The sequence below is a fragment of the Dasypus novemcinctus genome, chromosome 13, assembly GCF_030445035.2.
Source record: "Dasypus novemcinctus isolate mDasNov1 chromosome 13, mDasNov1.1.hap2, whole genome shotgun sequence".
Classification (NCBI taxonomy): Eukaryota; Metazoa; Chordata; class Mammalia; order Cingulata; family Dasypodidae; genus Dasypus; species Dasypus novemcinctus.
The window spans coordinates 99,699,653-99,771,741 of NC_080685.1; positions in this window are offsets into that span (position 1 = coordinate 99,699,653).

A 72,089-nucleotide genomic window follows, 5' to 3' on the forward strand; every position below is an offset into this window, starting at 1 on the left:
ATACCTAGGAGGAGAGTTTCTGGGTTTTATAGTAAGTATAAACTTAATTTTATAGGAAACTGCCAAACTATTTCCCAAAGCGGTGGAACCATTTTTCATTCCCGACCAGTAATGTATGAGGGTTCCAGCTGTGGGGCTTGGTTCTGAGCTAAGGTCCATCTGATTTTTCTAGAATGTAACTATTTGTATTGTCAACCCTGAGTGTATGTAAGAAATCACCCAGGGAGGTGGTTAAAAATACAGGTTATAGGACTCTATTCCCCAGAGAATCTCAGTAGCTCTGGGCTAGAGCATGGGAATTTGCATTTTTAACAAGCACTCCAGGGTGTTTGGTGCCAGTGGTCCAGAGCCCACACTTTGATAAACAGTGCTATGTGGTTTACCAGAAAATCCTCCAAAATAGGGACATCTGGTACTCTAACAGAGAAATAGCTGCAGTTAACAAATGCCAACATCTGGCTCAACCAGCTGTTTCTACATCACCCTTATCTATGGATGCCCCGGAAGAAGAGAAAAATGACACCGAATGGTGGAAATGTCTAAATCTTTCCAAAGTGACTTTCAAATGTATGCTTACAATTATTTATTTGTTTTTTAAATGTGAAGAAGCTGTAAGAGTTCATGTTAGGCCAAACAGGAAGTCTTGCATTTTGACGAGAGTTCTCAGGATCTGCTGGGGAAACTCTAGCCTCCCCTTTACTGCTTAACTCCTCCAGGGCACCAACTGTATGATCTGAAAAGACGAGAAATGCTCAAATGTTTCGTGCATGAGTTTTGCAGTCTATGTGTTAAAATGGAGATGTGGGGGTTCCCACCAGCGAACTACGTTGGCTAACATCCCGGCTATACTGCTGACCTCACAGACCATGCTTTAAGAAACACTGGGATAAACCATTTCTCTTCAGCAACCCCCCTTCTTCCCCCCCCCCCCCCAAAGGAATTGGTCAACTGTTTGGGTTCCAAAGGCTCACAGTCAAAACAAACAGAGCCTGGGTTTTTTTTTTTTTTTTTAATTCATAGTTTCCTTAGTGAATAGTAAGTGTCGGTGGGTAAGAAACTGGGCCTTAGACGCAAACCTGAATTTGACCTTCAGTTCCACCACTTCCTCTGTCACCTTGGGCTACTTCTGTACCCTAAGCCTCAGTTGTCTCATCCTTAAAACGGCAATAATAACGCACTTCACTCACACACTTTAATTAGGGTGGCTGTGGAAATTATTCGGGGTTGTGTCCAGAGCCCGGCCTATGGTTAGCTCTCTGTGAAAGTCAGGTGGGAACAGCAGCATTACCCGCTCTCATTACTCCTGCCCGCGTTGGTCTCTGGTTGTGGATGGTGACTCTTCCTCTTATTTGATTTCCCTCTGCAGAGCCTGGGCTTTCAGGGGGGCACACAGGGCTCCGTCTTTCTCCCCTCTGACAGGGGAGAGCCTGGACGGAGCTTTCCTCCGTATCCACCCCCTCTGCTCTCAGGAGAATGAAAAGTGTGTCCTCAGCCGGTCTGCCTGACTCCACCTAGTTTCCCAGTGAGCCAGGGCTTATTGCTACTTGTCATTTCTTATCTGATCTCCAAATAACACAAGGGCAACTCCTACCCAGTGAAGGCCGGCTCACAAGTGACCTTCAGACACCCGGGCATGTGAGCGTGGGAGAACAGCCCTGGCACAAGAAATCTGTTCTCCTGGCCCCACCTCATTCCCTGCAGGGAGTCCTGGGGGGGGGCAGGGAGGGAACCCCCAGGGCTGGGTGAATGCATCTCTCCTTCTGGGGTGTCCCAACTCTGGAGACTGCAGGTGGAGGGGAGCCACACTTTTCAGAGCTCTGTGCCCAGACACTTGGCATAGCTCAACTTGCCCTTTGCAAAGGGCTCCATGCAAACAAAGGGCCAGTGCCCGGGGCGATCTTCAGATAAAGGACCAGAGGCTGGGTTTTCTAGGGGCTTCTCAACTCCCGATGGAGATGGAGCATCTACCACGAGGACATGACTCCAGCTTATCCTGGGTCCCCCCAGGTAACTGACCTTCCTTGGCAGTCACAACCCACGTCTCCAGGAAAACAACCTTTCTTTGGAATTCTTTGCTCCTGCTCTGAAGTGCATTCCCCTCCCTTCCTCTCCTCTTTGCCATGAGCAGTGACCTTGGCGTGTCTGGCAACACTCAACATCGTGAGGCTTTATAAACCTCATATCTCAGAAGGGGCTGACATTACATTACAAGAGGATCTGTAAACCTCCCGGGGATGACTGATGTCTTTTTTAAACAACAGACCAAGACTTCATTTAAATTAGTAACATGGAGATTAGACGCGTTCTCTCAGCCTCTGGCTCGGCCACACCGCGACGCTGGGAATATCAGTCACATGAAAGCTGTTAAGTTTGAGATGGAAATAAATCTGGGAGCCTGTAAAAACTGTCAGCAGGTCAGGGAAGTTTATGAACTCTTGCTGTATCTAATCATAAATCATCAGAATAAGCTAAAACTGAGAAGAAAAATGTCCTCTTTTGTAATCTAATGCTGTCTGTTAGGGCAATAAAACTCAAATGAAATGCATGCATTGCAATTTTTAGCTGATACTTTACATTATTAGCAAAGTGAAGGAAGAGTCTCCAACTTAAAGCAGTGAGACAGATGGGGGGAAGCCACTGTCCTTCTCAGGCTCTGGGTCCTGAGTCTCCTGGCTTCGGGGCTCTTTTCTCCCACCCCACCTTCTCAGGCCTCAAAACAAGGAAGTCAGCGAGAGGGTCCCAAGGACTGAGGTGCTAAGTGGCAGGGAGTGGAGTGTCCTGTTGGTGGCCTTGGGAGAGGACTGGGCCATACAGCCAAGTTCTCAGCTTCCAGATGGGGTTCCCACGCTGCCCTTGTTGACCAGGCGACATTCCCACACTTGCAGTCCGTGGAAGGTGGAATGTGTGTGCCGGTCAGACCCCAGGAAGCCCTAGTTCTTATCATCCTGGGCATGTACCCTAATTCCCTTAAGTCCTTCTGGGGTGACTCACTTCCAAGCTGGGGTTCCTGCTTGGATACTCCTCTGTATCCTTGGGAATCTTTGGCAATAACTCATGCATCCCATGCTCTCCACCCACTGTGATATTTGATACTGAGGATCTCATTTTGCCTTTGTAGTTTTCAGGATTTGCTCAGGGACTAAGCAGGCAAGAAAGTTGAAGAACGCAGTTGCTTCCTGTATGTCAACTCTTTATTGAGTGCCAGATCTGTGTTGGGTGCCAGAGACTCAAAGGTAAATCAGTTAGGGCTCCGCAAGAGAGCAAGGCTGAGGGAGGAGGTGGCTGCAGCCCTGGGCCTCCCGCTCTGCCTATCCAGGTGGCATCTTGTTTGCCGTGGTTTCTCGTTGGTCATCTTCAACACTGGAAAGGTATGAAAGACAAGAAAGTGTGTGGGGAGAGGAGGCAAAGAGATGGCTGGAGAGGTGCCTTCAAGAAGATGAAGGGTTTTCGTGAGGTAAATGGTGTGCTACCACCATCCATGTCTGCAGATAACTCTGCAAGAGAAACAAGCCTAGCCCAATGATCTGAGCCATTAAAAGCATTGGAGGATTTGATAAATGAAAGAGTGAGTGAGTTAAATGGGTTTATGGTAAAGCAGCCAAGACTGCCTATAAGGTAGAACTTCCTGATCTTAGAGAAGTTCAAATATTAGAATAGAGGGAACGAGGGAGCCAGAGAAGACCCCATTCCTGGAGATCATCTGGAAAATATTAAATACCCATTTGTATGGTATTAGACATCCTCCTGCAAGAAGGCAAAATTCTGAGCAAGGTAATCTCTGCATGTCCTATTCAGTGCTCTTTTTCTGTCTCAACTCAACCAAATTGTAGGTTGGGAAATTCTTTAAGCAGGTGGCGACATCTCCCATATGCCTACTCTACAAAGCAGCCTCTCCCTGGGCTGTAAACATCAATGTTCTGCAGTTTTCTTTCCCCAAAGGGAAAGAACATAAAGGGCAGGTTCCCCTGCAGGTTATTAGTCCATATAGCCCAGTTTGGGGTCAGGGTCAGCATGATGGGTGGCTAGAGGGTACAGATGAGCCTTGGAACAGATGTATTTTCCAGAGCAGTATCCCAAAAGCAAGCAGAAGGAGAGAGAAATTTGGAGGCAGCACCTTTTTTACAGGTCTACCAGAATGAGGGGAACCTGCTGGGTTATAGCAGGCCTACTTTGGTCTCTTACAGAAGAGGAAGAAGTTTGTGGGAGGTTTTAGCAGAGGCTCAATGCCCGCGGAAACTTCTTTCCCTGGTGGTTTGCAGTAGTCTTGACCAGGGAACACATATGGAGCTACCTGTGGACTCTGAGGAAGGTCTGGGACCCTAAAATTGTACTCACCTATGCTTATTTCAATCTAGATGGTTTTTGTTTGTTTGTTTTTGTTTTTAAGGCAGCATGGGCATCAGAAGAGAAAATTCAAATAGGATTTTGCTTTTATGGATTTATCTCTTTCCTATTAATTTTCACAGATACTTTTTTAGTTTAACCTCTCAATGGCTCAGGGAAAAGAGTTGGTTGGCCAAGGACAATTCCCTTCCTTTCATAAATGAGGAAACAGAGAGCTAGAGAGGATAAAATGTTGCTTAAGAACAGCTAATCAGCAGCATTGCTATGCCTAAAATCCATGTCTCTTTTCCCTCTGATCATTGTGTTTTCCATTACATTGTACTGCCTATTAGTCTTCTGAGATTCTCTTGCCCATACAGTATCAGAGACATTGTGGGCTGGAAAACGGAATTGACCTTGCCTCCCAGATGCTGAAGGTTATCAGGCAATCAGGTAAAAGTTAGGCACTAAGATGGAATTCATGTGTATTTCATGGGTATGTGTTTTTGCCTTATCCTTGTGATAAGAGTAGGGTGTGGGCATGTGTGTGTGTGTATCAGCAATGAGGGAGAGGGGATAACATTACAAAGTAGATATGTTTGTAAGGATTTAGAGAAACTTCTAATACACTCTTGACTTGGGAAGACCATATTTCCTGGGGACAGATAAGAGAAATTGATGCCTTACCTCTAAGGACTGTGAGAATTAGCTAATGATACCAGAGCAATCTGCATAAGTAGATTGTAAGCTACTTACTTCTGGTAAGTAGCATCCTGTTATAAGAATATTCTCTCTTTCAATAATAGGAGACTAAAGATAAGCAACATTTACTATTAGGCAATGGGAGGAAAAAGAGGAGGTCCAGAGACAGAGGTAGAAGCCATCAAAGAGAAGTGGGAATGTAATGTTTGAGAATTAAGGGGCAGGAGGATTTCAAGAAAGAATGTCACAGGTTGAATTTTCTGGCAAGCAGATTTGTAGATGATGAATAGGATGCAGGAGGTGTTTTAGAAGTAATTTTGGAATTAACCTCAGTAGAATTCAAATGCAGAGGTAGAAGGTGAGCTGTGATCTCAATTGAGAACTCATATGACATATGGGAACTCTGAAGCTGGGATGATCCTCTTAAGATCCTGAGTTAAGACAAAGAGGCCAACCTTTAAATCTCCAAACTGATTAGTTATTGGGTGCAGGCTGCCCTGGGAAGGGAGTGTGACCTTGGGTAAGGCAGTTCTCTTCACCTGAGGCCACCCCAAAGGTGACAGACAGCTTAGGGCTGTCTGTGGGTAGTCTTCCACACAACTGGTGGTGGAGTACGTCCTTCATTCATGAAGGGGATCTGGGCCATGCATCACAGTGTTCAATACAGTCCACCCTTTGTGCCCCTCAGAATCACTTTGTATATGCTCTGGAGTAGCTCCTCCAGATAGAGTGGACATCTTTTCAAGGAGGAAAATTGGAAGGGGAGGCTTAGTGGAACAAACTACAACCTCCATCTCTGTAGCTGGTCTTGGGACCATAACTTTCTGTACTTCTTACCCTCCCATCTTCCTGCTATCTGTTCTAGATTCCCTTCACCATCAGGTAGCACTTCTACTGGTCTTGGTGGCTTACCTGGTGCCAAACTAGCAGCTATAAAAATCTGAGCCCTTGGTCACCAAGCCCTTCTCAGATGAGGATTGTTGTACTTGTCCACTTATTCTCAAAATTGGGCAAGAAAATCCTAGAGATACCCAAGTGGATCACCTGGTGCCAAACATTTCCTCTCTGTCCCCGTTCTGAAGATCAGAGTCAGTTCCCCTATCAAGATGGTGACTCTGCTTGATTGCTAATCCTTGCACACAAGAAGCCTGAGGTGCCCAGATAGTAGTTGTAGCTCACAGTTCAGTGCAGGCTCTTGTTGTGTGTTATGATGGAGGCATTCCTCCTTTGAGAACTCATACCTTTAAATTTGCAGAGCCCAGAGTTGCAGAGATGGGAATCACCTAGTCCTAATTGGGTCACTGGAGGTTTGTTAAATGGCACCACACCGTTGTTTCCTGGACCCATCTGTTCTTTCTGTTTGAGGTACAGCACCATATAAATGCTACTGATTTAATGTATGAGCTGCATCCTGAAGGCAGGGACACTGAGGCAGGGACATTATCCTGGAAAAGTATCATCTCCAATATGGAATTTCAGCTGTGCTTTCAACAGGTCATCCTCTCCCTCCGTTGGGCCTGCAATCTGAAGGGATGCTATGTGGTACTTCTTGCTGGTGAATTAAACATTCTCTAAGTCTTCAGATAGTGGTGTTGGTCAAGGCCCAATGAACAGGAAAGGCAAACCCATACCTAGAACAGTCATTTCTGTCAAAATGAATCACTGCCCCTTCCAGGGTGGTGTGCATTTTGTCCTGTTGGGGAGATGTCTCCAAATAATCAAGCAAGGTGGCAGGATGACCAGCCCATAACAGAAAGGGGTGAGCTGCTTCTGCAGCCTCAGAGGTTACTGGGATATCTGGTAATTCAAGATTTTCAGATGTGTTTCAACCCAGGTGCCTCCATCTCTGTGTCACCCCCAGTCTTCCCCTCTCAGGGCCCTGACATTGGCGTACTCCACCTGCTTTGCCTGAGACTTTAACCTCCCTTGGATCCAGGCCTGATCCTCAGATTTCTCTGCCCTTCTACTGCAGGTGATGAGAGATCCTCTTTATATGTTACCAAGGAGGTGTTCTGACTTTCACACCCCACTTTTTTAATTTTTTTATTTTTTTATTATTTATTTCTCTCCCCTTCCCCCCACCGTTGTCTGCTCTTTCTGTCCATTTGCTGTGTGTTCTTCTGTGTCCATTTGCGTTCTTGTCATGTGGGACTGGGAAACTGTGTCACTTTTTTTTTGTTGCGTCACCTTCTGCATCAGCTCTCCATGTGTGCGGTGCCACTCCTGGGCAGGCTGCATTTTTTTCGTGTGAGGCGGCTCTCCTTGTGGGGTGCACTCCTTGTGCATGGGGCTCCCCTACATGGGGGACACCCTTGCATGGCACGGCACTCCTTGCATGCAGCAGCACTGCGCATGGGCCAGCTCACCACATGGGTCAGGAGGCCCTGTGTATTGAACTCTGGACCCTCCATATGGTAGACGGATGCTCCGTCAGTTGAGCCACAACTGCTTCCCCACACCCAACTTTTAACGGCCAATTACTCATGCTCATTGTTTTGCTATCTTTTATTAAACCCTCAATCAAACTTCAAAGAGTCACTAAATTCCACTGTCTTCTAATTACATTTCTCCCGAGACTTCTCAAATATTTCATACATCAAACCAGCCAGTGCATCTGCCTCTACCAGAACATCATCCCACTTCACCAAGTGAGAGAATTGGGTCAATTGCACGGTGACTTGGGGCCAGGGTCTGTGCTTCACCTGCTACCAATGATGAGGTCCTCGTTGCCGGTCAGGTGGGGGGAGACACAGCTCCATAATCTCACTTCTTATACCAACAGTCACACTTGGGGTCCCTGAGTGGCAGACTTGAGATGATGATTATATGTAGGAAATTTATTCAGGGATACTTTTGGGAGCAATACTTGGGATAGAGAAGTTAATGAGATGGGTTTGGGTGGAAGGAGAAAATGAACTGCAGTGGATTTAGAACTAAGGCCTCTGCTGACCCGACGGGGAACTCCAAAGCGGGTGTACCCCTCCAGAGGCCTCCTGAGTTAGGACAAGGGGGTCAGGCCTTTATAACCTTATATCAATAAGTCATGGACACAGGTCACCCTGGGAAGGGGGTATGGCATTGAATGAGGAGGCCCCCAACAGTGGCTGGGAGCGAAGGGCTGTCACCAGCAGCAGTCCCAGTGGCCTGGGGGCATCAAGACTTCATTCCCGAAGGCGGATTTGGGTGCTGCATCCCAGTGCCCCCCATGCAGCAGATTCACATGTAAAACAATCAAAGATGGTGAAGACTGAACTACAAATCACTGGATTTGGTACTCAGAAACCCTCAATGACTTCTGAATTACTGGGTTGAAGTGTGCAATAAATGAGAGAATGTGAAAAGGGAAAAAGAAAATTGTGGGTTTCAGGATTTTTTTTTTTTTTTGATCAAAGGTTCAATTGAAATTGAGGAAAAAGTAAAAGTTAAACTGAAGGGATTAGAATTCAGAATGGCAAACTGGTGGGAAAAAATATATCTGACAGACATTTTATTTTGTCTGAACAGTTATAAAAATTGGAAAATTTTGCCAAAAAATCGAGCATCTAATTTTTCTTGAAAGAAATCAGAGGTTCTGGTAACATTAGGACATACTATGGTAAAGAAACAATGGTTGGAGCTGAGTGGTTTTGTTCCTTTTAGATGGCACAGACACTCTCCAGTTGGCCAGAGTCCCACCTCTGCCTGTTACACCTTGCTCATGCACTTCCTGAATTTTTGTTTTGCTTTTAAGTAGGTACGGGGGATTGAGCCCAGGACCTTGTACATGGGAAGCAGGTGCTCAACCACTGAGCTACATTGCTTCCCTACATTCCATTCTAGTGGAGAGATGGACATTAAACAAGTCAGTCAATTAATGAACAAGATAATTTCTTCATGGTTGTAAGCACTGTGAAGAAAGTAAACCAAGGTGCTGCAAAAGAGTTGTGTGAGGGTTTAGGGAGGGGAGTCCAGGCCAAAGGGAAGATAGGCAAGTCTTTGCATGTGCCGAGACCTAAACGACAGGAAGAAACCAACCAACCAAGGACAGGTGAAGGGGTGGGCGTCCCAGGAAGGAGGCCCAAGGCGGGCATGGCCTGTGCTGGGGCAGGCGAAGGAAGGCCAGGGGGGCTGGGCACAGCGGGAGGGGGCAGGTGAGTCAGAGATGCAGGCAGGGCCCCCTCAGGGAGAGCTTTGGAGGCCGCAGAGAGGAATTAGATTTTCATTTTACGAAAGATGGCAAGTCACCAGAAGGTTTTTAGCTGGGGAGATAGACGATCTGATTTGTGTTTTCAACAAGGACACTCTGGCAGTTGTGTGGAAGATGGATTTTCAGGGGGACAGAGGGGAAGCAGGGAGAGCAGGGGGGCGTCTATTACAGTGGACCAGGGGAGAGGAAAATGGTTTGCAAAGTTAGGGATACTCCCTTGGAAGGGTTTATTGTCTAGCTAGGAAAATAGTATGCCCACACACGCTTAGTAAATGCACATACAAAATAGTTCAGAACCTTGAGCATGCGAGAAGACAGCAAACGCTAATAAAGCCCTAGAAGAGAGCTGCTGGGAAAGGCTTCTGGGGGAGAGGAGTTTGGAGTTAAAGGGGGCAAGGGAAGTGCCCTGGAAGAGAGCGGGGGAAGGCATTCCAGGTAAGGGCCAGGTGTGAGAAAGGACCAGCAAAGGAAGGAATGACTGCAGGGGGAAGGGGGCAGCGGGGCTGGGCTGGGCAGTGCTGGTGGCAGGTGGGGGTGGTAGGTGGTGCGGCAGGTCAGTGGACAGTCCAGGGCGCACTGCCCAAGACGGCAGCGCCAGCCGCTGGTAGCTATTGAGCACTTGAAATGAGGCTAGAGCCACAGAGGAACGGAATCTTAAATTAAATTAAATTTAAATTAATTTAAATTTAGGTTCGGAAACTGGAGCAGTGAGGATATTTTTCCATTAAACACACTATTGTTTCGGTAGGATTACACTTCATTTTAACCATTAAAAAATTAGCATCCAGACGGAGGTGCCCTAGACATGTAAAATACACACTGGATTGCAAAGACTTAGTGTACAAAAAAGTGAGGGAGCTCATTAATAATTTTTGTGTTGATTATATGTGGAAATAATTATGTTTTAAATACACGAGTGAAATGAAATGTTATTAAAATTAACCTCGCTTATTTTTTTAATTTTTTTTTTTACTTTTTAATGTTTCTACTAGAAAATTTAGCAGGTATGTGGCTTCCATTTTCTTTCTGTTTGAATAGTGCTGCTCTAGAGGGCCCACCAAGTTCCTACAGTTTTTTGATCAATAATTCAGAATTGTCTTTTAAATCAAGGTCCTCAAGGAACCCAGTGATTGCACCCCAAACTCATAACAATAACAAAATCCATCAATTGATCACCTTCTACAATTCTATTAGTTAGTATTTATATAGTGCTTACCATGTGCTGGACGCTGTTGGAAACACTCTCCGCATACAAATACACGTACGTTTAACCTTCACAGTCACATACAGACCCATTACGGCATAGACGCGGCATGGCTGACTAAATGGAGTGTGTTCCTAGCAGTGGGAAGGACCCAGCAGGGTGAGGGACAAGACACTGGAAGGCAGAGAAAGTACAGGCACGGGAAAGGAGTGGGGTTGGGGACATGCCGAAGCGAAGCCCATTCTGCTTAGAAAAGTGGTCTGAGGCTAGATTTGGTTGAGAATCGGTCTTAGAACTCTTGGCACTGGGAACGCGGGAGGGGTGGATGAGACATTAGAAACAGCAAACATAAGAAGGGAGAGAGAACAGAACAACGCTTCTTCATATCTCACCTTAAATGTGAAAAGAAAATTTCCTGTTTATTGAGAGAAACTTGGATTCCATTCTGGGGCTGCAATGGCACCCACTAACACTGGTTTCCATATTCTCCCTCTTCCTTGTGTTACTTTCAGGGTGAAAGCTTCACCATTCTCTGTTGTTACACACAGTGACACAAATGCACACACACTGGCTCACACGCAGATCCACATGCAAACGCATGGGTCAAAGAACTTCTTTTTCTTTCCTGCCCAAATTTCCACCTCCAACCGCTGTACCTCAATGAGTGATCCATGTTGGTTAATGACAGCAGCTTCCTTTTGGACCCTCCAAAACAGTTAAGGCTTGCTCTTCAGTCCCCAACAGGACACCAGGGCAGAGGAAAAGGTGATGGAACAGCCTCTTGTCCATTTCTCCTCATTGTTGTGCTGAGAGGACATTACAACTTCATTTCCTCTGCAAAGGGCAGGCAGGAGAAAGGAGCAGAGGGGCAAGCAGGTGTCCCCTTCCTGACAGAGGCACTCGGCCCCCCACTCTCTCCTCAGCTGCTTTCAGAAGCCGCTGGCTTTGTCCCGTCGTCTTCCTCTCAATTTATCTCTCATTCAGGACACTGTGGCAGCCGTTTTGCTGACTGTTTGCAGAATCTGCCTAAAGCCTTCACCCCTAGTGAAGCCAAAGTTGAAAGCAGTGCTTATACTATTACGTCGAACCATATGCAATTACCAATATTCAGCCACTTTTTCGACCTACCAAAATGGTAATTTGATAAGTTTTAACCTAGTGATATCTGAAACTTTAGCCTAGTGGGAGCTCCCCAAATTTTATAGAGATCTTTGGATAGCATGACATAATGACAAGTTCCCCAAGAATTTTATGTTGACTTTCTTTTCCTTCCTTCCTTCCTTCCTTCCTTCCTTCCTTCCTTCCTTCCTTCCTTCCTTCCTTCCTTCCTTCCTTCCTTCCTTCCTTCCTTCCTTCCTTCCTTCTTTCTTTTTCTTTCTTGCTTTCTTGCTTTCTCTCTCTCTCTCCCCTTCCCTCCCTCACTTCCTCCCTCCCTCCCTCCCACCCTCCTTTCCTACCTCCCTCCCTCTCTCTCTCTTTTAGAGAGAAAAGGACATGGAAAATAACTTAATGATAAATGCCAGAGAGCTTAGGCCTGTCTGAGTTATGAAAACGGTAGGCATTGACAAAGGATCATTTGATCAGAAGGATGAAGAAAATATCGCCGAGTAAGTAAATGGAAAAGTCTGCCATTAAGACAAGCCATGAAGAGGGGATGGAAGGGCTTGAGGTCACGTAGTAAAGGGGCAAAGGTGGTTCTATCTCTCTTCTGTCATGGCCTTGTGGTGGCATCTCTGAGGCTGTCCCACCGGCTGATGGGGAGTCATGCTGAGAGGTGGCTCTAGGGGGTTCAGCCAATGGCCCCACGTGCTCCTCTGCTCTAGGAGTCCAGGGAGCTGGCTGGTTTCCAGTCTTTAATGGGCTCCCTCTCCATCTGGCAACCATATATGTAAGGTCACTTGAGGAAAAGAAGTAGGAGACCAGAGTAAGACCAGCCTTTGAAAGACAGGATTTCATGTGGGTCTGGCCTTGATGGGCTGCAGCAGCAGCTCTCCAGGGCCCACTGCATGGATACGAGTCCCCGCTGTCAGGACAGCACCCGCGGCAAGGGCGCTCTGCTGATCGGCGGGTGGCTTTTCCCATCACTCATGGTGTGATCTCTCAAACTATTTTGGCTAATCATTCATTAGCATGGACAATTGACAGCGGATTATAGAACCTTACTTTCGAAGGACTCAAATCCTTAAATTATTTTCTTCTTATTTGACCTCATGACTTCCATGCTCTTATTCTGTCAATTTTTTACAAGTATCTCTCAAAGCCAGCACAATGCCAAGAGCAGTAGACACTATTTTTGCCCTTGTGGAGTTAAATGTTGAGCGACGTATTGAGTAAAACAATTAGAGACTTATTAAAGAGGAGGATGTATTTTAAGTATTCAGAAATGTTTGAACCCTGACCCTGTCATCCAGGGTAACTGTGTGGGCAGCGATGTTAGAGTATATAGAAATAATAGTAACTGCGGATGGGCAGAGGCATTTTGTTTCTCAAAAGGGAGGCAAAGCCAGTGTCAAGAGAGACAGTTTGAAACCAGGTTATTGATTCAGGGGCTAGACCGACTGAGAGACAGGAGGGGCATAGCTGAACGGGGAATGGGAGCTACTTGGGTTTTTTTTTCTTTCTTTCTTTAATATACAGAAACGTAAATTACTGCTTTATGATTAAATCTATTTTTCCCATGTGGTTTCTTCCATTGCCTTTAGGTTTAGAGAGTTCTTCCCCATTCATATATTCAGAGAACAGGCAATTATTCCCCCATGATTTCTTCAAGTTAAGAAAAATTGCAACCTGATACAGTATTTGAAGCTCCAAAGGATGTCATCCAAAGACAGAAATACAATGGGGGTGGGATTTGCTCACGTGCGAGGCAAGAAGAAACTCACCGATCTGGGCCTCCTAAGCCAGAGTAGGAGCAGGTGAGGCAGGCCAAGGACCAGGTCTTGGAGAGGAAGTCTTTTACGGCATCAAGAGAAGGTGACTCAATGAATGCGGTGTAGATCAGCCTGGCGAGGGGACCACGGAGGAGCTGTACCACTGAAACCTGGGGAGGAGGAGCTTTGACAAAAAACCAAAAGCAACCACCACAAGGGACCCACGCCAAGCACAATGCAAGGCGTGCCTTGACATAGGAAGGGGAAACTGGAGATCAGAGAGCTCACCTACTCACTGACTTGGAAAGTCAGCCGCAGCTTGAGATTAATAGTTGGAGGTTGAGGCAGCCCTAACTTCTCAAGGCTTTATCTGGAATTCACTGGTGTGTTTCACCTGGACCAGCTGAATACTGAGAATTCCAGGGCTGCTCTGTGTGAGGGACTGATTGCATTATTGTTAACTAGGAAACACGCTCATAGACCAAAGCAGGGAATAAGCAAAGTAATCTAATGGACAGCGCGGGGATTAGGGTGTGCCTCAGGGCACACCTTTAAGGAGGCACTTGCCTGACCCTGAGAGGGGGCCCCCTTGAAGTCTGCACCTAGCCCCCCACTCACTTCAGCCGGGTCCCCCCCTGCTATTGGAAAGGGAGCGCAGAAATAAATTGACAGGTAATGAATAGAAGTGCAATTCCCAAAAGAAAGTAAGCTTTAAGAGGTCACCTATCAGTCACAGCGTTGTTAAAAAATAAGTAGCATGGAGTGATAGTATGTCCCACGGTGTATGAAAGAAAAACAATTTTAGAAACACAATCTTATCAGCCCCAGGAGAATATCCACTTGGGGCAGTGTATTTTCATCCTTCAGAGCTACAGATACTGTTCTGACCCATCTTCTTTGTTCCTCGCAAATGGTGAGAGCAGTTGCTTAGGAAGCCGTACTCTCCAGCACAAGTAAGTGGGAAATACTGGCTAGTGGGAAGGGTAGAGAATCTCGCATTACATGAAACTTCTCTCTGTGCAAAGTTAGCCAGCCCACCCAAAAACTGAACCAGCTTTCAGCTCGCTTACCAGGGCGTTGAGCTATCTAGAGGTTATATCTGAGTTCTAATCCTAGTTCTGCTACTGGTCATCCTGTGACCTTGGGAGAGTTACTCCTGCTCTTTTGGGCTCTCAGTTTTCCTTGTGAGAAAACACGTGGGGTGAACTAAATGATCTTCAGCGCCCCCATTCGACTTTAACAATCCCCAATTAAGGAAATGGGGAAATTAGGAAAATTCAGAACTCTTCTGCAAAAACTTATCTTGGACTCAGCATTTCAACCCTTCAAAGTAGACTACATCCGACATTTAGAACCTGGTGCCTTTTTAGATTTTCATGATTTCTGCAATTTCATGCCAACAAAATGTATGGTGCTTCCTTCACCCTAGTTGGTACGAGACAGTGGGTCCATAGCAAGGATCCGAGGGTAATGTGTTATTGTTTTGCACATTCACGATTGCTGGTTGCATTGTTCTAAGCAGCTCTGTTCTACTGAGGGAGCTGGTGATCAATAAAGCAGATAATGTTTTCATCACATTCAAAAAGACTAATGCTGTGAAGACAGCCTGTTGAGGGGCCCTCTGTTTTCTTAGCAGCTTCACATTTCCTGCAGACTGTCTCCCATCCAGGCGCCTTTCTTTGCTGGGTCTGTCCTCTTTTCCAAGCACCAGAAGATTCATACCCAGTCATTTGCTAAAGCAGGAAAAAAAAAAAAAGTGTCACTTCTGGTAGAACTAAGGGAGAAAAAAATCATGGCAAGATTTTCTTTTTCCATATTTCCAAACAGTGGGGGGAAAATAATGGAACGTTTGCCTTCATTTTTGTGTTGCTTTGGCTGCAATGAAGAGAGGGTTTCTTGAAGGCAAAAATCTGTCTTTTGTCTTATTATTGCCATCTTCAAGCATGGAAAAATCTGTTCTGGCTGGCGATTTTGCATCATTACTTTTCCCCTCAAATCTGTCATTTTTGCCATTTGTGATATATCTTGATTCAAACATGGGTTTAAAAGGAACAGTGCAAAAAATGTCTCTGACCCATGAAACAGATGAGAATTATCTTCATCTCCTGCTTCTTTGCCCTCCTCCCCCCATTGCCTCCTCTTCACAGAGAGGTCTTGGGGAGCAGTGAGCTGATTTAGGTGTGAGGTTTATGGCTTTGGGGGTGAAGGATGCTCAGGCCTCATCCCAGCAGCCCTTTTCTTTTCGGGCAGAAAGCTCGCCTCCATTCACCACCTTTGCCTTTGTGAAAATCACTTTTCAGACGGCTGTAGAGGCATGAAGTACAGTTATCATATCGGTGATTCTATTCTGGGGATTTCTACTCAGGCCTAACGTGACAGGGGAAGCCGGAAACAGAGTGAGCTTTAATTCCTTCTCCTAACTCATTTCCCTTCCCTCTCCTTTCTTCAAATCCCATAGTGACGAAGAGGTGGGAAAGCACAGCTATCCCCTATCCATCCCTGCCTTGTGGTCAGTGGGAACTATCCCTAATCCCCAGCCATCTCTACTTCTACCCATTAGTAAGATCCTCTCCAGAATTTTAAATTAAGTTTCTCATACTTTTCAAATAAAATGATTGCATTTATACCTCTTTGATAAAATAACATTTCTTGACCAGGTAGTCTCAAATGTTATGACTGGTACGTAGTAATTACTCAGCAATATTTGTCAACGCAAATGAATGAGTGAATAAGTGGTAGAGCATCCTATGGACTCAAATAGTGAGCTGATTTTGTGAGAAGCCTGGGAGAGATTTGTGGCATCCCAGGTTGGGGCGAGGATGAGGCAGCATATCTTGTCTATGAACCATTCCTGGTAAGACAGTGCTTCATGAGAGGGAAGGAAATTAAGAGACAAGAACCAAGAAGTGAGAGAAGATGGATGAATCCTCACATCTGGCCCCTGACACTGGGCCAGATGCAGCATTTTCAGAAGCAGGTGAAAAATTCCACAAGATCAATTGATCTTCCTTTTCCAAACAAACGGCTGGTTCAATCAAAATTTGAGGCAGTGGTTCCTAATATTATCTTTATCTGCTTTGAATGATCATTCTTAGAAAGTCCTTAAAGTTCATGGAAAGGTCTCGGTCAAGGACTAAGAAGAAAACCAGAACCTTGACTCTTTAGAACTTAGGAGTCAGGATGGAGAAGGGAGCTGGGACTTCCAACTTATGCTGCTCCCATGCTCGCCCCCCAGCTTGGCCTGGGGGTGGGGTGGTGAGGGTGGGGCTCTGGACTGGAAGCCTGGAAAGTCCTGGTCAGGCAGCATTTTGGGAAAAGTGTGATCTGAAAGAGGTTGGGGTGGCACACCGGCTTAGGAGGTGACCAAAATCTAACAGGTTGAAGTTTGAGGGAGGTGGCTGGATGTTGGGAGTCCTTAGGGAAGGAAAATCGAGGGAAAGCAGGCTGGAGGCTCTGGTCAGCCGGGCCAGTGACAGCTTCATGCAATACCTCATGTGGCTCTGAGGGTGAAGGTCTGGGAGGGGGACCTGAAGGGCTGACAGAATGTTCTCAGAATTCCCAGCCTCCATATTGGATTGTGTCCTCTCTCTCTCTCTCTGCTTCTCTCTTGGTTAAAATGGTCATATATTTAAGTTCTTAAAAGGTTGCCAAGTAATTCTGATTCCTCCAAATAAATTTCCAGTCTTCATTCACTTGTCATTTATTCATCTGTTCATCATAAAGTCTTTGAATTTCATGAAGGAGTACTTTTCTTTGGCTTTCTTTGGGGCTTCTCAGGGTCTCTGAAAGAAGAGGTCACCTGAGACTTATTTTTCCAATTAATCTTCTGAGGCTTTCTATTTCCCAGGTCTTGATCTGGGGCTCAGATCAAGATTAGGGTCCTTGGGTAGCAAACATATATCATTGCCTTAGCTAGAAATATTAGATGCTGAGCAACAATTGCAAAGGATTGTCTCATTAGTTTTCTCTAACTCTGATGTAATGGTATAGTCTGTGGGATTTATTTTATGGAATTTCCCAAATAGAGACAGAAAGAGGTACTCATTTGTGCTTCCGCCACAAGGATCAGAACCACATGGCCTGTCAGTACAAGAGGCTTAATGACTTCAGTGTATAAAGATGATGTGTTTTATGGAGCTTGAGAAATCACTGACACCCTCAAGAAATGTGTCTTAGTGTGTTAGTAGAACCATCAGCTAGCAGATAATTACAGTAAGCTTGACACATGCACGGCACTTTGCAGTTTACAAAGCACAGTCAAATGATTTATACCCTTTAAGACTCATGACAACCCAGTAGGGCTAATATTATTTCCCCCTACTTTATAGATGAAGAAACAGGCTCAAATACAACTTGTCCAAAGTCACATAGCTGACTGGAGACCAAGTCAGAAGTCAGAGCCAGGGCTATTGGCTGCATTTGCCGTGCTCTGTCCTAGCCCAGACGGGGCTGCCCTGATACTGCCTCTACCACTTCTGGCCTCACCTCCCTGGTACCCTCCATTTGAGACCCAGAGCTTACGGAGATAGTTTGAGCAGAAGCTGCAACTGGGGAGAGATGTAATACCTGGCCATGAGCAGAAGTGAAGGACAGTGATCCAGGTGAAGAGGTGGCAGAAGAGGGGAAGCCAGATTGCTGATCTTTTATTTTTTATCCTTCCTAATGCTAAATTGGCCTTGGTGTTACACCAACTATCCATGTAGCTTCATCTTCTACCTTTTTTTTTTAAGAGGTACTGGGGACCAAGCCCAGGACCTCCCATGTGGGAAGCCACATCAGCTCCCCAATCACCTACCTTTTAATTGTTGACTTTCCATGTGTGCAGAGAGATCAATTTCTCATATGGCTTGGTTTTCTGCTCACTGCTCTGTTCCTTCCAGGGATGGGAATCCTGTTTCTGAAAACCAGTCTCTCCCTGGTTGGCTCCCATTTACCTGTTGCCAGAGCCACCATGCTGGCTGCCCAAGACCCTAACTCTTGCCTGCCACCAAATCCAACTGGGACAACCATCTGCCTGGTCTCACTCTGGGAGTTTTGTCTAATCTGATTTTCCCTGCTTGGCCTTGATTCTAGGCCTTGAAAGCCTGAGAATAAAAGGAAAATGGTGGGGCAGGATTTGGGGGAAGAGGGGTAGGTAGGCAAGTCTGGAGGAAGGGTGTGTGTGTGTGTACTGGCAGCTGGATGAAAGGGGCAGCTTACTGAGTGGGAGTGGAAACAAGCACACACTAAACAATTTGCAGTTCCCCAACTCACTTTATTGTCTCCCATATCTTGGTTTTGGATATCTTGTTTGCTTGGCCTGGAACATTCTTTCCTTCCTTCTCAGCCTGCCTAAAATCCTCACCCTTCAGTTCTCAGTTAAGATCAGAGATTCCCAAACTTTCTCTGTGCCCTTAGTGTCTCAGTAATTTTTCACAACCAAAAGAGGTACTTACCAGTTATATTATGAGAACAAACCACAGTTAGGTAGTTAGGTCTGAACAATGTAGGAAGTATTTAGGTGCTAATAAGTTAGCCATTTGAAAAATAGCTCTCATAATTTAAAGGGATTGTCTATTCACTAGATAGTATTATTTAGTATTATATATTCATTCTTAAATAACTGCAGTTACTTCCTAAGGGCAGGTACAAACCTGCTGGGCACTGCACAGCCTCTCATATTTTAGAATCAGATTGGACATTGCCACCCTCATTTCCTGTTCCACATTGATTTTCACGCACTACTTCTTTTCATCACAGCAACCACTGAAAATCCAGCTTGTAGAAATAATGTTGAAAACAGTGTGCTTTGATCTAATGCTGAAGTGTATAGTACATCGAGCCAGTCGTTCGTGTTGTGTCAGGCAAGATGTTGGACATGGCTGTGTGACTCTCCACAACTTAAAATATCCCACAGAGCCCCTGGGAGTTCACCACGGTGGTCTCGGGCTCCTTGGGCTCCTCGCCTGGCATTGCCTGCTCACTCATCTCTTTCCTGTTCACTTAATCGTGAACTTCATGAACATAGGGAGCACGACTGTCTCGTTTACCCAGAACAGTGGTGCCTAGGAAATGCTCAATGAAGAAACATTAACATTTCTGGAATGGAGGGATGGAGCCCATCAATTTCTCATGCTGGATTTCCTTGATAAGGCAAGGTTGGAAGCAAAAGAGCTGAACCGCCAGGTTTGGTAGGAGCAAGGCTGACGTGCCCAATCTAAGAGGCTTAGGTGGGCGATGATGAGAAATAATCAAGGTTATAGCAGAGGACATATGCAAGGGATTCAGGGCCAGGTGCTGAGGAGGCAGCTGATTACTGGATGAGGTCGCGGAGCACAAACCTCGATAAGAAAAGGCCCAAGGAGAGGGTGAAAAGAAGCTTGCACAAGAGGTCAAGACAGATAATGAGAAATTCCTCACGTACAGAAGGAACGTCCGCTCGGCGAGGATGGGGGCGGCGCCCCCTCCAAGACAGAGCAAAGGCAATTTATTGTCAGACACAGTTTCTGAAAATTAAATGGCTCTTTGCCTTGGTATGCTCACAAAAGAAGGGCACAGGACAGCTCCCACAAGGACACACATTTCCCAAGGGGAGGCAAAGAAATATCCTGGAGGGCATGCAGGGTGGGAGGGGAGAAGAGAGGAAAAGATCCTTACTGTAACAGCATGCCTTTCGGCTTTCTAGAGCTGACGAACAGGGTCCAAACGGAGCACCCATGGTGGAAACCGATCTCTTATCTGGCCCCCAAGCTGCCCGTTGCTGGGTGCTCACATTAGTCCAGAGGGCCTCATTTTGTCACATTCTGTTCCCTGGACTGAAGCAGACTGTTCCAAACAGGCTTCCTTGCCAAGCTGGGGCAGTGCGAAAGTGGTGCTTTTGAAGTGCTATTAGCGTCTTCCTCGACTGACTTCTATAAGGTATTGTTTTCCGGTAAAGGAGGAATAAGGGAAATACTTCAACAATAACTGCTCTGGGGGAGTGTGTACAGGGAAATCATTATCTCTCATTGCGCCAATACATTTCAAGGCAACAAGCCAAGCTCTTCTTATGCTGCTGGAGCCCGGACTTTAGCTCTGAGGTCAGAACCCGCGTCAAGAAGGGAGTTTGTGCAAGATGCTGCCTGGAGACACCCAAGCCGTCGGAGGCATGTTGGAGACCAAGCGCTTCTCTCACCATGGGAATTATGGTGGGGAATTTTCTGTACTTTACCGAGTGAAAAGAATCTCTCACAATGATAATACAAAATAAGAGCTGATGCTACCCATCACTTACTCTGTGCTAGGCATTGTGATAAACACCTTGGATATAATCTCAAGTCCAATTTAGTAAACGACAGTAAAAGATCACCATTTACGGATGAGGAAACTGAGAGCAGAATTCCGTCCTGGGTCTGCTTGCTTCTAAAACTTGTTTTTTTTTTAACCCACCAAATGTTTCTGCCATGTTCAGAGACTGTCCTGACAGCCAGTCAGGCGTCCTGTGTCTAGAGCGCGTATTACGCGCTGAGCGGTGTTCTAAGTACTCAAGAGGCCACGCAAAGAAGAACAGGACAGGCTCTCCCCTGCGCTCTCCTCCCAAGGACCTTCTTGGGAAGACAAAACTAACACAGATGGGCCCTGCCTGAAATTTGGTGCTCAACTGACCATGATGGAAATAAATACCATTCCAAGAAGAGATTTGGAGTGTGTCAAGATTATTATGAACAGGAAAATCTATTTCGGATCTTAGAAAAGGAAGAAAAGGGGATGTAAGTCCATGGAACTGTGTAATCTTAGAGTGATACAGGCCTTGAAGGTTTAGCATAATCCTCCCTATTTTAAAGAGTTGGAAATTAAGACCTTGGTGGTTAAGTCACATGGTTTTACTGCCCCTAGAGGTCCCTATTTCAGCTTTTACAATGAACTCCCTTGAACTGGCTGGTGGTTCCCAGCCCATTGCCTAAAGCTGTAGAAGTCCAGGACCAGTGAGGCTCTTTCCCTCCACCCTAAACCAAGGCTCTGTGCTTGATACGGGAGAAAAGCAGCAAGAGGTAGTACGCAGCAGGGGCAGATGTTTAGTGTGTTACTTGGAAGAGTTCCTTAAACAATGACACCAGGAATATCGACAAAACAGGTCGTTTTCTCCCATTCTCTTACTTTTCAGACGCGTGGTTGCATGGCGGGGCTGGGAGCCTGCAGCAGGTCTCTTCAGCGTCCTTGTGTGTGGTTTCTAGTTTGCGTCGGGGTGGCCGGGCGTGCCTGGCTGGCCTCCTGCGTTTCCTTTTCTATTACTCAGCATGGGTCTTCTCAATCCATCCCCCTACTAGGGCTTGGTGGGCTCCCCTGAAAGAAGCAGCCCACGGCCGCTGGCATGGTTCGCCCCGCGTCACCAAGAGGCTGCTTCCTGCTTCTGAATCTAAAGGTTCACCACAGGCATGGCCCTGCTGGCAAGGAAAACTGTTGGAAGGGTCCATTTTTGTGTGCCGTCCCTGATCCTGGTTTTTCCCAAGAGAAGAGGGAGAGAGAAGTCAGGGCACTGTGGAGCACGGGGAGGGAGGGGTAGTAGTGGTGGAGGGCCCTGGAAGAAGTGAAGTGGGTTTTCATAGTTGGCAGAGGACTGTACGTGGGTCTGCCCCGGGGGATCCCGGCAGGGAGAAGGCAGGGGCGCCGCCCGGCTCCCGTGAGAGCGCCTGGTTGCTGGCCCATGGAAGCCACTCCCCTGGCGATCCACTAAAGAGGCAGCTTTGCAGTTAGGATGAGGTCTCCAGGGCTGCGCTAAGGACCTCAAAGGCCAGAAGACACGGACGGGAAATAGCCCTTGGGAAGCAGGATTCCACAGTGGCCGAAGGACGGGTGATCCGTTTGCGGATTACATCAGAGGCCACCAGGGTGTCCGCTCCTCAGGGAAACACAAACCTGGACAGGGGACAGACATGTTTAGACTTCTCAAATGATTTTTTTCCTGATTATAAAAGCAGCCCCTGCCCATTGTGAAAAAAGAAAAAAAAGAAAAAAAATCCTCATCCAGATTTTCACTAAACACAGATGATCACAGTTAGTACTTTGGTAGTTTTTCCCCTAATCTTTTCCGTACACATGTATACGTGTATCATATCTTTATAGTGCAATTGCACTATATTTGTACTTTTGCGCCCTGCTCTTCAATTACTATTACATTATATGAGCATTTTTCACTAAAATTCTTCATACTATAAAATGGGTTCATTAATATGATTTAAAAATAATTATCCATATATGGTATGGATATTTCATAAATCATTTGAGTGTTTTCCTTTTTGTTAAGCATTTAGGTTATTTTCATTTTTAGGTGAACAAATATTTTTCAGCTTTTCTAATCTTTTTTTTTTTTTTAAGACCAGGCTCATAGACATGGATTAGTTAAAAGTATAGAATATCAATTTCTTAGGGTTGTGGTAGAAAAATAAGAACACAGAGAGAGGTTTAGAAAAGAGAAAATTATCCTTGGTTGTTCTATCCAAAGCAGGTCCATTCCTAACATTTTTGTAGCTTGAGTCCAGAGTACAAGTGGAGGCCCACATGCCATACAGCTAAACATTTAAAAACGATAAATGGAGCTAACACACTCTTAAATAAAGTATGTAACGACCTGAAAGTCCAGGTTCAAATTTAGAATTCTCGGCCTCTTTGAAGTCCCGTGCTGGAACGTGGTGCATGGGGAGAGTGGGCCCCGGTGCCTGGCCCCTAGCCCATGGCCTCCTCCTTTCTTATCCCACCTGATTCGAACCAGCGCCAGGAGGGGCCTTGTGCGTGCACATGTAGACGCGCCGGTTCGCACGTGCCGACTCCATCCACACTGCAAACAGCCTCCTCTTGGCCACCCTTGGGTGTGTGGAGGGCAGGCTACAGGGAAACCACCCTGAGTAGCCGGCCTCGAAAGAGGCTAGTGCGCTCTGGAAATGGGCTAGAGGCGCTGGAGCAGGAAACCCCTGGGTCCTGGGACTGGGGAGTGGGCCAGGTGGGGATGCGGGAGCCTCAGGTGGGTGGATCCCCTTGGCCTTGCAGGGCTCTTGCTTTGTGATGAGGGCTAGGTAGGAGGAAGGCAAGGGTGAGGATGTTGAATAACCCAGGTCTAAGGGTGATAGAGAGCCAAAAAATCAGAAATAAAATTTGGGAGTATGTCTTTTCAGACTCCATTCTACACACATACATGCACACGCAAACACACTGCACCCACAGAGGAGATCGTTCTGCGCATGCTCGTTTATAATCCTCTTTAAAAAACATAAATGGTGAACATATTTCCAGTGAACACATATGGGTGAACTCTCTATTAAGATTTTGTGAATTATCCTTCACTAAGGTTTTACATCTCACCAGCAGTGCCTTTAAAATACACACACACACACACACCGTTGCTAAAAGTGAGCATTTTAATTTTTAAGTGCTAATGTGATAAGCAAAAAATTACATTTCCTTGTTGATTTAATTTGCATTTCTTTGAGTAATATCAAGGTTGAACATCTATCCACGTATACATTCACCGTTTCGTTTTTTCTTTAATGAATTTTCTCTTCACATCCTTTGTCGATTTATTTAAAGAAGGTACAAAATAATTTTTGAAAGCCTGAGGAAAGGATGAATGATGGATGAAAAGTTAAGGGGTACCTCATCCCCACTGGTTAAAACTTTTACTTTGCCTTAGAGCATTGAAACATGGAAGAGTCCCCAGAGGGAAACCAGAGGAACTGGTGGTCTGCGCACAGAAGGGCTGAGAAGGATATTTGGCGGAAGCACCTACTGTCAGGGGTACGAGCCCTGCCTCTGCAGAGGAAACAGACAGTGGACTCGTTTCCTGACCTGTGGTCATCTTAGGGCTTCCTACGCAATTATTCAGTCTTTCTCCAGCAGGAAAATATAATTTGGCTGTGACCTTGAAGTTTATTCCCATCGTGGAAGGTGATTATGGTCTGGAACACATTCCCCAGGGCAGTAATTGTTTAAGTGTTTCTCTCATCCTGGATTGCAGAAAAACAATACATGTCATGTGTCAGCTGACTACCCATGTGCGCGATTCAGGTAGGAAACCGTCATCCTCTTAGGGCTCGTATGATTCAGTGCGACATTTTTATTTGTGCAAGGATTCAACAGGTCAAGTCAGTTGGAGTCACCTGCATTTATTTGCCAGTGGGAGCAACTAAGACTCTTTCCTGTTCTTGAGCCCATCTGCTGGGCTAACAATGACATGAATGACATCTAAATGTGGGAAGCATTTCCTCTTTATGACAAATCCATTCTTGGGTTGCCTGGAGCGGTTGATACCATGCATCTTATGTTGCTTTGTGTATAAATCTAAGCCATGTTCCCCTGATGATGTTGCAAGTTCTTCGGGGGCAGGTCTTCCATCTCTCTGATCCTCCATTGGCCCTGTGGGTGGTGGGGTCAGAGGGAATATTCCTTCTCCACCTTATTTTCTTTCATGTGGAAGGAGCTCCACTAGTGTACCACTCCTGGCCTCTCTGTGCCTCCTCATTCACCCTTCTCCAGGGAGGAAGAACGACCTATCTGCTGGTTAAATTTTAATGAAATACATTGGGTATGCTCTCCTCAGCTCCTTCCTTTTTCTGGGGACCTGACTGCTGCAAGGTGCCCATGTTGTGCTCTGGTCCTCCATGCTGCCCCCAGGAAAGCCCTGGCTGCAAATTTTCCCCACGATCTTGGTCAGGGTGGTTTTATTCTGGAATTTGGTATTAGGAAGCCCATTTGCCCACAATCAGCATTATCTTTAAAAAAGCCTTTTGGCTTTTTTCTCTGTTCGTGCAGAATATGTTGGGTGTGGACAAGCTCTCCAGAGTTGCCAACACCATCCTGTGTTCCCAGCAATGTCTCAGGAGCACCTGTCAGAGCAGATGAGAAGACAGACAAGGCTGGATGTTGGAGGAAAACCAACTACTAAGGATTGGACAAAAAAAGGAGCCTCCAAAGAAAAATGAGGAGGAAGGAGAAAACCAGAGGTATCCACTTTCCTTGCTGTCAATGGTATGGTCCAAAGTGTCAAAGGCTGCAGAGAGGTCAGGCAAGATAAGCACCAAAACATCAGTAGTCACCTCCATCTGTATCGCTCTGTGTAGACATGGAAGCTGTGTGTTTTGTAGTCCATTGAGGCAACCCTATATATTCAGCCTCACATACACCCTGTCATGTTTTATTCTCCCATGTAGTTCAATGTGCCAGATGTATTTGAAGGAACCAAGAGAAGGATTCACACTTTTGAGGCATGGGCTTTTAACTGAGGAGTTTTTCCTATTGTGTGTTTATCAGAATGCTTTCACTGCATGAAATGATAACGAGAAGGGTCTGTGGTCATGCAAAAGTGGGCAGAGCAATGCTAAACAAAGTTCAACCCGTTTACACCCTGCAGAACCTCTTAGAACCTTGAATGCGCTGTGTGTTTTGATTCTTACGGGAGAGGCTGGCAAATTGTACTATGGTATTCCACAGGACCAGTGGTCTAATGATATCCCCTTGGGCAAAATCACTCCAGGGGCTAAAGCTTACGGTCCTCGTTTCTGTCTTAAAGTCTTTGATGCTTCTCAGAACCTACCGTGAAGGGGAAGCATTTGTAATCTTAGCCATCCAGCTGGAATCTTACTAAGATGATGGAATGATGCCATCACTAGCATGAATTACCAACTATGGGAGAGGAGGAGGTCAATGGCACTCACGTACCAGTCCTTTCTGGGGAAATCTCTGTATTCACAGGGCTAGGAGATGAGACAGCCATCGCTTGGCTTATCTGTGCAAAGTCCAGAAGAATGGACCACAGATGGTTGCATAGGAGGAGGGAAGGCACATCACCGTCCTTAAGGTGCTTTCAGCTGAGTGAGAAAAATCCCCGAGTCAGTAGTTCTCAAAGTATGGTCTCCGGGTGAGCAGCAGCAGCAGCACCTGGGAACTCATTAGAAATGCAAATTCTTGGGCTTCAGCCCAAGACCCACTGAATAGAAACCCTTGGGGTGGGGTCCCCGCTCTGTGCAGGGGTTCTGATGCACACTCAAGTTAGAGGACTGTTGGCTCAAGCAATACCCAAGCCTGCATCCTGTTTCAATCAGAATCTTTGCATCAAACATTTCTGCAATCAATTTCTCTGGTCACTAGCAGTTTTAATATGAATTGTATGAATTAAAGGAGAAATTTGAGAGACCATTTGGCATAGGGTTAAGAGCTGAGGCCTGAGTTAGGAGACCTGCATTAAAGCATGAGTTGCTGAGGGTCCTTTTGACAAAGCACTTTGTTTTCTTTTTCAATCCAGTAGAGAGGTTGGTGGCTGCCCTCCCTGCCGCAGGGGGTTATATAAAAAGCAGATGACAAAATGTAAGTGAAGTTGCCAAACAAACTGTAAAGGGCTTCAAGTGGGTAGAGACTGATATTGGGTCAATACTATTTGACTCTAATTTTAGCAAAAATATAGTCTTTCTCCTCACCTAATAATTCGATCTAGGTATAATCCTGAGTCCTCAAACATTCTGTAAGAATGCCCCTTAAAATAATCACTTGGGTTTTAAACGTGAGGATATTGGGAGAACCTTTTACTTGAACATACGTGATGAAGTATGTTTGCTTTGACAAGAAGAGGTATGCGATACTTTAAAAATTATTGTGGATGTCACCTCTGGCTTCCCCTTTAGAGGACAAAAAAGAAAATCGTTTCTATCTTTTAATGCTGTTTTTCAAAGAGAAGCCCCTGTGATGACAATTGAGAAAACCAAAAAACCATTTCCCTGCGATGGTGACTATCATCTTTACGTCATGCCCTAGTGTGGCTTGGACTTTGGGTTACAGGACGGGCAGGGGAAGGATAAGCAGGTTTAGACTAGGGTCTTGTTGCATTGTGTGGGCTCCAGTTATCAGCTGCGATGAATTGGGACAAAAACATGGGAAGAAAGGCCCAGAAAGGGGAAGGAGTGGCCATTGGACTTCAGACTTCGTCTGCTTCACAAAAGACTATCTCTGGCCTTAGGATCCACAGAACACTTGGCAGTGGCCAGTGTTGTATTAAAACGCATCTGTTGCCTCCCTTTTCTTAATATGCAGTTTCCCTGGTGGCAACTTAAAGGAGGGTGACCTCTGCTTGCGGATAAGGGCTTTAGGAGCATCCAACAAGCTTGCTGCGTGGGAGGCCACCACGCCCGGGCCTCCCTGTGCTGGGATCGTAGCTGGGCAAAGCGGGGCACGGCTGAGCAGGCAGGGGGCCAGGCAGGAGCCCCCACTCCCACTGCCCGGGCGGGGCTGTTCCCACATCAGCAAAGCCATCCCTCAAGGCCTGCGGTGGGTTCCCTGGCTCAGTCACTGTGCTCCGTAATCCTTTGTGTTTCACCCATGACAACAGGCCTTGTTCACAGCTGCAGGAGTGAATTTCTAAGGCCGCAGGGAATTGGCTCTTACGAGGGCTGGGTGGGGAAAAGATCTCGGCATCTTATGTGAAAGACCAGTGAGGTTCTGTCTAATCCTCTTTCTTTCTGGACACATGGCTGCCCCTCAGTGGAGGTCACCAAGCCACAAAGTCATTGGCTGGGTAGGGCCACTTGTCCACGTTCCACTATAATAGCTGGAGATCCTGCCTTCCAGAGAGGCGAAGTAACTCACCCAAAGTTTCACAGCAAAAAACCTCAGTCCTAGGGGTAAGCCCCAGGTCTCCTGAACCCCATCCAGTTTTCCAAGGACGGTCATGGTTGCATGGATACCTAGGGAAGAACGTTCTCCGGTAGGGCGGAGGGGGCACTTTGGCGAGCCCCATGCACAAATGTGGCTTCCACAGAGAAGGGCCAGGAGGGGAACTAACCCAGGTTGAGGGAATGGACACATCCTAAAGGCACACGGCCCGCACGCCCCTCATTCTGAGCAGCGACGCCCGCCTCCACCACAAAACCCCTTCGCTGCTTTTGCTCAGGCGCAGAATCCCGAGGGTCTCCTTGGCGGTTGGAATTGACAGTCCCCTCCACTGTATCAGCCTAGTCCCGTCTGCCTGCCTTCTTTCAGCAGGATTCCCAATCCAGGCTCTTGGAGGGCCTAAATCACTTCTTAGTCATCGCTCAGGTTTGACATCCTGCCCCTACGTCTTATTTTTAGCAGGCGTTTCCCTTTTAAGGGTGGTAAGAGGAGCGGGCTGCTCGGCCTTGACGAAGTGCCCCTCTCTGCCCCGAGTCCAGGCCCGAACCAGCGTCACCCACAAGATTCGGCTCGTCCAGCCAGGGCAACGGTGGCCTACAAACTTTGGGATTGTGACCTACGGGAGGAAATACATTTTACACCATCACCTCCGTGTGTGTGTGTAACAAAAGTGTAACGATGCGGTATCATTCCTGTGTGAGATGCACTTCATTTCCATGTTTCTATTCTGTTCTATTCACTATTGCAGGTAGTGGCCGGGCAGATTGGTTTCACGTCCCACCGGTGGGTCACGACCCAGAATTTGAGAACCACGGCGGCAAAAGGCCGCACCTGCAAGCTCCCGCGGAACCAGCACGGGCGAGTGGGGGGCTGTCAGGGGGAGGGGAGCTGAGCTCGGGGAGCCCGGCCGGGCCGGCTGCACGGGCTCTGGAGCCAGGAGCACATGGAAGGAACAGCACAGCGACGCGCGCATTGGCCGATGTCCTTGTTCTGTGGATAAACAGAAGACACCAGCCTTCAGAGCCGGCAATCTGCTACCTTTCAGGAGCTTTCCAACTCCGCCTGAGCGCGGGAGGCAGGAGGGCCTGCTTAGAGGCAAGCCACCCCCTCCGCCCAGAACGCCTCCAGCACCCGCAGGCGGGACGCGCCCAGGCCTTGGCGGCCGCCCGGCTGCCTGTTAGGAGAAAGGCACCTTGCGGAGGGGCCAGGGTGGGGGCGCAAAGAGCGGGAGGCGCCCCGGCCGCAGGCCGCCCTCCTGGCTCGCTGGCGCGCCCTCCGCCACCGCGCGGCTCGCAGAACGCGCCATCTGCGGGCCTCGGTGCAGGGGATGGCTGGGCCCTGGGGCGCCGGCTGAGCTGCTGCTAAGACAGAATGTGTCCCTGCGAGAACGTACATCGGGCCCGGGGGGAGGCATGCAGCCTGCCTGCCTCGGAGGATGGCTCTGCCAGTCTCCATGGGGACTTGGGAGAGAGCGACTTCTTTCTCTCTGCGAGCAGGGGCTGGGGAGGTGGGGCTGGGGCCAATGTCGCATCGCCGGCTCTTCTGGGACGTGGGGGTGTAAAATGATTTCTGAAGGGACGGCTAGCCAGGGAGGTGACCAGCTCTAGTCCACGTCCACAATGGACAAAGCCCTCCCCGGGTGGGTGCTTAAAGGAATCTTTTATTATTCTGACCTCCTCTACTTCCCTACCACAAAAGGTTGGAATTCGGTAAGGGCAGGGTCCGACAGCAGTATAAGCAAAATGCAAGGCTTCTAAGGAGCTTACAATGCAATCAGAAAAAGGATGACAAAACGTAAGTGACGTTGCCAAACAAACTGCAAATAAGACTATTAATGCATAGTGAATGGGAGAATGCAAGCAAAGGCGTCCTAAGTGGGGCAGAGTGTAATGCCGCAGGGGGTCTGGGGGGCTGAAGGGGGCCAGGGGCTCCCCAAGGTACCAGGGGAAAGGAGGCGGGTGGAGTCCACGGCGTGGGGCAGCAGGGAAAGGCCTGGAGGAGGAGACCAGGCTGGCAACCACTGCCGATGCCGGCTAGTTGGCCCAGACGGGGAAGCGGAGATTTGGGAGATCCTTGAGGCCAGGGTGATTCATGTGCTTAGGGGATTTAAAGTCCAAAGCCTTAACCTTCAGGTGACATGTATGGCACGTGTGATGCAGTGGACGCCCTGTGGCAGGACAGCTGCTGGGGGTGCCTGATGGGAATTGAATAGGCTTCCCAAGGTTGAGGCCGTTGAGAGTCCCTAACCCTCTGGGAAAAGATCTGTGAGCAGTAGCAGACTGTGATGAAGCAAGCACGGGCTCACGTCCTTGCTCCGCCAGTTTCCAGCCACGAGGCAGTGGTAACCCGTGGGCCCCCGTGTCCTCGTGGTAAGAGGGACTGCAGCGCCGTCTCCCCTGTACCAAGGTCACACTTACAGGTGATGGGTCTGGCCCGCGGTTAGGACCTCAATAACAGCTTTTCTTTTTTGTTTTTAATTTTCTTTTTCAAATTTTTTTCATTTTTAAAAGGTTTTGATTAAATTTTTTATTTTTAAAGAAGCTTGAGATTACATAAATGCTACATAAAAAATACAGGGGAGTCCCAAATACTCCCCTGCCCTCCCCTGCTCCCCCCATGGAACATCATTACTGTGGTACATTTGTCCTCACTGATGACCACATAGTGCAGCACTGTATTATCCAGGTCTAGAGTTTACATGATAGCTTACACTTTGCCCCTACAATTTTATAGACTTTGACAAAACGTATAACAGCCTGTATCCGTCATTGCAAAGTCAGGTAGGACAATTCCAATGTCCTGAAAACACCTCCATGTCACAACTGTCCTTCCCTCTCTCTCTGCTCAGACCCCCTGGTGGCCACTGCCTTTTTATCAATGATACAAGTTCTTCCATCGCTAGAATAATCGCCAGTCTACTTTAGTCCAGAGTTACTTTCCACCCCTATGCTTGCTCATTCCCCAATCTTGAGGTTTTGGGGATGGTGATGCCGGCTGAGGGAGGGCTTGGATCCCATGGAGCAGATGGAAGAAAATATTAACTTTTCTTATTATTACTCCATTTCTGTTTCTCTAGCCTGGCCCCTGCCTCCTAATGCAAAATGAGAAGTCCTGCAAAGTTCACCCTAAATATCTTGGGGGGGGGGGCAGCTAGGAGTGTCAAATAGGATCACGGCATGGTGGCTACCTGGCACCACCCCCCACTGTGACGTGTCACCGTATCTGATGGGAGCAGCAGCAACTCTGTCCTGTGGGGTCCTGCTGGAGGGCACGACTTCGGGGCACCACCACAGGGCCCTATTGCCTGGGATCCCCTCCAGGCACCGCTGCTGGGCCCCACTGCTGGACGCCCCTTCTGGGCACCACTGCTGGGAATCACTGCCAGGTCCTGCTAAGGTAAACTGAGTCTGCCTCAACCCGGTGTGTGCAACTGACACGAGGGACAGAAGGACGGGGAGAAGCAGTGACCTGGGCGTGGAGGTGGTGGGAGGACCGTCGGCCTAGCCTCATTCTGTTCAGTGAAGAAACGTACGGAGTGCCTTCTCTGGGCTCGGCATTATGCTACCGCTACTTGCTACTATTTTGGGAAACAAGCCATTCACCCTCTCATCGTAAGAGATTGAAAGCTTACATATGAGTGACTTAAGGAAGCATAAATATTCTGCCTTACGTAACCCATGAAAGGGAATTTTATTTTTTAGGGGCGTGTGCCTGTGGGAGAACTCAAGTGCCCTCGTGAGAATTGAAAGCATGTCCAATTGGCTCCCTTATCAAAAGTGGTTGGGTGGTTGGGTGGTATCTGCTCTGTCCTCACCTCTGAGGGACCCACTGAGTGGCCCTTGGTGAATCCCACTCTTGATTCCCTAGAATAAAGACATTGCACACTGCCCAAAACTTGGAAGGAAGGGAAGAGGTGCTATAAAGAATGAGATTTCTTTGTCTCTATCAAAAGGGTTTTGACAGAGGGGTCTTCTCAGAATGAATAATGTGAGAGGGGCTGGAAATTAGGGAGTTGCTATCTGCAGCCTTGTTTCTTTGGGGAATTGGTTCTTCCTTATGATTTATTTTTCTGCTTTGAAATATTTCATTCATTCATCCCACAATTCACTCATGGCATTTCATCAACATGCCACTATGAATAACTGAGCCAACTTAAATTTTTTTCTTTAGCACTAAAAAAAAGTCCCCCAAATTCTTGTCACATTAGGTTATTTTCCCTACCAAATGTTGGTTCCTTATTTGAAAGGGGTTTTAAAAGCAATAAATTGGAAGATAGGAAGGAAAAAGTCTTATAATGATTCCCATGTAACTTATATTTAGTTAGTAGCATGAATAACATCAAAACAACATGACCAGTTATACACCACAGCTCCTTTGAGAGCGCTGAATGAGATCACGTGCATAAAAACACTCTGACAATTGCCCTCATGCACAACTGAGCAGAGTCAGAGAGACTCTTTAAGCAGATACAACCCCCAGATATTGGTTCCTTTGAGGGCTAAAGAGACCCATGGGAGTTATGGTCATGGCCGATGGGGTTAACTACCAGGGCAGATGGCCCCTCTTTGGAAATGGTGTTTATGTGTGATGAATCTGGACTCAGATGGGATCTCCCTTCATAAGACTTTCATGCTAATGTGCTGGAGGTGCAGTTAATGTTGGGGTTTAAGATGTATTTAGGGGATTTGAATCTCTGGACTGACAATGTGATAGCCAGGTCCTGAGCCTCAACAGACTCCAGCACCTACAATCTGATTTATTGGACTTACCACACTCAGCTAAGATGGAGTTGAAGAAGGACAACCACCACACCATGGAGCCTAGAGTGATTACAACTGAAAATGGGAGGATTGCATCCAGCATCCATGTGGAATATGAGCCTCCTCTTGACATAGAGGTGCAATGGACACAACCAATCCAATGTCCACATAGAAGAGGTGGCACTGGATTGAGAAAAGTGGACATGGTGGACGATGGGTATGGGGAAAGGCAGGAAGAGATGAGAGGTGGAGGCGTCTTTGGGACATGGAGCTGCCCTGGATGGTGCTTCAGAGGCAATCACCGGACATTGTAAATCCTCACAGGGCCCACTGGATGGAATGGAGGAGAGTATGGGCCATGATGTGGACCATTGTCTATGAGGTGCAGAGGTGCCCAAAGATGTACTTACCAAATCCAATGGATGTGTCATGATGATGGGAACGAGTGTTGTTGGGAGGGGGAGAGGGGGGTGGGGGGGTCGGGTTGAATGGGACCTCACATATATATTTTTAATGTAATATTATTACAAAGTCAATAAAAAAAAAACAAAAAAACACTCTGACAAGTATAGAGTACTCAGCAAGGGATTTCCAGGGTGTAAAATGGGAAGCGCCCAGGCTCAGAGGTCAGACACCTGAATTCAAATCCTGACCATTATTTACCGGCGGGTGACTTTTAGCAGGTTATTTATCCCTGTAAGTTGGGGTTATGCCTATGGAGGAATGTCCAGGAAATGGGGGCTCAGCTAATGGCAACCATTATTATTATGCAAAAGTAAAACATTACTATAATTATTATGATGATTTTTTTATCATTTTCGGTCATGGAATGAGTCATGTGGCCTTTTTTGCAACCTTCTTAATGATATTTCATTTGGGTTAATATCAAAATGAGATTGTACTCTGGGACTGCTAATGCTGGGGGAGGTGAGGTCAGGGAGTGCAAAGCACCAAGGGCAGTTCTTCACAGTTAACCCTTGATAAGGGAGAATGATGAAGTGGCTAAAATTTAATTTTTCTATCACTGAAAGCCTTTATTTGAGTTCACTTCAGTTCATTAAAGTTTGTGTCACTTACTACATACCAGATCCTGGGTGTGTATTTTAATTTCAACCAGAGGTACCCAACTAGAGGAGGTAGATGTGTAATCACAGAATAATATGGGGAGTGCAGTGATAAAGACATGCACATGGGTGGTGAGTAACAAAAATCAAGGACATATGAATTCACAGTAGGATGCCTTTAGCCACTAGTAACATAAAACTTAACTAAGAATGTCTTAAACAATTAAGGGATATACTATATTCGCTAACAAGCAGTTCTAAGACAGGAAAGTCCTAAAGTTGGTTAATTCTGCAACTCAAGGAAGATCCAGTCCTTTCACATTGTTACTCTGCCATTTGCAGCATGTTGTCTAGCTCCTCTCATGATCGCAAAATGGCTGCAGTAGCACCAGGCATCATGTATCAATAGACTACATCCAGAGAGAGATAAAAGTTTGTTTCTTCCATGTACATCTCTTTTTATAAGTGAAAAAAATCTTTCCTAAAAGTACCTGATCCCCCACAGCAGATTTCTATTAACATTTTTCATAACACAATCACCTGGTCACCAGTAAAGAATTGTGGAAAGAGAAGGGCAATGCCAAAAACGACTTTTAGATCTATTAAAATTTACCCAAGTCATGGGGAGAAAGGAGGAGACATGGAAATAAAACCAGTACTTGGGGAACATTTAAAGAAAGGTAGAAGTTGGCCTTTATAGGCGGCCAAGAGAGTCTGCACCAGTAGTCAATTCAGCCTTGGGTGAGAGAGTGAGGTGGTAGTACCTGAGCTGAGAACAGATCCTTGCTGCTCCAAGTGTGGCTGGTGGACCAGTACCATCAGCCACAGCTGGAGGCTTGTTAGAGCTGCAAGAATCCCCACGTGCCTCTTTATAAGATGCCCGGGTGAACCATATACACTGAGATTTGAGAAAGACTGGCATAGAGGATGTATAGGAGGTGGCCATAAGAAAGGATTGGAAAAGTGGGATGGGGATAGGAAAGGTACGTGGGAACAGCACAAACAAAGGTAGTAAAGGGAAAAGTAATATAGTATGTGTAGTAATGAGTTTAGGGTTGTGGAATTATTTATACTTTATATTTATATTTATACTTATATTTAGTTCCAGTGTTTTAAAATATTCAGAAAATTTAATCTACCAATGTTACTAACACAAGTCTGTCCCTGATGAATTTGGAAGAGCTAATATTTATTGAACTCTTACTCTGTTCCAGGTGCTATCCTAAGGGCTTTGCATATTGTTTCATTTATCTATGGCTACTTAACAAACTACATCACAACTTAGTAGATTAAAACACCATTTTATTATTTCTCACAATTTTGTGGGTCAGAAATTTGGTCAGGGCACTGTTGAGTGATTCTTCTGCTTCCCACTCTGCCGACCAGGTCACCGAGGGGTACTTAGCTCGTGGCTGGGCTGGGCTCCAGGGTCCAAGATGGCTCGATGCACCTGCCTGGTGTCTTAGCAGCAAGGAGGAAGGCGGGGTCTGACTGTGCTCTCTTCCTCTCATTGCAGTTTCGGGGCTTCTCCACGTGGCATCCCCAACAGGGTAGTCGGATTTCTTGGTCTGGGACTCCAAAGTACCAATGTGGAAACTGCTGGTCCTCATAGAGTTTAGATCTAGATCTGACACATTTTGCTTGTGCCCTGTCTACTGGCCAAAGCAGTAACAGGTCAGCCCAGAATCAAGGGGAGAGGGTAATAAGATCCCACCTTTCAATGGGAAAAATGGTGAATCCACCATAAAGATACTCATTTAAGACCCCGATAACCCTGAGATAGTTTCTAAGTTATTATTTTACAGTGAAGAACCCAAGACACGTCATGGTTAAATCACTTACCTGAGGTCAAATGCCCAGTAAGGAACCCAGTCTGGCCACTGTGAACATACTTGCCTACTATTCCATTACTGCCTTTCATGAGGAAGGCCACTTATACCAGAGAACTAATTAGAGAGAACGTGTTTCCATAGTTTGGAACCACAAGGAAGGTGATAGCTCCTTTTCTCTGAAGAACCATTTTGTGGGCTCCTTTTGGTTAACTCATCTCATTCTCTGTGACATGTAGGATGAATAGCCCACTTACACTTTTAATACCCTGGTTTGGGTCCCACATTTTTCAAGAGCTTTTGATCTCTTCTTTCTGTATCCAGTAACCCTAGCCTGGGTGTGGAGGATCCAGCAGCAGATTAAATGCATTACTAATAATGAGAAGACAAAACCCTGCCTTTGTTGCCCCCATTCCTCTCCTGGATTGTTGAAGGATTATTTACTGTGTTTGCCTTGACTTTGAGCTATTTAATTTTTCCAAAACAGATGCAGCCTGATTGATTAATGGCATTCTGCACTTAAAGTCAGAAATGTCAGCGAGACTCTTAGATGCCAGTGCCATTCTTGACTAGAACAATAGATATGGCTGAGAAACAGGGACCTGTGCCAAGTATTCTTGAGGCTAGGAGGTCATGTGCCACTTTTCTGCAAAGAGACAGATATATATAAGGGCAAGGGAAGCAGGAGTTTGCGGGGGTTGGGGATGGCTAGGTATGCGCTAATAATAGAGAGGATCACATGATGCCTAAGTCACCTCAAAAGAGGCTTAGTCGGTGGAGGTGAATTAAAGTGTTCGGAATTAAGGACATTTCTTCAACTACCTCTGATGAGTAAAAATAGACCGAAGGAAATGCATATGTGATGAAGAGAGAGCTGCAAGGTTAGACTGACCTCTGTGCGGGAAACTTTTGTGATTTGATGGGGGCTAGTTAGGGATGAGACTGGCCACATAATTTGCGGGTCCCTTGTTAAAAGTGAGCAAAAATTCCAAGATGACGACAGCAGAGCCTTAAACCAAGTGCAGGGCTCTTCTGTGGGTCTGCACCGTCACCCACCCGTGAAGCCCGCCCTGGCTGGGAGACTCCTGCTGCCAGATTTCCTGGAACAGGTGGGACAACCGTGAGTGAATCTTACACTCCTCGGCAAGGCTCGCCCCGGGAAAAGCTGTGAAGGGGGCAGGCTGTTTAGGAGCTCCCTGTCTACCCTCTGCCCCTGGCAGCCTCCTCCTTGCTCAGCCACCTCTGCTCCTGGCTCTCTCGCCTTCTCAAACCCTGTCCTCAGAAAACCTACCCTCAGGAAAGGATCCAGAGAGGTTCCAGACACTGACATGTCAATGGCTGATAAAATGTGGACTGCTTTCCCCTACCCGTTTGGATTTTTAGAGGCGTTGAAGCCTCGGGCAAAGCAATGATGGAATTCCAGGCGTTATCTGGCTCATGGGAAAAGTAAATTTTTGTAACCTGGGAGGTTTGCCCAGGGCCCTTGAGGTCACGCCGCTGTGGGCATCCAGTGTGCAGGCTTACGGTTTTCTGCTCTGGGAGCACTTACCTCCGAGGGTGCGAGTCCCGGCTTCTGCTCTTGCGAATGGCCCTTCTCCCAGGTCCGCGGGCTGGACGCTAGGACGTGCTTCGGCCACGGCCACAGACAGCCACGGAGCGCACTCCCTTTGTAGTCTTGCCTCTCGCTCCAGCCCTGTGCCCTCGGCCTGCCTGCCCGCTCGGCCAGTGCAGCGCGCCCGGCTCTTCACACGCGCACAGAACAGCAGAGGCACCCTGGAGGCGGCTGCACACGCGCCCCTGGGCATTCTCTCGCCCTGACCCCTGCAACCCCTTGACCCAGTGGGGGTCTTGGCCGCTAGCCGCTAGAAGGGAGGAGGGCGGGAGGTCGCCTCTGGACATGCCAAACTGGGCTTTGCTCCCTTTTTCTTGTTCCTGCTGTGGATTGCTCGTCCTTCCCCAGGCTTCGTGTCAAAGGAAACACCCTCTAAAGCCACACACCGCTGGGGCCTCCCTCATTCCTCAGATTGACTTGGGTCCTAGGAAGTGGCTGTCGCCTCCCGAGCCTCGGAGGGAGCCCAGGAGAAAATGATTTCAGTCACACAAGGCTCGGCCTAAGAGGAGGTTGATAAGAGAACCTGTCCGAAAGGCAGTCCAGGGAACCCTTTGGAATTTTCTATCTTAAAATATGCCTCAGATCGATCCATTCAGAAGCATTTGATCCTCTAGGCCCTTCGCTGTGGCAACCTGGCTCTAGAAGGAAGGTGACTGCAGCTCTGGTTTTGAAACCTCAGGGGCTAGGACTGTTTCAGGATTTGAAGCCCAAACACGTTGAGCAAATGAAAAACTTCTGACTCACCAGGAATCCCCACTCTTCATTTTCAAACACATCAATCGGGCTGTCAACAGCATTGATCGAGGGTCTCTTCTGTGAAGAGCCGTGCACTGTGGGGAGATGTGCAGTATGTATTAATAGTTTCATTCATCCATACCTTTATCTAGCCATTTAATTCAATTTAGTGAATTAAGTCAAAATACCCACTGAGCTTTACTAGCCACAAAACCCTGCCCTAGGGGGATGCCGGAAATAACAAAGATAGTCTTGTCTCCCTCAAGAGCGTACACTCTAATGGCATGTGGGGGCAAAGACAAGTACAGAAATAGGTTAGGCCAGGTAAAATACGACAAATATCACAGGAGAAGGTGGCCGAAGATGTTTCAGAGATTCAGAAGAGAGAGCTGTCGAATGAGTTGGGAGAAGTACAAAACGAGGAGCGCATTATTAGGCATATTAAGTACTCCAGTAAAATAGGTTAGAAATTTCTAAATGAGGTGGGCTGGTTAGACTTCAGCAGGCAGAGACCACGGCAAGACCAAGGCCCGGTGGGCCCGAGTCTGCCGCAGTGTGTGAGGGCTGCCGTGCTGTTCTGCGCACTTGCCCATCTCCCTTCCATCCACCCATCTGGGGTGGCAGTGAGGGGCAGAGCCAGAGGGGAGTGAGTGGCTGTGACGAAGCCGTGAATGGAAAATATTTGCCAACTAGGAAGCGGCATTGAGGGCGGGGCTGCCCGGATGAAGGTCTGACAACTGGAGATTGCACCAGTGGGGAAGGTGCCAGGGGAGTCTCCACCACCACGGGGCAGGGACCAGGGACTGGGAAAGCAAAGGAGGTGACTGGAGACTCAGTGGCTAAATCTCCAGCCAGAACACTGAGGGCACCGGGGGTTGGCACAGGGTGCCATATGTATACCTATATATCGAGATAGGTCGTTGGCTGTGCTCAGCATTGTGCCGGGTGCAAAAAAAAATGATTCAAGAGAAACAGATGTTGAGGTCCTTTTTGGACAGAGTTCATAATCCAGTTGAGGCAATGAGGATACGTATAAAGGAAACAAGTAGAGGATAATAAGAAATCAATTGCCAGAGATTATAGGAAAAGTATGAATGTGCCGTGGGACATGAGAAGATTTTAATTACAGCCCAAACACACCTCGTAAATATTGAAGGACTTCCTGATTTCTTTAGGAAACCACGGAGAGCTTGGTGGCGTTTTGAATCAGGCCGTCAGGAGTTGGCCAGGGACCAATGCCTCAGCTCCTGGGCTGCCCACAGACCCCACCATCGGCCGCCCTCGATAGCCGGGTGTCCGGGCAGCTCAGAGAGCCCCCAGGCCAGTGGTGTGGCAGGGGCTGGCACGGGCTTGGGAGGGCCCATGTTGCACATCTCTTCTCAACTCACATTCCCATGTTATCACACGGTATCAGTCATGGCGGGAGTATTTACACCACGGAAATCAGCGCATGCTCCAGACCAGTGTTGTTTTCCAGCACACCCTGTCCTGGCCATTCCCTTAGAGTCTCATAGAAATCACCACCTCCAATTCAATAAACACCTCGACAGCTCATTCAAAAAAGCAGCATGCATTTTTTGTCAGTACTGACTATGTTCCAGGTATTGTGCAGGCAGCAAGGACATGAAGCTGAGGGAGATGCAGTAGCTGCCTACAAAGAGTGTCCAGGGCAGCGAGGAGAAATGCACACCCACGAGTCGATGTCGGAGTAAACGGGCAAGGCTTTGATGGAGACGTATGCAGGCTGCCAGAGGAGCACCACGGAGAGGCACTGGGTGTGGAACTCAGGAATGTTCCTCTGAGAAATCGCTTGCCCTGATTCCCTATATCCTTGTCCCAGGCAGAAAGAAGGTTTAACAGCAAAAGCAGAGGAATGTGCGCTATCATCAGTAGGACTGGGCCATAAAAGAAGGGGTGAAGGGGGCAGGCTCCGGGGTCGACGGCATTCGAGCATTGTCCTCGAGGTGAAGGTGGACCCCAGAGCAGGATGCAGGGAAGCCGCTGGGCACGGAACTAGGCAACCCTGGCACCCAGCTGCGCCTGGTCTGTTTCCCACTGGCAGCTTTCCCAGTTCCCACAAGCCCGGTCCCCAATCTCCCAGATCCACGGTGACTGCAGTTTGCTGGGTCCTGGGGGTCGCCTTTGGCATTGGTGGACCTCCCAGTGGCCCGGTGTCTTCTTTCTCTGTCCTAGAGTAAAACTATAGTTATTTACTTTAAATACTCATGTAATACCTTAGTACAGTTTCAATATTGAAAAAAAAAAGAAAAAAACCCAATCTCCCTAGTCCTCTGTGTGGTAGGTTGAATTATGTATCCCGGAAAAAATGTCGTACTGTCAATTTTAATCCTGTTCCTGTGGGTGTGGATCCGTTGTGAATAGGAGCTTTGGAAGAGGCTATGCTCAGTTAGGGTGTGGCCAACTGCAGGGGACGGGTCTTAACCCTATTGCTAGAGGCTTTAGCCCCAGCGGGGAGTGGAAGCAGAGAGTCAGCAGGAACCTGGGAGAGCAAGGAGAGGACGTGGGCAGGTGATGGGAGAGCCAAGGAGCCCTAGGACCGCCAGCCCCCAGAAGGCGACAACCCCAGCCGGAAGCCAGCGGCCAGCCTCGGAAACCACGAGCCGGCGAGTCCTGTTATTTCAGCCAGCCCATCGGGCGGTATCTGTCACAGCGGTTCAGGAAACAGTCGTTCTCCAGCCCATCTAGTCTCAAAAGAAACCACTGTTTCTAATTTGTGGTGTATCTTAGAGACCATTTTTTGTGTGTTTATGTGTGTATACTTATGACATAGCAAGTAGTCTTTTTTTAAAGGTAGATAGTAACACCATGTATGTATTGATTTGCAATTGGCTTTGTTTTTTCATTTAAAAATGTCTCAGAGCTCTTTCCATGTCAATACAAGTAGATTTGCCTCATTTTTCTTAAGTGGTATGCTGTATTTCAGAATGTAGCCATGCCATAGTTAATTGGCCACCATGCTACTGATAGACTTTCCAGTGGTTACGATTTTTGGTGGTTACAAACAATGTCGTAGTGAAGATCCTTGTAAAAGTCTCCTTGGGCATGAATACAAATGTTTCTATATGTAAGAATTGTAAGTATTGCATCATAAGGTATAAATATTTATACTTTTTATTACACGAGTTGTAGGTTTAAAGAAAAACATGCATTTTTTTTGTAGAGTTCCCATTTAGCACCCAATTATTACTACCTTGCATTAGTATGGTACCTTTGTTACAAATGATGAAAGAACATTTTTATAATTATGTTATATTAGGTTGCACAATTCGTGTTGTACAGTATTGTTTTTTCTTCCTTTTTAAAAGTATTTTTATTCTAGTAACAAATATTCAATTTAAAATTTCCTCCTTTTGCTTTCACATGTATAATATGATGCTGTTATGTTCACAGTGTTGTGCTACCATCACCACCATCTATTATCAAAATTTTTCTAACAACCTAAAATCTGTACAATTTAAGCTTTAACTCCCCATTTCCTATCCTTGATCTGGCTCTGTATTGTAGTTTCTGACTTTATAAGTTTGCTTATCAAAAATATTTCATATCAGTGAGATCATGCAATATTTGTCCTTTTGTGTTTGGCTTATTTCACTTAGCATGATGTCTTCAAGGTTAATCCATGTTTTCACATGTATCAGAACTTCATTCTTTTAAAAGGCTGAATAATATTCCATTGTTTGTATATACCACATTTTGTTTATCCCATTCATCCATTGATGGACACTTGGGTTGCATCCATCTTTTGGCAAATGTGAATAATACCTCTATGAATATCTGTGTGCAAATATTTGTTTGAGTTCCTGCTTTCAATTATTTTGGGTGTATACCTAGTAGTGGGAATGCTGGGTCGTATTGTAATTCCATGTTTAATTTTCTGAGAAACCACCAAACTGTTTTCCATAGCAGTTGCACAATTTTACATTCCCACCAACAACGAATATTGTTCTTCTTTCTCCATGTTCTCTTCAGCACTTGTAATTTTCCATTGTGTTAATAGTAGCAATTCTAGTGGGTATGAAATGCTATCTCATTGAGGTTTGATTTGCATTTATTTCCCTAATGGCTAACGATGGTTCATGTGCTTTTGTATATCTTCTTTGCAGAAATGTCTATTCAAGTGTTTTGCCCATTTTAGAAAAATATTGGGTTGTTTGTCTTTTTGTTGTTGAATTGTAGGGTTTCTTTATATTCTGGATATTAAACCCTTATTGGATATGTGGTTTCCAAATATTTTCTTCTATTGAGTAGGTTGTCTTTTTAATTTTCATAATAAAGTCCTCTGATATACAAAAATTTTTAATTTGATGAGGTCCCATTAATTTATTTCTTTTTCTTTTTTTTAAGATTTATTTTATTATTTATTTCACCCCTCTTCCCCCTGCTCCCCGCCCCCCCCAATTGTCTGCTGTCTTGTGTCCATTGACTGTTCTTCCATGTCTGCTTGCATTCTCATCTGGCGGCACCGGAATCTGTGTCTCTTTCTTGTTGCATCATCTTTTTTTTTTTTTAAAAGATTTATTTATTTATTTCTCTCCCCTTTCCTCCCCAGTTGTCTGCTCTCTGTCCGTTCACTGTGTGTTCTTCTGTGACTGCTTCTATCCTTATTAGCGGCACCCGGAATCTGTGTTTCTTTTTGTTGCGTCATCTTGTTGTGTCAGCTCTCCATGTGGGCGGCGCCATTCTTGTGCAGGCTGCACTTTCTTTCGCGCTGGGCGGCTCTCCTTATGGGATGCACTCCTTGCACGTGGGACTCCCCTATGCAGGGGACACCCCTACGTGGCATGGCACTCCTTGCGTGCATCAGTACTGCGCATGGGCCAGCTCCACGTGGGTCACAGAGGCCCAGGGTTTGAACTGCAGACCTCCCATGTGGTAGGCGGATGCCCTATCCATTAGGCCAAGTCTGCTTCCCTTGTTGCATCATCTTGCTGTGTCACCTCTCCATGTGTGTGGCACCACTCCTGGGTGGGCTGCGCTTTTCGCATGGGGTGGCTCTCCTTGCGGGGCACATTCTTTGTGCATGGGGCCCCTGTATGCGGGGGACACTCCTGAGTGGCACGGCCCTCCTTAAGCTCGGCAGCACTGCGTGTGGGACAGCTCACCACATGGGCCAGGAGGCCATGGGTTTGAACCCTGGACCTCCTATATGGTAGGTGGATGCTCTATCAGTTGAGCCACATCTGCTTCCCTATTTATTTTTCTTTTGAGGCTTATCCTTTAGGTGTAAGTCTAAGAAATCATAGACTAGCATGAGGCTTCTGTAGGAGTTTTATAGCCCTAGTTTTTATAGGTCTTTGATCTATTTTGAGCTGATTTTTGTACATGGCGTGTACTTGTCTACCTTCATACTTTTGCATATGGACATCCAGGTTTCTCGGTGCTATTTGTTGAAGAGATGATTCTTTCTTAATTGAGTGGAAAATCAGTTGGTGATAAATGTGTGGTTGATTTATGAGCTCTCAATTTGATTCCAATTTTTAAATTAGATCATTTGTCCTTTTGTTGCTAAGTTAAAGGATTTCTTTATATATTCTGGATATTAAACCCTTATCAGATATGTGGTTTCCAAACATTTTCTCCCATTACATAGATTGTCATTTTACTTTCATGATAAAGACCTTTGAAGTGCAAAGGATTTTACTTTTGATGAGGTACCTTTTATCTATTTTTTTATTGTTGCTTTTATTTGGGTATAAAGTCTAAGAAACCATCACTTAACACAAGGTCCTGGATATATTTCCCAACATTTTCTTCCAGGAGTTTGATAGTTCTAGCTCTTCTATTAGGGTCTTTGAGTCATTTTTTTTTTTAATTTATTGAAATATATCACTCATACATAAACATACATAAACAATAAATGTATAACAGTTATGAACCTACAAAACAAACATACATAACATCAAACAAACATATATAACATCTCACCCTACCACCAATAACTTGCATTGTTTTTAAACCTTTTTAACTAATGATTAAAGAGCATTGTCAAAATATTACTACTAAAAGTATTTTTCCCCTAACCAATCCGATTATTACTATCTTTATATCATTTACATATGAACATACTTAAACAAGTATAGTGAAAGTTGTGAACTTATAAAGCAAACATGCATAACATCATACAGAGATCCCATACATCAACCTTCTACCAACGTGTTGCATTGTCATGAGACGTTTGTTAGAAACTATGAAAGGACACTGTCAAAATCTTAATACTAATTACAGTTCTTTTCTTAGATTTGGTGTGTTTTTCTCCCAACCCACCCTATTATTATTTTTTAAAATATATTTTTTTGTGACAGAAGTTGTAAACTTCTACTAACTACTACTAACCACAGTCCACAGTTCACTCCAGCTATATTTTTCCCATGCTTCTGCACAGTCCCAACACCCTGCAGTAGTGATATACATTTGCTCTAGCTCACAAAGGACACTCTTGCATCTGTACCATCGACCACAATTCTCACCCACCTCTTGGTGGTATCCTGTGCTATCCAGTTTCTGGAGTATTCTCAAGCATTCTGTCAACTGGCATTTACATAACTAGACTATCATCTTCAGTCACATCCCCATTTATAAACTAGCTGTTACTCACTGTGTGTTACCATCCACTCTATACAGTTCCACAATTTTACAGTAAAGCTAATTAAAACTTCCACATACATTAAACATCAGTAGTCCACTCAATCCTTCTCTTATCTCCTTTAAGAATCCACCACCTACCACCAGGTCTTGAAGTTATTTTCCAATAATTTCCTCTAGAAATTTTATGGTTTTTGCTTTTATTTTTAGTTTTTTGATCCATTTTGAGTTAGTTTTTGGATAAGATATGAGATAGGGGTCCTCTTTCCTTCTTTCAGCTATGGAGGTCCAATTTTTTCAGCACATTTGTTGAATGGATTGTTCTGCCCGAGCTGTGTGAGTTTGACAGGCTAGTCAAAAATCACTTAACCATACATGTGAGGGTCTGTTTCTGAAACATAAATTTGGTTCCATTGGTCTATTGTGTCTGTTTTTAGGCCAGTACCATGTTGTTTTTACCACTATAGTTAGGTATTATGATTTAAAGTCTGGAGATGATGTTTTTATGATGTTATGATGTTTTTATGATGTTTCTGGCTCTTCGGGACTTCTTACCCTTCCAAATAAATTTAATGATCATGTTTTCAATTTTTTCTTTAATGCTGGTGGAATTTTATTGGGGTTGCATTAAATCTGTATATCAATTTGAGTAGAAATGACATCTTAATGATATTTAGTCTTCCAGTCCATGACCATGGAATGTTCTTCCAGTTATTTAGGGTTTTTAAAATTTGTTTTAACATTGAGTCACAGTTTTCTGAATACAAGTGCTTTACATCATTACTTAAGTTTATTCCTATTTGAGTTTAATCTGTCATTTTATTACCATCACTCTTTTGATTCTTTTAGTTACTTTTATTGATATAATCTTCATTTCTAGACTCTCTTCCAGGCCCCTCTCTCCTGTCTTTTCAGGCTCTAGCTCACCCTTTAGTATTTCCTGAAAAGCTGGTCTCTTGCTTAGAAATTCTCTCAGTTTCTGTTATCTGTGAATATTCTAATTTCATCCTCATTTTTGAAAGACAGTCTTGTTGGAGGTAAGATCCTTGGCTGGAAGTTTTTCTCTTGTAGTATCTTAAATATATCAGACCACTGTCTTCTTGCCTCAATGGTTTCTGGTGAGAAATCAACACTTAATCTTATTGGGTATCCCTTATATGTTATGCATTGCTTTTCTCTTGCTGCTCTCAGAATTCTCTCTTTGTCCTTGGCCTTTGACATTCTGATGTGTCTTGGAATCGGTCTATTTGGATTTTTCCAGCTGGGAGTTCATTGTGCTTCTTGGACAGGGATATCTATGTCCTTCAATAGGGTTGAGAAATTTTCTACCATTATTTCTTCAAATATTCCTTCTGCCCCTTTTCCCTTCTCTTCTCCTTCTGGGACACCCATGACACGTGTGTTTGCATGCCTTTTGCTGTCTTTTAGTTCCCTGAGACCTTGTTCAATTTTTTCCATTCTTTTCTTCATCGGTTCTTTTGTATATTCACTTTCAGAGGCCATTTTTTAAAGCTCATCAATCCTTTCTTCTGCCTCCTCAAATCTGCTATTATATGATTCCAATGTTTTTAATTTCATTGATTGCACCTTTCATTCCCATAAGATCTGCTATTTTTCTATGTATGCTTTAAATTCCTCTTTGTGCTCATCTCATGTCTTCTTAATATCCTTAATCTTTTTAGCCATCCATTGAATTTATTAACGAGATTTGTTTGAACATCTATAATTAGTTGTCTCAACTCCTTATGTCATCTTGAGGCTTATCTTGTTCCTTTAACTGGGCCATTTCTTCCTGTTTCTTGGTGTGGATTTTAATATTTTGTTTGTATCTTGGCATCTGGCTTACTGGAGTATTTATTCTGGGTGCAGTTTTTCTCCTTAGTTCAGGGTTTCCTGCCTTTTCTTCCTTGCTCATTGTACAGTATGAACCAATGATGTAGTTGGTGCTATAAGTTGTGGAGTCTCAATTCATCCTCATTGCCCAGTTCTCCCAACTTTTTCCCTTGCCAGGGGTAGGGACAGAGTCACAGCTGGGTGGAATAATCCACATGCAGGCCTAGACTATAGTTGCCCAGAGAGACTGATGGAGCTTCACATCCCTTTCTCCCCTTCCTGGGGTATGGATGGAGCTGCAGTTGTAGGCAACAATCTATGCCGTGCGGGTCCAAGGTGACTGCAGTTGCCCTGGTAGACTTCTGATTTTCAGTCTATGCCAGCCAAAGTTCCCTGCAGTTACCTGTATAGGCTGGTGCAGGGCTCCTCAGGCTCCTCCCCACCAGAGGTGGGGCTGAATCCTAGGCCGGCTGCAGACCGATCTTCGTGAAAGAAACTGTCAGCCCGGCTTCCCCTCAGGCTACAGGTGGAGTCAGAATGGCAGCTACTGGCCTCTTTCTGACTTGGGCTGGTTCTCACCCCAGCTGTTCCCAGGGTTATCTCTAAGCCAGCCAAGTCTCCCAATCAGTAGCTGAAATTGGCAGTCAACCATCTCCTCCTTCCCTGTTTCTGGGAAACGGAGCTTCCAATTCCCATCACAGAGCAGCTCCTGGGGTGGCTTGTGCTGCCAGAGTAGGAATAATCACTGGCCTCCGTGGCTTGGCTGGTAATTTCCCGGAGAGGCTGGCACAGGTCCCCATAGCTTCCTCCTTGCTGGAGGTGGCACTGGGGCCTAGGCTAGACCTGCAATATGATCTGGATGGGAAGAAGCCCCCCGCCCAGCTCTGGGATTTTCAGTCCACCCGGCTTCCCCTCGTGCCAGGTATAGAGTTAAGATGGCGGCTCCCAGTCTCTTTCTGACCTGGACAGGCTCAAACTTTAGCTGTTCTCAGGATCATACTGTAGCCCACTGAATTTCCTCATCATAGCTGAAATTGGTGCCCAACCATCTCTTCCTCCCCCGTTTTGGGGAAGTGGAGCTTTCAATTCCAGTCACGGAACAGCTCCCCAGGCGGCTTGTGCCTCCAGTAGAAGATGGGCACCAGCCTCTGCAGCATGGAGTGCTCTACTTAACAAGTCTTCTCTGCAGATGGGCAGCCTCCTCTTTCCACTCCCCCAAGGACATTGCAGGATGTTCTCCTGGCTTCCTGCAGCCCCCAAACATGTGCTTCAGCTAGCTCCAGAGAGCTCTGGGTGTTTACTAACTGCCCTGTAGCAGGAGCTGACTCTAGGAGCTCCTTACTCCACTGCCTTCTTGCTGGTTTCCTCCTTTGATTCATTTTGAGTAGATTTTTGTATTTTGTGTGAGGTAGGGGGTCCTCCTTTTTTTGCAAATGGAGATCCAGTTCTCCTAGCAACATTTGCTGAAGAGTCTATTCTTTCCCAATTGAATGGTCTTTTCCACCCTGCCAAAAATCAGTTGGCCCTAAATGTTAGGGATGATTTCTGAGCTCTCAATCTGATTCCATTGGTCTATATGCCTGTCCTTGTGCCAGTATCATGCTGTTTTGATTACTGTAGCTTTGTAATAAGTTTTTTTTTTTTCATCCTTAGCAACTTGGTTTGGTTAGTACTGCATAACTCAGGTGGATTCCAAGGTACACTCCCTTGAACATAGCTACATGCTCTAGGCATTATCAGTAACAAGGTACAATAGAGAGTCACCAGCTCTTGCAACATTGTCTCCAATTTCTGTGTGGGGGGAACTGTTGTCCATATTTTTCTGTGCATCCCAGCTGGATCAGCTGGTCCTGTGACTCTAGAGGCCTCCTTTGTCCAACCAATACATCCTATAGAAGATGCTATTACCGTGGGAACATCACAAACATAATGAGGGAGAAGCTACCACCTCCCTTCCTCTAAAGTTAAGTATGACAAACATGATCACATCTCTAGACATAGAATTTTCTACAAAGCACATCAAACTGCAAACCATAGTGGCAAGTGATGTGTTTGGTTCAGAGAAGGTCGTGTTACCAAAGTTAATGCAAAAGTCTGGTTGTAATAAGTTTTAAGATCAGGAGATGTGAGTCTTCCAACTTCATTTTTTTTTTTTCAAGATGGCTTTGTCTATTTTGGACCCCTTACCCTTCCATATAAATCTGATGATTGGCTTTTCCATCTCTGCAAAGAAGGTTGTTGGAATTTTGATTGGAATGGCATTGGATCTGCAAATTGTTTTGGGTAGAATTTCCATCCTAACAATATTTAGTCTTTCAATCCTTGAACATGGAATGTCCTCCTTTTTATTTATCTTCTTTGATATCTTTGAGCAATGTTTTGTAGTTTTCTGTGTACAAGTCCTTTACATCTGTTTTAGTTTGCCACAGGCTGCCAATGCAAAATACTAGAAATGTATTGGCTTCTATAATGAGAATTCTTTAAGTTAAAAGCTTACAGTTCTGAGACTGTGAAAATATCCAAATCAAGGCATTATCAAAGACGCTGTCTCACCAAAGGTCGGCTGCTGGTGGTCCTGTGCTCCTGCCAACTGGCAAGGCAAAATGGTAGCTGGTCTCTGCTTTTTCCTCTAGGCTCAGCTATGGGTGACCCGGCACATGGCTCATCTCGCTGCCCATCCACTGGTCTCTCCTCTTTCCCCCGGGCCTCATGTCTTCAGCTGTAAGCTGCTCCATGGGCCTAGCCTCTCAGGGGCCTCTCTCTGTGCCTCTGTGTTTCACTGATTCTGGCTTCTGGCCTTCAGGACCTCTCCTTCTGTCTCTGAGGCTTTTTTCTCTGTGTCTCTGCACTTAGATCTCTGTTTATAAAGGACTCTAGTAAGAGGATTAGGACCCACCTTGAATGAGGTGGCTTACATTTTTAAATTAATTGTTATTTTATTAATTATATTGATACATTTAATAAATCATACAGTCCATCCAAAGTGTACAATCAGTGGTGTTTGGTATAATCATATAGTTATATACTTATCCCTTCAATCATTATTAGAACATTTTCATTATTCCAGAAATAATAATAATAAATTTTAAAAACCCAGACAAACATAAAAGGATCTATTCCTTAGCAATCACCTCTCAATCTCTCTATGCTTCCCTACCATACATAGCTGCAATTCTGTTTCTGTCTAATTTATTTATATTTATATTTTGTATAGATGGAGTCAAACAAGATATAGTACCTTTTTTCTAGTTTCTTTCACTTAATATATTTCCTTTTTTTACCCTTAATGGGAGATTATTAATATATCGCTATACACTACTGGCCATATTTTGCTTTGGTTGTATTTTTGCCTGTTATTAACATCTTGTAACATTAACACACCTTTGTTTAGTTTCAAAGAAAAACAGTCATATATGTACTATTACCATACCCATTTCACATGAGGTTTCACTATGCGTTACAGACCCATGATACATTTTTTAGCTTTCTTCCTAGTAACATACATGACCTTAGATTTTCCCTTTCGACCACTGTCATACCCATATATTAGCACTGTTAGTTACAAACACTATGATGTGCTTTAATCATTTCTATTCATTTCCAAATATTTATGGACAACCTTTTTTAACCAATTATGCACAGATTAACCCTCAGCTTTCCATCTCTAACCTCATTCTGTTTTCTGGTGACCTATATTCTGTGTTTAAACAATATAATTAATTCATATAGTGCAATCAGACAGTAATTCCTTTTGTGTCTCACTTGTTTCATTCAGCATAATGTCCTCTAGGTTCATCCATGTTGTGATATGCCTCATGATTTCTTTTCTTCTTCCAGCTGCATGATATTCCATAGAATGTATATACCACAATTTATTTATCCACTTATTGGCTGATGGACACCATCAACCAATAAGTTTCCATCTTTTGGCAATTGTGAAAGATAATTCTATGATCCTTGGTGTGCAGATGTCTGTTCATGTCACTGCTTTCACTTTTTCTGGGTAGTTATATTCCTAGTAGTGGTATTGCTGGGTCACATATCAAGTCTATATTCAACTTCTTTAGGAACTGCCAAACAGTCCTCCACAATAGCTTTCCCATTCTACATTCCCACCAACAGTGAATAAGCTTTCCTGTTTCTCCAATAAACTCTCCATCACTTGTAGTTTTCCATCTTTTTAATAGCAGTCATTCTAAGAGGTATGAAATGATACCTAACTGTAGTTTTGATTTGCATTTCCCTATTCAGTAGTGACATTGAACACTTTTTCATATATATATTTTTTCACCATTTGTATTTCTTCTTTAGACAGATGTCTATTCAGATCTTTGTCCTTTTTTTAATTGGATTATTTGTCTTTTTATTGCTCAGTTGTAACATCTCTTTATATATCATGAATATTAAACCCTTACCAGATGTGTGATTTCCAACTATGTTCTCCCATTGAACCAGGTGCCTTTTCACCCTTTTGGCAAAGTTCTTCGAGGTGCAAAAGTGTTTAATTTTGAGGAAGTTCCATTTATCTACTTATTCTTTTGTTCCTTGTGCTTTGAGTATAAGATTCAAGAAGCCACCACCTACCAAAAGATTTTGAAGATGTTTCCTTACATTTTCTTCTAGTAGTTTTATGGTCCTGGCTTTTATATTTAAGTCTTACATCCATTTTTCAGTTGATTCTTGTGTAGGGAGTGAGATAGGAGTCTTCTTTCATTTTTTTGGTTATGGATATCCAATTTTCCCAGCACCATTTGTTGAAGAGACTATTTTGTCCCTGTAACACAGGCTAGGTAGGTTTGTCAAGAACCAGTTAGCTTTAGAGGTGATGGTCTATTTCTGGACTGTCAATTCTATTCCACTGATCAATGTGCCTATCTTTATTCCAGTATTATGCTGTTTTGACTACTGTAGCTTTGTAATATGTTTCGCAGTCAGATAGTGAGAGTCCTCCCACATTGCTCTTCTTTTTTAGGACTTTTCTGGCTATTCAGGAACGCTTTACCTTCCAAATAGATTTGGTAATTACCTTTTCTATTTCTGTAAAGGAGGTTATTGGAATTTTGATTGGTGTTGCATTGAAACTATAAAGCAGTTTGGGTAGGATAGACGTCTTCATGATATTTAGTCTTCCAATCCATGAGCACAGAATGTCTTTCCATTTGTTTAGATCTTCTTTGATTTATTTTAGCAGTGTGTTGTAGTTTTCTGACTATAGGTCCTGTACATTGTTGGTTAAATTGATTTCTAGTTCTTTAGTCTCTTTCTTGCTATTGTAAATGGATTTTTTACTGATTTCATCCTCAGATTGTTCAGTACTAGTGTACAAAAACATTACTGATTTTTATGTGTTGATCTTATATCTTGCCATTTTGATGAACTTGTTTATTAACCCAAGTACCATTCTTCATTCATTGATAATTCAGAATTTTCTAAAATATAGGATCATGTCCCTGTGAACGATGAGAGTTTTATAACCTCTTTTCCTATTTGGATGCCTTTTTTCTTGTCTAATTGCTCTATCCAGAACTTGTAAAATTTTGAATAACGGTGGTGACAGTGGGCATCCTTGTCTTGTTCCTGTTCTTAGAGGGAAAGTTTTCAACCATTCCCCATTGTGTACAGTGTTGGCTGTGGGTTTTTCATATATGCTTTTTATCATGTTGGGGAACTTTCTTCCTATTCTTATCTTTTAAAGAGTTTTTATTTCAAGAGAGGATGACAGATTTTGTTGAATGTCTTTTCTGCTTAAATCAAGATGATCATATGGGTTTTTTCCCCTTCAGTTTGTTAGTGTAGTGTATTACTTTACTTGATGTTCTTGTTTTGAACACTCCTTGCATACCAGGAATAAATCCTGCTTGGTCATGGTGTATAATACTTTTAATATGCTGTTGGATTCTATCTGCAAGTATTTTGTTGAGAATTTTTGCATCTATGTTCATTAGAGAGATTGGTCTGTAATTTTTTTTTTCTTATAGTATCTTTATCTGGCTTTGTTATTAGGGTGATGTTGGCTTCATAAAATGTGTTGGGTAATTTTCCCTCCTCTTCAATTTGTTGGAAGAGTTTAAACAGGATTGGTGTTAATTATTCTCGAAATGCTTGGTAGAATTCAACTGTAAAGCCATCTGGTTCTGGACTTTCCTTTGTTTAGAGATTTCCCCCCCCAGCTCTTTCTCCTTTTTTTAAAATAAAATTTTATTGAGGTATATCATTCATACACGAAGATACCTAAACAATAAATTATAGTAAAATTTATGAGTTTACAAAAAAACATGCAAATAATCATACAAGACTCCCATATATCTCCCCACCACCACCTTGTATTGTTGTGAAACAATTGTTACAGAGTTATGAAAGAGTATTGTCAAAATATTACTAACTATGGCCCACATCTTATATTTGGTATATTTTTTCCCAACCCACCCAATTATTAACACCCTATATTAGTGTCATACATTTGTTATCTTTCAGGAGAAATTGTTCTCACAATTGTGCTATTTACTACAGTCCATCATCTACCACTGGATTCCCTGTGTTACACTGTCCTAAGCTTTGTACAATCCACTCAAAGTGAGCCCTCAGTGGTATTCATTTTCATCACAGAGTTCTGCTGTCATCACTCAGTCAACTTTAGAATGTTTTCATTATGTTGGAAGATTTTTGATGACTGATTCAATCTCTTTAAATGTGATTTGTTTGTTGAGTTCTTGAGTTTTGGTGGAGTCAGTGTAGGTTGTGCATTTCTAAGAATTTGTCCATTTTATCTAGGTTGTCTAATTTTTGGCATACAGTTTCTTATAATATTCTCTTATGATTCTTTCTGTTTCTGTGGGATCAGTTGTAACACCCCCCTTCCTTTTCTGATCTTATTTATTTGTATCTTCAAAGAACCAGCTTTTGGTTTTGTTGATTTTCCCTATGCTTTCTTGTTCTCAATTTCATTTATTACGCTCTCATCTTTATTATTTCTTTCCCTATGCTGGCTCTGGGATTGGTTTGCTGTTCTTCTTCCAGTTCCTTGAGGTATTCAGTTAGGTCTTTGATTTTAGTTCTTTCTTCTTTTTTAATATAGGTGTTTAGGGCTATAAACTTCCCTCTCAAAACTGCCTTTGCTGTATCCCATATGTTTTGGTTAAGTTGTGTTCGCATTTTCATTCATTGCTGGATATTCACTAAATTTTCTTACAATTTCTACTTCAACCCACTGATTGTTCAGGAGTATATTGTTTGTCCTCCACACATTTGAAAATTTTATCCTTTCCTGTCTATTTTTGATTTCCAGCTTCATTCCATTATGATCTGAGAAAGTGCTTTGCATAATTGCAAATCTTTTGTATTTATTGAGACCTGCTTTGTGATCCAACATGTGATCTCTCCTGGAGAAAGATCCATGAGCACTTGAGAAGAGTGTGTTACCTGTTGATTTGGGATGCAGCATGTCTGTTAGGTCTAGCTTGTATATCATATTGTTCAGGTTTTCTGTCTCTTTTTTGATCTTCTGTCTAGTTGATCTATCTAAGAATGTGAATGGTGTGTTGAAGTTACCAACAATTAAGTTGGTGCAAAAGTATTTGCAGTTTTGCATTGTTGAAATTTACCATTTGATATTGGAATATATTCTTAAGTAGATGTGGTTATGTTATACATCATTTTAATGTGCATTTCTTGTTTAATGTATTTTTGCTAATGACTTATTACTTGCTCTTTATTTTGTATTTATTTTAGACTATGGAAATGCTGTTAGACAAAAAGCAAATTTGAATGATTTTCTTTTTGAGTTCAAAATGGGTCATAAAGCAGGGAAGACAACTTGCAACATCAACACCACATTTGGTTAGGAACTGCTAATGAATGTACAGTGCAGTGGTGCTTCAAGAAGTTTTGCAAAGAAGATGAGAACCTTGAAGATGAAGAGTCTACTGGCAGTCCGTTGGAAGTTGACAACGACCAATTGGGAGCAATCATCAAAGCTGATCCTCTTGCAACACACAAGGATTTGCTAAAGAATTCAACGTTGACCATGCTACAGTTGTTTGGCATTTGAAGTAAATTGGAAAGGTGTAAAAACTTGGTAAGTGGGTACCTCATGGGCCTACTGAAAAATTTAAAAATCATCATTTTGAAGTGCCATCTTCTCTTATTCTATGCCACAACAACGAACCATTTCTTGACCAGATTGTAACACGCAATGAGGAGTGGATTTTATACAACTGGTGATGACCAATTCAGAGATTGGACCAAGAAGAAGCTTCAAACCATTTCCCAAAGCCAAAAGTGCACCCCAAAAATGCCGTGGTCACTGTTTGGTGGTCTGCTGCTGGTCTGATCCACTACAGCTTTCTGAATTCTGGCAAAACCATTACATCTGAGAAGTATGCTTAGCAAATTGATGAGATACACTGAAAACTGCAATGCCTGCAGGTGGTGTTGGTCAATATATGGGGCACATTTCTTCTCGATGACAATGCCCGAACACATGTCACACAACCAATGTTTCAAAAGTTGAATAAATTGGGCTACAAGGTTTTGCCTCATCCACCATATTCACTTGACCTCTTGCCGACTGATCACCACTTCTTTAAGCATCTCAACGTCTTTTTGCAGGGAGAATGCTTCCACAATCAGTAGGATACAGAAAACGCTTTCCAAGAGTTCGTCGAATCCCAAATCACAGATTTTTACTCTACAGGAATAAGCAAACTTTTTTCTCATTGGCAAAAATGTGTTGATTGTATGGTTCCTAGTTTGATTAATAAAGATGAGCATAGTTATAATGATTTAAAATTCACAGTTTAAAACCGCAATTCCTTTTGCACCAACGTATTATAGAGATGTCTATTTCTCCCTTCAGTTTTGCCAGATTACCTCATGCATTTTTGGGGCACCTGGTTATGTGCATAGATATTTATGTCTGTTATTTCTTGGTGGATTTTCCCTTTTATTATTATATAATGGCCTTCTGCATCTCTTGTAACTTTTTTTGCATTTTAAGTCTATTTTGTCTGATATTAGTATAGTTAGTTTTTTAAGGTTACTGTTTGCATGGAATATCCTTTTCCGAACTTTCACTTTCAGCTGATTTATATCCCTGGATCTAAGGTGAATCTTTTGTAGCTAGCATATGGATGGCTCATGCTTTTAAAGTCCATTCTGTCAGTCTGTATCTTTTGATTGGGGAGTTTAATCCATTCACATTCAATGATATTACTATAAATGCATTATTTACTTCCACCATTTTATTATTTGGTCTTCAGATGTCATATCTTATTTTCATTTGTATTTTTACTCTTTTGATTATCCTTTCTGATAATCTTCACTCTGCACTCTCCTCCATACACTCTCCTGTCTTTTTCTTTTGGACTGTAAGGCTCTCTTTAGTACTTCCTACAAAGTCAGATTATTTTCTGTAAATTCTTTTAATTTCTGTTTATTTGTGAATATTTTAAACTTGCCTTCATATTTAAAGGACAGTTTTGCTGGATAAAGAAGTCTTGGCTGGCAATTTTTCTAAGGTGGGTCACATCTTAAATTAAGATCCTACTTGCCAAAAGATTCTACTTACAATGAATCCACACCCATGGAAATGGAACATCGTTCTTGGGAACCACACAAGACTCAAACCAGCACAATACCCTTGATTAGATTTATTCTTGAATGTTTGATTCTATTAGTTTCTCTTGTAAATGTAATTTTTTCTTGATTTCTTCTTCACATTTTTTTTGCTAATGTATAGAAACATAATTGATTGTTGCCAGTTGATCTTGTACATGAAAACTTGCTGAGTTCCCTTATTGATTCTAATAGCTATGTTGTAGATTTTTCAAGATTTTCTGTACATAGGATCATGTCATTTACAAATAGAGAGTTTTCACTTCTTCCTTTACAATATCGATATCTTTTTTTTCTCTTTCTCTTGCCTAATTGCTCTAGCTAGAAATTCCAGTACCATACTGAATAATACTGGTGACAGGTTTGTTGAGAGCTCCTATTTCTTCTTGACTCTTTGTAGATAGCTTGTGTGTTTCTAGGAATTTGTTCATTTCATCCAGGTTATCTAATTTATTGGTACACAATTGTTCAAAGTGTCATCTTATAGTCCTTTTTATTTCATAGTGTTGGTAGTAATGTCCTCATTTTCCCTTATGATTTTAGTTGTTTTTGTCCTCTCCCTTTTTTTATTTGTCTAAAAAAATGTTTATCAATTTTATAGATATTTTCAGAGAACCAACTTTTGTTGATTCACTCTATTGTTTTTAAATTTTCTATTTCATTTATATTTAATATTTGTTATTTCCTGCCTTCTGCTCATTTTGGGTTTAGTCTGCTCTTCTTTTTCTAGTCCTTCTAGTTTTGAAGTTAGTCACATATCTTTTGTCTTATTTTTAATGTAGGTATTTAGAGCTATATGTGTTTTCATTTTCATTTAACTCAAGATATTTCCTTATTTCCCTTGTGATTTCTTCTTTAATCCATTGGTTGTTTAAGAGTACATTTTAATTTCCATGTATTTGCGAATTTTCCATTTCTCCTTCTGTTATTATTTGTATCTTAATTCCATTATGGTCAGAGAAGACACGTTGCATGATTTCAATGTTTTGTTTTTGTTTTTAACTTATTGAGACTTGTTTCTTGACCTAACATATAGTCTATTCTGGAGAATGGTCCATATACAGTAGAAAAGAATGTATATTCTGTTGCTGTTGGGTAGAGTGTTCCATATGTGTCTGTTAGGTCTAGCTGTTATAATATTATTGTTCAAGACTTCTATTTCCTTATTGATCTTTTGTCTAGATGTTTATTTAAAGTGCTGTATTAAAGTCCTCTACTACTAATATAGAACTGTCCTCTCTTCAATCTGTCAATATTTGCTTCATGTATTTTGGGGTTCTGCCATTAGGTACAAAAGTATTTATAATTGTTATGTTTTCTTGTTGAAATGACCCCTTTATCTTTTATTATGACCCTTTTTGTCCCTTGCAACAGTTTTTGACTTAAAGTCTATTTATCTGATATTAGTATGGCTACCCCAGCTCTCTTTAGTTACTACTTGCATAGTATACAGATTTTTCCATCCTTTCACTTTCAACATACTTATGTCCTTGAATTTAAGGTGAGTCTCTTGTAGACATCACATAGTTGGATCATGCTTTTTTAATCCATTCTTCCTATCTCTGCCTTCTGACTGTAGAGTTCCATCCATTTGCATTTAAAGTAACTACTTATAATGCAGGGCTTTCTTCTGCCATTTTGTTATTTTTGTCCTTGCCAGTTTAACTGATCCTCAATTAGTCCCTTAATGACTGCTTTCTTATTTATTTGATTTTTTGTACTGCACCATTTTGAGTCCCTTCTCATTTCTTTCTTAATTATTCAGAGATTTTCTTTGCAGTACCATTGGGTTAAAATTTAACACTCTATATCTATAACAAATTGGGTTAAAACTTAAAGTCCTATATTGATAACAATCATATTTGATTTGATACCAACTTAAATTCAATAGCATATATATATATGCACATATATATGTACTGCTCATATAACCTCTAGCTCCCCACATTTTGTTGTACTTTTTGAAAACTGTATCTTTATACACTCTATGTCAAAAACCGTAAATTTATCATTACATTTTATGCATTTGTATTTTGGAAGCTGTTGGAAGTGAAAAGTGGATTTATATATCAAAAAGTACAATACAATAGTACTTGCATTTATAATTACTCATATAGTTACCTTTGCTGAAGGTCTTTATTTCTTTATCCCATTTAATTCACTCTCTAGAGCCTTTTCCATTCAATCTGAGGAACTCTCTTTAGCATTGTTTGTAGACAGGTCTAGTGGTGACAAACTCCTTCAACTTTCATTCACAAGGGAATGTCTTAACACCTCCCTCATTTTTAAAGACACTATTGTTGCATATAAGATTCTTGGTTGGGAATTTTTTTCTTCCAGCACTTTAAATATATCATACCACTGCCTTCTTGCCTCCATTGTTTCTGATAAGAAATCAACACTTAATCCTATTAGAATTCCTATGTATGTAACTATTGCTTTTCTCTTGCAGCTTTCAGAACTTTCTTTTTGTCCTTGGCATTCAACAGTGATTACTATGTGTCTGGGCATATTTCTCTTCAAGTTATCCTGTTTAGGGTTCATTGGACTTCTTGAATGTTCGTATTTATATCTTTTGCTAAATTTGGGACGCTTTCTGTCATTATGTCTTTGAATATTTCCTCTGCCCTTTCTTCTCCTTCCAGGAGTCCCGTAATGCATATATTGGTACATTTGATAGTGTCCCACAGATTTCTTAGACTCTGTCTGCTCTGTTTTATTCTTTTTTCTTTTTTCTCCTCAACCTGAATTATTACAAATGTTTTGCTTTCAGAATCACTGATTCTTTGTTCTGCCACCTCCAATATGCTGTCGAAAACATCCAGGGAATTTTTCCTTTTAAATATTGTGTTCCTCATTCCCAGTATTTGTATTTGGTTCCTGTCGAGATTATAAAAAACATTCCTATATTGTTCATTCATTGTTTTTCTCATATCCTTTAGTATTGTCTCCGTGTTTTCCTTTATCTCCTTGAGAATATTGAGTATCATTTTTTTGAAGTCCCTGTCTAGTAAGTCCAAGCTGGCCCTCTTCATTGATAGTTTATGGATTTTTATCTTGTTCCTTTGAATAGGCGATCATTTCCTGTTTCTTTGCTTGTCTTTATATATGTATAAACTGTGTGTTTTGATATTTTAAAATGTTAACTTTGAGATTTAGTGCCTAAGCTGTCTGTTCCTTAAGTTTGTATCTAGGTAGGGCTGTGACAGAGATAGCCTTGAATGTCAGGAGCTAATTAAAAGAAAGAAAGAAACAAACAAAAAACAAAGAAAAAACATCTTTCACACTCTTTGCAAATTGTCTGTGCTTTGGCTGGTGACCTCCTTCAGAGGTTAGTCCTCCTATCAAGATCAGCCTCAGGTAAATGTGAAGTGCAGGGTCCTGCATTTCTTCCCTGAGACTGCATGGGCCATGGAGCCATCTTCTCTTCCTGGGTTTGTGTTTGGCTAGTGGCCTTAGGAATTCCCCCATTTAAGTTTACAGGAGTTCAAGTGAATGCGTCTTTTAATCCATTTGACAAAGACTCCTCCCTTCCCTTCCTGGGTGCTTTCTTATGTCTCTTAATGCATATATTGATTTTTCCCAAGGCATTTTGACTTAATTTTTTTCTCACACTGTTACAGCTGTCTGAATGCCACTTCTCTGCCCTCAGTCCCTCAAACTTCCATCTGGTAGACTGACACTGACATACATGTACCTCTGTGTGCACTCAGGGGCCACTCTGCTTTCTCTGAAACAGGGCCAGGGACACAAAATGGGAGTGCAAACCAGTTCCACTCTGCATTGTGGGCAGTGTCGAGAAAGGTCAATTAAGGGTAACAGACTCCTTGTATGGCTTTTGAAGCTATGGTTTCTTGATCCAGTCCTTGCCCAGTTAAAGCCATCCTTTAACTATTTATCGTATTTGAGGAAGTTTACTGTATTTTTTAAAAGATTTATTTTATTTATTTCCTTCCCTTTCCCCCACCCCCACCCCCCATTGTCGGCTTATGTCCATTTGCTTTGTGTTTGTCTGTGTCTGCTTGCATTCTTGGCAGCACTGGGAATCTGTGTCTCTTTTTGTTACATCATCTTGCTGTGTCAGCTCTCCATGTGTGCGGCACCACTCCTGGGCAGGCCATGCTTTTTTTGTGCAGGGCAGCTCTCCTTGCAGGGCTTACTCTTTGTGCATGGGGCTTCCCTACCTGGGGGCACCCCTGCATGGCATGGCACTCCTTGCATGCTGCAGCACTGCACATGGGCCAGTTCACCACACGGGCCATGAGGCCCTGGGTTTGAACCCTGGACCTCCTATATGTAGGCAAACACTCTATCAGTTGAGCCATATCTGCTTCCCAAAGTTTGCTGTATTTAATATCCCTCTGCTGCTTTGACCAGAGGGTGGTGGAACAATGACCACCCTCAGAGCCAGCTCCTAGTGATTTGAAGTAGATGGTTAAAAGCTATCAGACCACATACCTATGGAGTTTGGATGACTAGGGCTTTATGTCTCATTCTGGTACTAGCAAGCTGTAACAGGTGGCTGAGCTACAGTTCCCACTGCTGCCTGCCATGAGGCTGTGGGATGGCGATTGTAGCTACTTCAGCAAGGGTGAAGCTCACTAGTATTTATTTCTGTTTACCAGCCTCTTCCTCCCTCTCCTCCCTTGATGCTGCAGTGTTCCACTAAACTTTGGAGTTTCAAAAGAGTTGACTCAGATCATTTCTGCCATTTCAGTAGTTGTTTTGGTAGAAGGACTGATCTCTGGAGTTTCCCACTCTACCACCTTCCCACAATCTTCAAATATTTAGTATTTTAATAGGTTAACTATCTTTCAAAGTGACGTACCAACTTAGTTGCTCAGTAGTAATATTCCAGTGTATCAATTTGCTCCAAACTCTTGCCTTGATAATAACATATTGAGTATATTAAGTTTTGATAAGCTGATGGGTATAAAATGGGATCTCACTGTTTAATTTTAAAGAGTTTAATTTTGAAAATAAGATGTGTCCTTTTTACCTATAAAATTCAACCTTAAATTGTCATATGGTAAAATTGCTTTTCTTTTGTTGTATGTTCTGTGAATTTTATGAATTTTAACACATGCACAATAAGACATCTCTCCCTAACCCTTGGCAATCACTTGATCCATAGTCCTTCACTATAGTTTTGTCTTTTTGAGAATGTCATATAAATGAAATTATATTGTTTGTGACTTTTTGAAGTTGACTTCTTTTTCTCAGTTTAATGCTTTTGAGATTCATTGGGTTGTGGCATAATACCAGTAGTTTTTTCTTTATTATTGTTCAGTAGTATTCCATTTCATGTATCTTATCATCCAATGAAGAATGTTTAGGGTGTTTCCAATTTTTGGTAATTATGTTTAGAGCTTCTCTAAATATTTTATGTGAACATATGTTTTTATCTCTCCCAGGACTGCATTGATGGGCCAAATGATAAGTATTTTTAACTATTAAAAAATTGCCCAACGGTATTCCAGAGTTGTTGTAGTGTTTTATATTCTCACCAGACATATACGAGAGTTTCAGTTGCTCTACCTCCTCACTAGCCAGCACTTGGTAATGTTGTGTTTTTTGTTTAGCCATTCTAATAGAGGTGTAGTAATATTTCACCATGGTTTTAATTTGAATTTCCCTACTGGCTAGAAATGTTGAACATTTTTATCCCAATACTTTCTCATGTGCTCTCTCTCTCTTCCTTTTACTCTTTCTCTCCTTTTCTTTGTGTTCACTAGAATTACCAGTATAACGTTAAACGTAGTGGGGAAACAGAAGAATATTTTCTTATTTTGATTTTATTGTAAAGACTTCAATTGTTTCACCATTAAGCGTGATGTTTGCTATAGATTTCTAGTAGGTACTATTGATCAAGTTAAGGAAAGTGGTTTGAATTCATGTTGGCGAAGAACTTTTTAAGTATAAATGGATATAGAAAAATTTTTTTAATTAGTGAATTACTCTTTTTATATATTGCTGTAATCCATTTCCTACTATTTTGCTGAAATTGTCTTCATCTATATTTATGAGGGATATTGCTTTTCTTTTTTGTAATGTCTTTGTGCGTGTGTGTGTTTGTGTGTGTGTTTTGTATCAATACAATGTTGGGCTCATAAAATGATTTCCTATTCTGTTCTCTAGAAGAGTGTGTTGAATTGGTTTTATTTCTTTTTAAAATGTTTGATAGAATTTTCCAGTGAAAACCACCTGGACCTGAAGATTCCTTTTGGAAGTTTTATTAGCTACAAATTCATTTATTTAATAGTCATAGGGCTATTCACCTTGGGTGAGATTTGTTAGTTTATTGTTTATGAGATATTGGTCCATTTAATCTCATTGTAAAAATATTATGCATAGAGTAGTCTGCAATAGTCCTTCACTATCCTTCTAATGTCTGTGAGGTCTGTAGTGCTATCTACTCTTTCACTCTTGATATTAGTAATTTTTGTCTTCTCTCTCCCTCTTCTTTCTTTGTAAGTCTGGCTAGACACATCAATTTTATTAATTTTTCTTAAGAACCAGCTTTTCATTGCATTTATTTTTATTAAGTGATTATTTAGCATTTATTAAGACAATCATAATTTTGAAAACTATTGTGTTCTAATGTTGAAATATCCTTGATCTAGGATAAACCCTATTATGTCATTATGAATTATTTTTAGACACAGTAGGATTCAATTTGCTAAAAATTGATTTAGAAGTTTTGCATCTATATTTATAAATTAGATTGCCTTACAATCTTTTCTTGTAGTTTTCTGGTCTGATAATATTAGAGTTTTGTTAGCTTTTAAAGTGAGGCTATATTTCTTTGTTCTTGGAAGTTGTAGTAGAAGTGGAAAGTAAAAATTTTTTTGGTGATGCCTTTCTAGGGGTGAGAGAAATCTTTTCAAAGTTTTTTAGGACTTTTAGTTTATTCAATTATTTTCTTCTTGTTGGGCTACTTTTGACAATTTTGTATAGGTATTCAAATTTAATGATATAAACTTGTTCTTACAATAGTATTAGCCTATTTAACTAAAAAAATCTCCTGTTCCAAACACTGTTTCTTTTCTCTTCTCTTTTATTTTTTTGAATAAATTCAGGTTTCACAAGGAATAAAAATGAATACAAGAAAAGTTTTCTCTCACTCCTGTACCTAGCCAGTTTTCCTTGCTAGAGGGAATAACTGCCGTAATGCTATCAGTTTCTTCTAAATTCATACTGAGATACTTTAAACCTATGCAAGCAAACACATATACATTTTCCCTTCTGTTTCATAAATCTATATCTATATCCATACTGTCTCTTACTTTATTGTTTTTAGTTAACAGTATATCTCTCTTTCTTTTTGGCATTGCCTATTTAAAATAATTTTTTAAAAAGATACATAAATAACATAAAATGTTACAATAAAAAATATTAGAAGTTCCTATATACCCCACTCCTCATACCCCCTACTCCCACATCCACAACTTCTTTCATTAGTGTGGTACATTCATTGCATTTGGTGAGTACATTTTAGAGCATTGTTACGCCACATGGATTATAGTTTATGTTGCAGTTCACACTCTCTGCAAGTCCATTCAGTGGGTTATGGCAGGATATATAATGTCCTGCATCTGTCCTTGCAATATCATTCAGGACAACTCAAAGTCCCGAAAATGCCCACTATCTCACCTCTTTTTTCCTCTTCCTGCCTTCAGTGGAACAAAATATGGATTAGAGTGAACTTACTAGTATTCTACTATCGAATTATTGTAACTAGCAATGGAAGAAATTATATCATTGATGTGGAGACGGTGGCTGCGGGAGTTGCTGAAGACAGCATAACTCTTAGATCATGTCATATCAGTAGGAAATGTACTTCCTCTCTTTTGAGTTTTTAAATGTGCTCATAGTATTCCATTGTATAAGGGAGCCACAATTTCTGTAATCATTCCCCTACTGGTCGATGACCATAAGCACTGTTATATGCATAATTGTTTACATATATCATTTCTAAGTTTATCTACAGGATAAATTCCTAGAAGTGGAATTGCTGGGTCAAAAGGCCTATGTGCTTGTGATTTGTCCTTCACAGAAGTTGTACAAATTTATACTCCCACTGGAATTTTTGAGATCTCCTATTTACTCATGCCCTTTCAACACAGTTTGTTATTACACATGTTGGTTTTTGACAGTTTAGCAGCCATCATTTTGTTTTTTGTCCCTTCCCTCCCTGTTTGGATATAGTAAAACAATGCTGCAGGTGATGAGCCCATGCAAAGGATAACTGAGCAGAAGAATAAATGAATTGCTGAGTGTGGCAGGGAAGACATTTTAAGTACATAGGGTCCCACAGGTACCAACTAAGTGGCTGGATCACAAGAAGTTAGAGCAGGAAGTAACCCTAGAGATCAGTGAATCTATTTCCTTCTTTTAACAGATGGGGAAAATACTGTGATTTAGAAAGGTGAAGTGACTGCTGGCACTGGAATAGCCAGTGTTTGCTCCACTGTCTTAAATCCTGACATTATAGTGATCTAGTGATAATTTTTTAGATATTGTGAAGCTGTGGAGCTTGGTGTAAGGGGGACAAGAAAAAGAAGAGTGTCAATATAAGCAAGTGTAAATAAACCTTTCCAGAGAAAAATATTCCAAACTGTATTTGTCAAATGATGAGTTTGACAAGGTCTATTCAACTGTACAGGAAGATCAAGGCAGCACAGGAAAATCTATACTTCACATTCTCCCACAGGTCATTCCTTCCATAACCTTTGTCAAATTTTTATTTGCAAAAACTTCTGGGCATCGAATAAAGGATTGGAACCAAATGAAAAAAATTCCGTTATTCCAGTTAGTGTACTCTTGGAATTCAGATGAGACATACAGCTCAAAGTAAAGCTAAAGTAACTATCAAGTAATAGTGATAAGGATAATAAGAATAAGAATAGGTATTTCCTATGAAGCCTATTCTAAGTATTTTATGTAAAATCTTAATGTTGAGAACAACTCTGGGTCCATATTATGCAGACGAGGAAACTTTATTAATTGCCGAAGGCCAGAGACACTGTATAGTAGGATGCTTTTGGTTGTCACTGAGTAGTTCAGTTAACAAAACTTGGGAGAGGAAGAGGCTTCCACGCAGATGGAAGCTGCTGGGGAAAACCTCCAGGGCTACCCCTGCTCCCCTCCACAGGCCAGGCTCTTTTTCAGACCAGTTTTCTCTGTGCAGCTGAACACAGGATAGTTAACAGTTCAGGCCTCATGTCTCATTGCTTTGCTTTTGGACATGGATTAATATCTGCATTTAAAAGCACTAAAATGGGCGGCTTCCCCTAACACTGTGTGGTTTGAACGGAGTGAGGAGCAGCTCCTGAAAAGAAGGGGGTACTGAGCCCAGAAGAAGAGAAAGGGTCAGACCACGGACTCATCGTTAGCCGAGATTCAAACCCAGCAGTCTCTTATTCCTCTCTCTGCTCTAGACCACCACGATACAGAGAGAACAGTACCTAGACTGACAAAGGGTGAAGAGTAGTGGTTTCCAATTCTGACAGCACACTGGAATTTTCCAGGGAGTTGTTAAAAACCACACTTGCCCCAGCTCCATCTCTGAATCTTTGACTGATGAAATCAGAACCTCTGGGAGCAGGGTCTGTACACTGTATTTTGCTTCTCCAGGTGATTTCTAATTTGCAGCCAGGGTGTTATGTAATCCATATATCTTTTAAAAATAAATTAAAAAAATATATTTTTTAAAAAAGAGATAAAATGAAAAAAAAAAGAACCTGGCGGTGCTTCACAGATTGGAACGTGCATGTGGATCACACAAGAATATTGTTAAAATGCAGATTTTGTTCCAGTAGGTCTGGGATGGGGTCATTTCTAACAACATACAACCATCGTTGCTGGTTGCCACACTTTGAGTAGCAAGGTTGTAGAGGAGAAAATTTTAGAATAAATAACTTGAAATTCCCATTTATATCATGGGTAATAAAACAAGAAGTTGTTTGGGTCAGACCCATCGAAGGTGAAAACGGGCAAGCTGTATACTCAGGCCTGAGACCCCGGCTAGTTCGTCTACACCAGTGGCCCAGGGGCAGGGGGCAGGGGTCACCCCGAGGTGAGGAGACTTTGCCTCCACTCTCTGCAGCCAAAGCAGCTCTGCTTTCACTCTCACGTCCAGTTCAACTAAGAGTGCTGCAGCTGGAAAAGTGTGAAAACCATTGGTTTAAAGGTGATAGATTAATGCAGCTGATGAGCCATAGAGCAGAGCAACTGTGCACTTGGACGCTGGAATCGGACAGCCCCTACCCCTTACTACCTGCATCCTGGGGGCAAGTTACTTCCTTTCTAGAAGCCTCAGCTTCTTTGTGCATAGGAGCCATTCATTTCATTTGTAACAAACTCGAGTTCTAAGAACCGCACTGGTCGTGCTCTTTCACATCCCAGCCCTGAGGCCATTTCAGGTCCCTAAGACGCTCTCTCTATCTTGGTCTCTCTAGATACCAGGGAAAAGATCTTTCCCTCCAACTTGCTGGGGTGCCTGGCAGTTCCTGGTCTTCCACCTCCTGCAGCTCTCTCTGCTCTACACTCCAGCCTCATATGGGGTTTAGGGAACGGTAGGAGCTGGTCGCTTTCCCAAGCCCTGCTCTAGAAGGGAGTGTGGAGCCCAGAGCCTTCATCTCTGCCTCCTCCAGCGTCCAGGGCACCCTTAGCCTCATGCTCCCTCCTGACTTTCCTTGTCTTCCTCAACCGTGAGAAACTTCATCTTTTGCATGTGAGAAAAACTTGCCTCGAGATCTGTCTCCCAAATCTGTTTTGGAGTTCAGATATAAGTTTTGGAATTCAAATATAAAGAACATTTTTGTGTTTGTCTATTTAGTGTTGCTAGTTTTTGTGTTTTTTTGTTTTTTGTTTTGCTATAACAAACTCTTCCAAGTGCTGTGAGTGACAGGGTGTATTTTTGGGATGAGCAGAGGGTGAGTGGATAAGCAAAAGCCATCACAGGTGAAAAATTCATTGGTAAATATTTCATCAAATTATTCTGACCCACAGGGATAAAAATAGTATTTACCTTTTACGAGAATTAAATAAAAGAATGCATATAAATACGCCTGAACTGAATAGAGGACCCTCACAATTTACCCAGCATTCCCATTATTAGCTACTGCCCTGGGTTATAGCTCTCCCTCTGTGTCACCCTGGATTAGGTATTAATGTGATGATGAGATCCTAGAGGCAGAGGGAGGGGCAGAGAGCCATGGGTTCATGGCAATAGCTCCGTTTCCTTAAAGGCTTCAGTGCAAAGCCTCTGATACAATTTGTTAGCCCACCCAACCCTGCAAATTGGAAATTGGGTTTATGTTTGATCAGTTTGGCTGGACCACTGAAGCTTCCTGTGTCAACAGTGGCACTGGCTTATTGTCATAAAGCTTTCAGATGCCTGACCTGCTGCTCTATATAACCAGCTCTGGTCCACACCTCTCACGATCTTGGACTGGGAGGAAATTAGGACATACTTCTGGGTGTTCTTTATGGGTCTGAGACTGTTACAGACAACTTGGTCATTCTTGGGAACAGTGCTGCTGGTAGCTTGAGACAGAAGCAAACACAGTAGCATTTGAGGCTGGGGTTTTGAAATTAACTTTTGTTCTTCACAATTTGCTTTTAGCTTGTATAGTACACCCTTTAACATGAAAAGTTGCGAATATTTTAAAGCAACTCTGAAATTTCATGATTTGTGGTAAACACTAAGAAGTGGCATCACCCTCAAGGGGGCATTAATATCTTTTGTTTTAATTGTAAGTCTATTTAGTTGTGAGAAGCCAGGCACCTGGGCTGTTTGAGTGAGTTGTGAAAAAAAGACCTAAATTCTCTAATTATGAAAGTAAGAGCAATTTGGAATTTGGAAGAGTAGGTGGAAAAAATGGTCTAGAGATAAGGTGTGTGGCTTGTAGAAGATGATAGAAAACGCAAGTGGAAAATACCTTGGCTGCAGAATTTTCCAGAGACTTCTAACACTCAACTTTAGGTTGATTCCTGTGCCATGCTTTGCCCACTAGCCTCTTACTGTTATTAGTTTAGGTCTGACACATCTGATGAACACAACAGCCTTTGTCTCAGTGGTGCCTTGGGGAATTAAAGAAAAGTATTACTCCATGCTTAGGAGCACATGGGGCAGAGCTAGGGGAGAATCACTGTGGGTAACACTTTGTAGACAGCAGCTAACCCTACACCCAAGCAGGAAGAAGGGACAAGAGGAGTCTAGTGAAGACAGAGAGACCCCCACTTTCTGCCTCCCCAACTTCTCCTTGGAACTATCAGGGATGCTGGGAAAGACTGAATCTCCCTCAGTATGTGAGTTAGGGACTTGAATTAGTTTACCTGGTTATTAAAAGTAACTCCAGGAAACGGACTTTGGCCCAGTGGTTAGGGCGTCCGTCTACCACATGGGAGGTCCGCGGTTCAAGCCCCGGGCCTCCTTGACCCGTGTGGAGCTGGCCCATGCGCAGTGCTGATTCGCGCAAGGAGTGCCGTGCCACACAAGGGGTGTCCCCCGCGTAGGGGAGCCCCACACGCAAGGAGTGCACCCATAAGGAGAGCCGCCCAGCGCGAAGGAGGGAGCAGCCTGCCGAGGAATGGCGCCGCCCACACTTCCCGTGCCGCTGACGACAACAGAAGCGGACAAAGAAACAAGATGCAGCAAAAAGACACAGAAAACAGACAACCCGGGGAGGGGAGGGGAATTGAATAAATAAAAATAAATCTTTAAAAAAAATAATAATAAAATAAAAATAAAAAATAAAAGTAACTCCAGAGTAATGTGTTTTCATTCTTAATTTTTCTGCATCATGTCTTGAATGTTAGAGCCATAGAAGTAGCTCATGAGTGAGCCTGGTTAACTGAATGCCTCACGTTTGTGTCTCATGCAGCTTTGTTGTTCTCTACTTGCTTAAGCATGCAGTTGTGAGAGAGCATGAGAAGAGAATATGTTTTAACAGTATTCAAAACTTTTGGGACTAGAAAAGTTTTGGGAAAGTAGCCCTCTAGAGGATCAACAGTCTATTGATTTCACCTCCAGAATTCAGACCTGAGTTGGTTAAAGAAGGTTGTTTCGCTTACTTAGAGGGCCTTGGAAGAGTGGCAGCAAGTGAATGTGTCTTGGTTTAAAAGGTTGAATATCAATAATGCCTCATACCAAGCAGGAACAACTAGTAAATTCCTGAGTTAGACTTTGTTTTTCAGTTCTATAAAGAGTTTTGAGATAAATGGAATTAATCTTTTTGTTATTGTTATTACACGAATGATATGAGTGAATTAAGCCATTTGTTTTCAGCAGAAGAGAACATTAGACAGGAATGATGAGACTCGAGTTCTACTTCTTGTTCTGCTGACAGCTGATGACCTATGATAAGGCCCCTTAACCTCCCTTGACTATGTTGTCTGTAAAAGATTGTTCTAAATGGTCTCTAAGGTCCTGCCCAACTGTAACTCTCTATGATTTAAAAAATTTAATAGCAGAAACCCAAACTCATTAAGTCAGAGGTTCCCAAACTTTCTCTGTCCATGGCATCCTTGATGCCTTAGAGATTTTGTCATAATACCCCTAGGCCAAGAGGAATACCCACAGTTCCCATTTGTTAAATGATTAGGTCCAAACAACATAATAAGCATTATGTCCCAAAAGTTTAATATCCATTTGAAAAAAAAAACAGCACAAGTAAAGTGAAAGAAAAAGTAGTGTTTCTATTTCATTCTTATTTAATCACAGTTGCTAATAGGGTTCATGGATGTGCTGAGCACTGCACAAACTCCTAAATCTTGGAACTGGATTGCACCCCAGTGTTCTCCTTTCCTGTTCCACATTGATTTTCACTCAGAAATAGCTTTTAATCACAACTGCCCCCCAATACTTAGCTTTGCAAAGATACGAGGTCATCGAAAGGAACGTGGCACCATCTAACTTGAAACTGTGAACCACATTAAGCTCATAGTTTACACAAACTAATAAATGTCACTGTGCTTCCCGTGAAAATTCAAAATACCCTGTAGCACCCTTGTGAGTCTGCTGCAGTGCCCTGTGGTGCCAAGGTACTGTTTGGGAACCATAGCTTAATCATTGTAGATGGCCACCTTTCCATTTTATAATGGAGCCATGTAAGGATCCCTCTTGAGACATTTTTGAAATTCATGAACCGACCACAGAATAAGACAGTTTTTAAGCATTCAGTACAATGTCCCTCTTGAATCCTGCTCTCTTAGGGAGTAATATAATCACCCAGGGAATGGCCCGCTCAGTTTCCCAGCTTGAGCTTCTTGGTGACACTCCAGAGACTAATGTGTTTCATCCTTACTCTACTCCAGCTAACTACTCTCAAGCCATACACCCGACTTTGTAAGCACTGGGAACTCACCACCAGCCTTATCTGAATCCGGAATCTATGAATCTGCAATCCCATCCTCCTACCCACGCAGCAGCCTCCAGCCCTTGCTCCCAGCCCACTTGCTGTTTGATCACATGGAGACTGGCTGTTTTTATTTAGCTATTTTTTGTTTGTTAATCACCCCAAGAGACTTTGCTGTTCTTGCCAGCCCTATGATATATCACTTCTACCTTCCTTTCCCAGCACCCTCAATGTCTTTACATCCTGCCCTCCCCTACAATCATCCTACAAGAAATGTAACATTGATATAAAGCCTACATTCCATATTCCATTTCTCAGTTGTTCCTAATCATGTCCTCTTGTGCGATCTCCCTTCCTTGATTGCCCATCACTCCTTAACCTCTTGCTGGTAGGCTCCAGACCCCCACTTTCCTCTCCAGCCTCAGACTCTCACTCCTCCCCATTGTGTGTGCCAGCCACGTGTGATTCTCAGAATGGACTATGCAGGTGCACTTTGATGAACCGGCTCTCTGTGCTCCCTTCCCTTTTCCTCTCTCTACCTGGAAAGCACCACTTATTTCAAAATGTCCTCTGAGAAGCTGTTTTGGATGCCTCCTTCTCTCCTCCCTCCCACCAGGGAGAAATGGTCTCCCCACCTTTGGGTTCTCAGCTGTCTTTTGAGTCATAGCATCTGTGACCATCTAATTTCCAGGTTTCTGTGCTTTTCTCCATCAAATATTGTAAGCTCCTGGAGAGCTAGGACTGGGCCAATTATGTCTGTGTTCCTAGTGCTGAGCATTCCTGGTATATCCCAATGACCTTGTTTGGTGAGTAAGTGAATGAAATTGGTACAGGTATATATGTAATTCCCTCCTGACTATGGGCTGGGGCGATCTACTTTGTGGCGTCCCTCTAGGAGGCATCTGATCCCAATTTCTTCTAGACTTCTCAGAACTCACGTTATCTAATTTGTCCTCACAGCAACTCTGAGGTAGGTATTATCACTCCTTTTTACAGATGAGGAAATTGAGGCTCTGAGAGCCCAAGTAAGTTTGCTCTGGTCCTATAGCTAGTAGTGATCGGAGCAGGATTCCAGCCCAGCTTTGCCTCAGAGCAGCAGCCCCTTTCTACTCACCTGGGTCTCCATACATTACCCCACCAGCGTGTGCCCTGATTGCCACCTCGTTAATTGTCAGCCTTTGGAAGCATTATCAGGGTGGCAAGTCAGAAGCAAAGCCTTCAAGTAATGCATTCAGACCCCAGCGGAGTCATACACGTTCATGGGATTTCAATGATTTAAGCCATGAATCTGTACTATATAGGTCCCCTGTCCATTGGCTTTATTTTTGTTAATTTAATAATCATACTTTAAACTAATTAATCAGCCTCGGTGAGAAGTCAGATTTCAGCAGACTTTCCAGCAATGATTTCCCGAAAAGCTTTTTGACACGGTCCACAGAGCCATACGCGCTGCCTGCCCTCCTTTTTATCTAACACACCAGCCCAGGGATAGTCCAAGAAATCTCCTCTAAGTTTACACCATCTGCTGGCCTCTCACTCGTCAGCATTTGCATTCAAGTTCCCATCCTGGCCCCCTCCGTGGGAAAGAAGCTTCCCCTCTGCCCACTAAAGCTGAATTGGAACGCAGGGTTTGTGGGGTGTGTCTGTTCAAAGAAACTTGGGCAAGTCTCTCTTGCCTCCTGAACCCGTTCATCTTCTCCTCCCCCGCCCCTTCCCTTTTTGTGTAGTTTGACCTTGGTCACTGATGACAAGGCTTCTTTTCCTGCCAAACCAATCAATAAGCTAA